Source organism: Silene latifolia, chromosome Y (assembly GCF_048544455.1).
Source record: "Silene latifolia isolate original U9 population chromosome Y, ASM4854445v1, whole genome shotgun sequence".
Classification (NCBI taxonomy): Eukaryota; Viridiplantae; Streptophyta; class Magnoliopsida; order Caryophyllales; family Caryophyllaceae; genus Silene; species Silene latifolia.
The window spans coordinates 193188062-193260150 of NC_133538.1; the positions used below are offsets into that span (position 1 = coordinate 193188062).

At 38.2% G+C, this 72089-nt stretch overlaps 2 protein-coding genes across 2 annotated transcripts; both read left to right on the top strand.

Moving 5' to 3' along the window:
* The first annotated feature begins 35737 nt into the window (after nt 1-35737).
* LOC141629707 (uncharacterized) lies at nt 35738-36238 on the top strand. The gene has a single exon (XM_074442674.1). The coding sequence runs from the start codon at nt 35738-35740 to the stop codon at nt 36236-36238; it is 501 nt and encodes a 166-aa protein (XP_074298775.1).
* Nucleotides 36239-40620: 4382 nt separating this feature from the next.
* Nucleotides 40621-43035, top strand: LOC141629708 (uncharacterized). Its single transcript, XM_074442675.1, has 3 exons — nt 40621-40991; nt 41079-42219; nt 42307-43035. Exons 1-3 carry the CDS (start codon nt 40621-40623, stop codon nt 43033-43035), a joined length of 2241 nt encoding a protein of 746 aa, XP_074298776.1.
* Nucleotides 43036-72089: the final 29054 nt, after the last annotated feature.

Consider the following 72089-nt stretch of genomic DNA (forward strand, 5'->3'; position numbering starts at 1 on the left):
TCAAGCATATCATCAAGTCTTGGTATTGGAAAGCGATATTTGATGGTTATGTTGTTTACAGCACGGCTATCAACACACATATGAACCATCTTTCTTTGGTACGAGTAACACCAGAACACCACAAGGACTCATACTTTCACGCACATAACCCCTCTCCATCAACTCATCAATTTGCCTTTGGAGTTCCTTTGTTTCTTCCAGATTACATCGATAAGCAGCCTTGTTTGGAAGAGTTGGGCCCGGCACAAGGTCAATTTGATGTTCAATGCCTCGAATAGGAGGCAAACCAGCGGGCAATTCATCGGGAAAGACATCCCCTAACTCTTCAAGCAAATCGTCAATTGGGTTATGTTCCTGCAAAACAACATTAGCACTCGAATTTTATTTAGCAACAAGCAAATAAACTTGCTCTCCATGATCAATGGCACGCTCCACATCCCGTTTTCCAATCAACATAGCAGCATGGGCTTTTGCTTTCGGTTTTGAACCTAAATCACGGACAGCTTGTGGTGACATGGGTTTAAGCACAATTCGTTTCCCTTTATCCTTCAACTCATACTCGTTACTCCTCCCTCTATGCAACACATCCCGGTCATATTTCCATGGTCGTCCTAACAAAATATGACAAGCATCCATGGGAATAATGTCACACAACACCTCATCGACATAGGAACCCATAACAGAGCCAACACGGGCCTGTTTTGACACTTTAACGCTGCTGCCATCATCTAGCCAATGTAATGCATATGGATGTGGGTGTTTAGTAGTCACAAGACCCAATTTTGACACCATTTCAGTAGAGGCCACATTGGCACAACTACCCCCATCGATAATTAGACTACACCACTTATCATTTACTCGACACATGGTATGAAACAATTGATTGCTTTGCTCCGAATCAGTAGGTATAGTTTTTACTTGCAAGGTTCGCAAAACCAGATTTGTGTCATAAATTGGTGCCTCATAATCCTTTACTAACTCGTCCTCTGCCTCACCTTCATTTAAATTAAACAGTTCACCCAACTCTTCCTCCTCGGCCAACAACTCATCCCTACACTCCACCGCCTCTCTCAAGGTCACGACTCTTTTATTTGGACACGTACTTTGATAATAACCGAAACCTTGACAGTTGAAACAACGGACTTTGGACAGATTAGTCTCCTTGGTCGTGGTCCTAGGGGTAGTGTTTGAAGATGCCGTGGTTTTGTTAGGACTCACAAATGAGCTGCTAGGTGTGTAGAGTTTAGCGGCTGTTTTGGTTTTGGTCCATGACTTATTCTTTCCCGATTATGAACTCGACCCTCCCTCATATTTAGACTTCCCTTGTGACTCCAATTTCAAACAAAGACCACAAAGAGTATCCAAATCAGAATAGGGGTATAACTCAACAGAACTAGCAATATTATAATTCAATCCACGCAAAAATCTAGACATTTTCTGCTCTTCTACTTCCTCTAATTCGCCCATCAAACATAAGTTTTCAAATTCATCAATATATTCACTAACACTTAGTTTTCCTTGTCTAAAATCAGCAATCTTACGATATGTAGCTAACCTATGGGTCGTTGGCACATACCTTTTATGAAGTTTACGTTTCAGAGACGCCTCAGAATCAATCTTTCATTTCCCCAAGCGCACCCTCTTGGCCTTCAACCCTTCAAACCATAGAGATGTTCCCTTGCTTAATTTCAAAATTGCATACTTGCACCTTTTCTCATCATCCAATTCTTTGAAATCAAACGTATGATCTATCTTCCGTTCCCACTCCAAATAGGCCTCGAGATCAGCCCCCCAACGAACTCAGGGAGTTCGTTAACTTTGAACGGTTCTGCGACCCTTTCAAAACGCCTTGGTTGCCACCTATCATCCCTTCTTGCACGTTTCTCAAGGCATCATGGAGTTGCTGCAAAAAGTTAGAATTATCAAAATCCATAGATAAATAAGGATCAAGAGCCGAAGCTCTATTACCACAAATGATACGAACTGAGCAGCGGAATTAAGAACGAACTGGACAGTGTCGAGGACTGTTCGTACTAGGTACGCGCAGACCTGAAACTGATCAATTTAGATAACAAAATTTTAAAGATTAACGGACTGTTTTTGGCAAACCGAACGTACTAGGTACGACCTGTTCTGATTTTTGTGTGTAAGAGATAGTATTTTGAATAAGAAAGACCTATTACTTGATAAAAGTGAGTGAGACCAAGACCTATTGATCAACAACTCGGGAATTTTAATTAGAATCGTGATCCAATCAAAACCAGTTTTGTTTTTAAGCAAGAAACGATTTTAGTAAACAAAAGTTTGAGCAAATTTCTAGATCCTTTATTCATGAACTTGAAGGCATTATATAGCCCTCAAGGCCGCCGTCCAAATGGTCCAAGCAAGGTGAAGAGTTGAGCAATCACTCTTCACTTAATTACAACACTTAAAGCTACTAGTTTAATGAACTTAGACATCTACTGAGTACTAATTAAGCTTAAGATATTATTGTAATAACATAATCTGAAAAATGCTAATAAAATGTAATATTGGTTCGTCCTTTCCTTGGTAAACGTGCCACCATCAGCTCCCATACACCATACTTAGCAAAGTAACATATGAAGGATAATTGGAGTTCATAGGCTGAAAATTACGAACCACCATCAGACCATTACCGTGAGTGTCCACAACCAACCCGTTCAGCTCATCAACTATCTCCGAGTCACTAGCTTGGTTCGCATCAGACTTGCCCATGGTTGTGGAGGGGGCTCTGTTGAAGGCAAACTCGGCTTGAGCTAGTTTGAGGTCCCAATCTTTCAATGACATAGCAACTGTGCATCTAAGGATCCTTCCCAAGGTCTTGTTGGTAACTTCCGTTTGCCCATCAGTTTGAGGGTGATGGGAGGTGCTAAACAAGAGCCTTGTTTTGAGTAGCTTCCATAAGGTCCTCCAAAAATTACTCAGGAACTTGGAATCCCTATCCGAGACAATGGACTTAGGATTACCATGTAGGTTGACCACTTCTTTGAAATAGAGCTCGGCATTGCTTATCCACTCTAACTTCAGCCCCTTTGTTAAGCCACCTTAATTTATAAGGACTAGGATGGTCTTGTGTAGGCAATGATAATTTTTCAATGAGAGTACTAGAGGATACATTGGTACAACTCCCTCTATCAATGATAAGATTGCAAACTCTTCCCTTAATGGTGCACCTAGACCTAAAAATTTGTTGTCTTTGGTACATTTACAAGGGTTGGGGTTGGGTATGCATCACTCTCCAAGTAACCAAGCTAAGACCCGCATCCGGCATAACCACATCGGCCTCCTCATAGTCCATCCCTTCCTCATCCTCATCACACACAAGGATCTCATCATCACCCCAATGAACCATTTCAAAGTTACTAAGGGCTCTCTTGGTTGGGCATTCTTTGGGAAAGTGACCATAACCTTGCCATTGGTAACATTTTTTGAGAGCCATGGTCTTTTTTTGTGAGGTTTCGACTGCTTTTCCTTTGTCAAGTATGGGGGTTTTGTTTTGAGAGGGTGGTTCATTAATTTTGAAACCGGTTGGGGGTTTAAAGATGGCTGTTTTGGCGGTTGGTTTGGTGGTTGTAGCCTTCCCTTTACCCAATTTCTCAACCCTTAAAGCCAAATTAACGGCTTCATCAAAGGACCATACTTGTTGCATTTTAACCCTATGAGCAATCTTAGTATCTAAACCTTCAACAAATCTAGCAATCTTTTGTTCGGGCTTTTCATTGAGTTCACATTGCAAGGTAAGTTGTTCAAAGTCTCTAAAATATGACTCAAGTAGTTGTTGGTCTTGTTTAAGTTGTGTGAGCTTAATGAAAATGTCTTGAGTGTACTCTTTAGGTATAAACTTCTCATTAAGCTTCTTTTTCAGTTTTAACCAAGACTTAATAGGTTCCTTACCATCCCTTCTTCTCTGATTTTTTAAGTTCTCATACCAAAGGGAGGCATAGCCTTTGAGTTTCAAGATTGCAACTTTAAAAGCTTTGCTATTGGAATAACCTTTAAACTCAAAGACTCTTTCAATGGTCCGAAACCAATCTAACAAATCCTCGGGGTTTAAACTACCATGAAAATCAGGAATCTCTACCTTTAAGTCCTTGTTGGGCTCTCCTTGAAAGGCCTCGGTCATGGATTCTTCCGAATCTGAAAGCTCCTCTTCCTCACGGCCACCATGAGCTTGTCCTCCTCCCATGAGGTCACGGCCTCTACCCATGCCTCTAGGTGGTTGTCCTCTTCCTCTTGGTGGTGGGGTTGGAATATTATCCATGATAACATTGAAAGAATCTAGCAACAAATCACATTTTTCAGAAAGTTGAGTAACTTGTGTTTCAATTCCAGCAAGCCTTTCTTCACTCATGGTTGTTTTTTGTGTTTTTAATGTGGTTAGGGTATAATGAACTCACAAAGAAAGGCTTTGTTTTGTTAACCTGGCTTTGATACCAATTTGGAATAAAACTACTAGGGCTCGACTTTTAGACAGAAAATGAAGCTTAAAACCGAGACTCAAAAGCTAAGGATCGAGTGAAATGGATATGAATTAAACCAAGCACTAAGCCAAGGTTTAAGACTAAGAGCTTGTTCAAGCACCTAGCAAAGAACTCACTCAACCCCTATCACTAAGCATAGGAGAGTTTTCTAGCACAAAGCAAAGAATTTTAAGAGAAAAACTAGGTTTTCACTTGTATTAATGTTTATTCAAATCTGAAGTTCTCAAGTGCCTAGCTTGGTTTATATAGACCAAGGCTTACAATCTTGACCCTTGATTACAAGTTCCATCTAAGGGCCACAAAATGAGCAGCTAAAGAGCACAAAAAACGGCAGCCAATGACTCTTACAATGCTGAAATGAAAATGACATAAAGTAAAGAAAGTAAACTAATAGTCCAATCTTCCTTGTTTGTAACTCAACTTCTTACTTATGATTATATGGACTAATTGGAGGCTTGAGAAACCATGTAAGACTCCCATGCTGCAGCCAAAAAGTCTCTTGAGCTTTGTTGGAACAAAAGAAGAAAGATTGATAGCGACATTTAGCTCATTGTTCAAAACCGGGTCCCCTTGTACCTTTTCAATGTTTCGTCAATTAAAATCTGAATGGTAGCTCTAGGAGATAAAAGATCCTAAACAAAAACGTCCCAAACTCACCCAAAATAACAATTAGGACGGTTGGAGCCATGACTTCTTAGACGGTTTTGGTGTTAGACCTCAAATTGTGACGAGGTCTAAAACCGGGTGAAATGAGGCCTTTCTCGGTTTGATTTGTTTCATTCAATCATCCTAGAACTCACAAAATAGCATTAAATGCATTCTTGGAGGCCAAGGTATTTTGTCCTATATAAGGACCAAGCCTTCCTCATTTGTAATCATCAAAAGTTTAAGAAAACCCCTTCTAGAGAGAGAACTTGGTTTTTCAATCTTTTTAAAGATCGACGAGTTCGAGTCTTGCCTTAAACTAAGGATGTGCTCTGAAGTTTGAGTTAAATTACTTGACGCGTTTTCGAGTGATTCCCCCATTGTCATCGCTATAAGTCTAACGATAGCAAATATCTCATTGGTTCGATCTCTTCATAAGATATAGAAACATATATCCCTTTTATTCTTGCACAAGAGAAAAACACAAAACAAACAAAAACAAGTCTTCCGCTTCGCAAAAACGCTTCAAGTGGCACGATTTGGTCAGGTTGCACCTAGTACATTCGGATCTCTCGCCTCACTTGAATATACAATTAAGTCTTCCGCTCTGCTATACGCATCATGAGAGTAAGAGATAGGTATAATGTGACCGTTAACCTAAGTACATAGTCATGATATGTGAAAGTGGTTGTGTCGGACTCCGACCGTGAAAGTGGTAGTATAGATATCGTTTGTAAAATTGCCTCACAAACGTTATTGTGAAAATGCCCACGGTGCACATCGTGATTTTGTTGTAATGCTTGGGTGAGTTGTAATGTTGTTACTGTTCCATGAGAATGATGAGTGATTAGGCTATGTCCATGAGATGGTGAAATGCATTGTGTTTACCGTTGTGACTAGAGTGTCGCACTACGGTGCAATTGTTGGTGATGAAATATTAGGTTTGTGTTGGTAGTATGCCTTGGATGCTTCATCTAAATTGGGTAATAATGATGGCCATAAGGCCAATAGCTGTGTTTGATTTGGTTGCTTAATGGTATATGAGTCACCATTGGGATTTATTAGCATCTGTGTGATAAAATGGGAAGTTTAGATCCAAGTTTAGAATGAAAACATTTATAAACATGAAATGTAACTTTTATTAAAACTCACTATCTGAAAAATAGGATTTACAAGAGGCCCTATTTATACTAACTCCTCCTCCAAGCTATCTTGGGGAAAAAGATAAGAATCAAATAACAACTAAATAAAATCTGATATTATTTCTATCTCTAATTTATCTTAGATAATAAGCTAAGAATAATATCTTTTATTTGAAGATAAATTAATAACTAATAAAATCTAATACCAGCTACCAATATCCGAACACAAGCCTGGTAATCGGTTATTTAGCAACCGTGTTTTCAGCCCACGCCTCTTCGGTGCCAGCCCATTTTAACATCATAACACAACTCGAGCCAAACTTGAATCCCTCTACTATTTGGGCCGCATTTCGACTAATAAGAACTTCATTTTTACTATCGAGCAATGCTCCCGCATCATTCTCTCCTTCTTTTTGAAAATTTTGCCTCAAATTGTCGTCATCCAGATACGGTGACAAGTCTCCCACGTTGAAAGAAGCATTCACACCACCATACTCGCTTGGTAACTCAAGCTTATAGGCATTTGAACCATAACATTCCAAAACCTTGAACGGACCATCAACTCTCGGCATAAGCTTATTCTTCCGTTTCGATGGAAATCGTTCTTTCCTCAAGTGTAGCCACACAAGATCTCCTACCTTAATCAATCCCTCTACTAGTTTAAGTCATATCCCGGTTACTTGTTCTTGTTTTCGTGTCAAAACAGTCCCAAAGTTTCTGTTTTTGTTGCCTTAAGTCATTATGGAAATTGTTATTTGAATGTTTAGTTCATAAGCACTTAAATTACAATCTTATTTCAATTGTTTTCATTCAAATTACTCAAGTAAATTAAGGTCTTATTTTCGTCCAAAACAAGCTGTTTTGTGCCTTGTTTTGGTTGAGTCGTTTGCTAGTTTTTAAAACTGTCCTTATGTTGTTTGTTGGTCCTTAAAACAGTCCATTCAAGTGTCCAAATCTAGTCCTTAGAGTTTCTGTCAAAAATAATTGTTATTTGTGTTTGTTTAGTCATTTTAATCACAATCAAACAGTCTGTTACACTATTAAAATTCGAGTCTTATTCATTCAAAAATCGAGTCCTAAGAGTTTTACTCCAACTGGCACGGTAGTTGGCCTATGTAATGCTTTGAGTATGGTAAATTGATCATGAGAGACAACTTGTAAATGATGAGTGGAGTGCAACTAAAATTTGATACTTGGCGGTTATGTGGACTCATAGATAGTGAACGCAATTTGAGGACATGTGAGGATGACCTTTTGGTATGATTCAGATGTTTCTGTTAGCATATGATTGAGATAGAACTTATAGAATGATATGAGGGAATAGTTGAGGTACTTAGCAAGTTGAATAAGGAGTGATAATATGAATGATAAAAACAGTTGGAGGGTGTGAAATTTGGCTTAGGGAATAATGCAAGTGGAATGAATAGTGATAAGATTTAGGAATCGGGAATATGAGAGAGGGAGTGCATTACAAGAGATGAGTTGGACATTTTGTAAGTGGTAAATGACATTCAATCAGGAATTGTTGTAATTTTCGAGTGAATCTGTGTGAGGTGACCTAATTATGGATGAATTGAGTTCCAATAATCGGGGTATACATAATTGTGAATTTGGTAACACCAAGTTTGGTTTTGCAGCCATGAGATGATGCGAATGGCGGGACAGTTAATAAATGACCACGCATCATAAAATTCAAGACAAGTTTATGAATAATTGAGTAGCTGTGAAAGAGCTGTTGGATCCCAAAATTCAAGAAGTATGCATGATCTCGACTCAAGAAAACGAGACCCACGTGGGAACGCACTAAGAACCGTGTGTTCCAAGTGTGCCACCCAAAAGAAGAGGCGTAAATCGACCCTATAGAAGAGGTCGTGCTTAATTTAGAAGACCGAGTGATCTCAAGCCCAATTAATGCATTATTTACACACAAAATAGGGATGGGCTCAATTAAGGAAAGGAAATATGTGCAATCAAGACTCGAGACCCGTGGGAACCTTGAACCCGTGTGGGAACAAGGAGGGTGGCGGCATCAAGCAAGTGGAGAAGAATTCCAATTTAGTTTTTAGCATTTTCAAACTAGTTTAAATAAAAGTTAAAAAATTGGTCTAGTTTGTGATTTCTATGCTTCAATCATCCTAGAACTCACAAAATAGGATTAAATGCATTCTTGGAGGCCAAGGCAATTTGTCCTATATAAAGGACAATCTTTTTCAAGATCGACGAGTTTGAGTCTTGCCTTAAACTAAGGACGTGCTCCGAAGTTTGAGTTGAATTACTTGACGCGTTTTCGAGTGATTCCCCCATTGTTATTGTTATAGGTCTAACGATAGCAAATATCGCATTGGTTCGATATCTTCATAAGATATCGAAACAAATATCCCTTTTATTCTTGCACAAGAGAAAAACGTAAAACAAACAAAAAAAATAGTCTTCTGCTTCGCAAAAACGCTTCAAGTGGCACGATTTGGTCAGTTTGCACCTAGTGCATTCGGATCTCTCGCCTCACTTGAATTCACAATTAAGTCTTCCGCTCCGCTATATGCATCAAGTGGTATCATAGCAACGAGTTCGAGTCTTGCCTTAAACTAAGGACGTGCTCCGAAGTTTGAGTTGAATTACTAGACGCGTTTTCGAGTGATTCCCCCATTGTTATCGTTATAGGTCTAACGGTAGCAAATATCCCATTGGTTCGATCTCTTCATAAGATATCGAAACAAATATCCCTTTTATTCTTGCACAAGAGAAAAACGTAAAACAAACAAAAAAAATAGTCTTCTGCTTCGCAAAAACGCTTCAAGTGGCACGATTTGGTCAGGTTGCACCTAGTGCATTCGGATCTCTCGCCTCATTTGAATTCACAATTAACTCTTCCGCTCCACTATACGAATCAAGTGGTATCAGACCTTCGGCTCTTGATTTCCCAAAATCTAGACGGTCCTAGGCGCGTTAAAGCTAAGTTGATAGGTTGAATTTCCGATTGCGATTGGAGTTCAAAGGTTAAACTTGAACAGGTCGTTCAAGGGTTAATCGGTTTTGATCACTCACCTCTAGAGAGTGTTCTAGATAGATATATATATATATATATATATATATATATATATATATATATATATATATATATATATATATATATATATATATATCACCTTCATTCACGGTACTATTCATCAAAAAAAAAGAAAAAAAATTAACAACATGAACTTCGAAGATCCCAATTTTCTTAAGAGTCTTCAAAAGGCATTGAAGAATTTGCAAGAATCCGATCCCAAATGGCAGCCTAGACGTGAACGAATCATTGACGAGTTCAAAGTAATTGAACTACCCGAGTTCACAGGAAGTGCGGATCCCGAGGACTACCTCGAATGGGAAAGGAAAATCAAACGAATGTTTGATTACAAAGGTCTGGGTGACGCAAAATGCTGCAAGTACGCTATTCGAAGACTTAGTAGAGGGGCTTCACTATGGTACGAGAGTTTGAAAGCAAGGAGTGCTCGCGCTAGAAAAGAGAAATTATCATCTTGGGATTCTCTTAAACGCAAATTGCGCAAAAGATATGTTCCAGCAACTTATAGACTTACGACTTATCGTAAGATCGCCAATCTCAACCAAGGGAGGCTTAGTGTCTCTGAATACATCGATGAGTTTGAGAATCTCACTCTGATGAGAGAGTTGGAAGAGAGTTAAGAATTAAAGATGGCTCGATTTCTTCGTGGATTAAATCGTAATATAGCCAACTCGGTTGAATTACAATCCTACGCTGATTTCGATGCTTTGCGCAACTTGTGTCTAAAGGTTGAAGCACAAGGGAAAGCTAAATTGCCAACAGTTTATGGTGAGAGTAGTCGAAATTGGAGGAACGAGGGAGGATCGAAAGGGAGTCCGACGAGTAGTGTTGACGAACCCCAGTCGGCTACCACCCCTAGTTCTGAGGCAAGAACGCCCGATTTTGAGGAGACAAGTCTCTCCAAAGTACGATGTTTAAAGTGTCCGGGGTATGGGAACTATCAAAGCACGTGTCCAAATAAACGATTGAATACCTTGAGAGACGATGTTGCTTGTCGGGATGAGTTATTTGATGAGGAGGAATGATTGGGTGATGTGTTCAATCTCGAAGAAGGAGAAAAGGACGAGATTATCATAATAGAGCCATTGAGTGATGATGATCAAATTAAAGATGTGATTGAAGATGACTTATTTTCTTTTGAGGATGAACCTCATACAAAAGGTACTTCTTTATTTGATCCAAATCTACAAATTGTTTTTGATGAAGAATTTGAAGAAGTTTATGATGAAACTCACATGGAAGATAGTGATCATACAAGTTATGACGATGCAAATCAAGATAATCTTAATCTTGTGCCCATCTCGGATGAGGAATTCAAGGATGTTTTCCCCGAGGAAGTACCCGCTGGTTTACCACCTATTCGAGGGATTGAACACCAAATCGATCTCCTACCCAGAGCTCCCTTACCAAACAAAGCCGCCTATAGATGCAATCTAATGGAGACAAAGGAATTGCAATGACAAATCGAGGAGTTGATGGAACGACGCTATGTGCGCGAGAGCATAAGTCAATGTGCCATCCCTATGCTACTTGTTCCAAAGAAGGATGGAACGTGGCGAATGAGCATTGACAGTCAAGCCGTGAACAACATAACTATCAAGTATCGATTTCCAATCCCAAGACTTGACGACATGCTTGATGAGTTACATGGATCCGAAATCTTCTCTAAAGTCGATTTAAAAAGTGGTTATCACCAAATTCGGATGAGAGAAGGCGACAAATGAAAAACCGCGTTTAAGACCAAGCATGGTTTATACGAGTGGAAGGTTATGCCATTCGGTTTAACTAATGCTCCAAGTACCTTTATGCGACTCATGAACGATATCCTCAAGCCTTTCTTAGGCAAATTCGTGGTCGTCTACTTGGATGACATTTTGATCTATAGCCGGAGCAAGGATGACCATTTCAAACACCTTCGCGAGGTGTTCATAACGCTCCGAAAGCAACAACTCTATGCCAAAAAGGAGAAGTGTTCATTCTTTGTCGAGAGTGTTATCTTCCTTGGCTACAGAGTTTCTAAAGACGGAGTTACGGTCGATCAATCTAAAATTGAAGCGATCAAGTCATGGCCTACTCCTAAGACCTTCACGGAGGTCCGATCATTTCATGGACTCGCCTCATTCTATCGAAGGTTCATATGAGACTTTAGTACCATCACTAGTCCTATCACCGAGTGTTTAAAGAAAGGAGCATTCGTATGGACCGCGACCGCTCAAAGGGCCTTCGAGACGATGATTCAAACGTTTTGCGAGGCACCGTCGTTGGCGCTTCCAGATTTACCCAACCATTTGAGGTGGAGTGTGGCGCAAGTGATATTGGAATTGGTGTCGTGTTGGTACAAGGAAAGAGACCCATCGCATACTTTTCCGAGAAGCTGGGTAGTGCTAGACTCAACTACTCTACGTACGACAAAGAATTCTATGCGATCGTGAGAGCTCTTAATCATTGGAGTCATTATCTCCGTCTGAATCACTTCATACTACATTCGGATCATGAATCGTTGAAGTACATTAACAGGCAGTAGAAGTTGAATCTATGACATGCCAAATGGGTGAAGGTCCTACCGGGTGGCAATAACATTAATTTCGATTCTCAACTTAAAGAACTTTATAAATCACCAATTGATAAATACATTGATGAGAAGCTACATGGTGGGAACTCTAATTTCTTATTGAAGTCAATTTTCATGGAAGCTCATGATGATCTTGTTGTTTCGAGCAACCATTATTTGGATTTTGGTAGAATTGTGCATGGAAGGTGGTGGGGAGGACATCAAAGAAAGTAAGACATAAGCACAGATGGCACCAAATGGTTTTAATTTACAATACTCATGACAAATTCAAATCACTAGAGATGAATAAACATGAAGACTATATTGAAGATGGTGAGTTGAAGAAGAGATCAACGGTGTGCGCAAATAGCTTCATGTTCTTAATCAAGTTTGAATTTAACTTCCAGATTTATTTTGATCCCGGTGGCATCAAACATGATTCGCCTATGTGCTCGGGCTTGTTCGGGTTTATAATATTCAATTGATCCCGGCATAATGAGGCAAGAATTGAGGACAATTCTTTTTAAGGGAGAGAATATGATGCGAATGGCGTGACAGTTAATAAATGACCACGCATCATAAAATTCAAGACAAGTTTATGAATAATTGAGTAGCTGTGAAAGAGCTATTGGATCCCAAAATTCAAGAAGTATGCATGATCTCGACTCAAGAAAACGAGACCCGCGTGGGAACGCACTAAGAACCGTGTGGTCCAAGTGTGTCGCCCAAAAGAAGAGGCGTAAATCGACCCTATAGAAGAAGTCGTGCTTAATTTAGAAGACCGAGTGATCTCAAGCCCAAGTAATGCATTATTTACACACAAAATATGGATGGGCTCAATTAAGGAAAAGGAAATATGTGAAATCAAGCCTCGAGATCCGTGGGAACCTTGAACCCGTGTGGGAACAAGGAGGGTGGCGGCATCAAGCAAGGGGAGAATAATTCCAATTTAGTTTTTAGCATTTTCAAACTAGTTTAAATAAGAGTTAAAAAATTGGTCTAGTTTGTGAGTTCTATGCTTCAATCATCCTAGAACTCACAAAATAGCATTAAATGTATTCTTGGAGGCCAAGGAATTTTGTCCTATATAAGGACCAAGCCTCCCTCATTTGTAATCATCAAAATTTTAAGAAAACCCCTTCTAGAGAGAGAAACTTTTTGTTGCAATCTTTTTAAAGATCGTCAAGTTCGAGTCTTGCCTTAAACTAAGGACGTGCTCCGAAGTTTGAGTCGAATTACTTGACGCGTTTTCGAGTGATTCCCCCATTGGTATCGTTATAGGTCTAACGATAGCAAATATCCCATTGGTTCGATCTCTTCATAAGATATCGAAACAAATATCCCTTTTATTCTTGCACAAGAGAAAAACACAAAACAAACAAAAAAAAGTCTTCCGCTTCGCAAAAACGCTTCAAGTGGCACGATTTGGTCAGGTTGCACCTAGTGCATTCGAATCTCTCGCCTCACTTGAATTCACAATTAAGTCTTTCGCTCCGCTATACGCATCATGAGAGTAAGAGAGAGGTATAATGTGACCGTTAACCTAAGTACATAGTCATTATATGTGAAAGCGGTTGTGTCGGACTCCGACCGTGAAAGTGGTAGTATAGATTTCGTTTGTAAAATTGCCTCACAAGCGTTATTATGAAAATGCCCACGGTGCACATCGTGATTTTGTTGTAATGCTTGGGTGAGTGGTAATGTTGTTACTGTTCCTTGAGAATGATGAGTGATTAAACTATGTCCATGAGATGGTGAAATGCATTGTGTTTACCGTTGTGACTAGAGTGTCGCACTACGGTGCAGTTATTAGTGATGAAATATTAGGTTTGTGTTGGTAGTATGCCTTGGATGCTTCATCTAAATTGGGTAATAATGATGGCCATAAGGCCAATAGCTGTGTTTGATTCGGTTGCTTAATGGTATATGAGTCACCATTGGGATTTATTAGCATCTGTTTGATAAAATGGGAAGTTTAGAACCAAGTTGAGAATGAAAACATTTATAAACATGAAATGTAAACTATTATTAAAACTCACTATCTGAAAAATAGGATTTACAAGAGGTCCTATTTATACTAACTCCTCCTCCAAGCTATCTTGGGGAAAAAGAATAGAATCAAATAACAACTAAATAAAATCTGATATTAATTCTATCTCTAACTTATCTTAGATAATAAGCTAAGAAAAATTCTTTTATTCGAAGATAAATTAATAACTAATAAAATCTAATACCAACTACCAATATTCGAACACAAGCCTGGTATTCGGTTATTTAGCAACCGTGTTTTCAGCCCACGCCTCTTCGGTGCCAGCCCATTTCAACATCATCACACAACTCGAGCCAAACTTGAATCCCTCTACTATTTGGGCCGCATTTCGACTAATAAGAACTTCATTTTCACTATCGAGCAATGCTCCCACATCATTCTCTCCTTCTTTTTGAAAATTTGGCCTCAAATTGTCGTCATCCAGATACGGTGACAAGTCTGCCACGTTGAAAGTAGCACTCACACCACCATACTGGCTTGGTAACTCAATCTTATAGGAATTTGAACCATAACATTCCAAAACCTTGAACGGACCATCTGCTCTCGGCATAAGCTTATTCTTCCGTTTCGATGGAAATCGTTCTTTCCTAAAGTGTAGCCACACAAGATCTCCTACCTTAATCACGGGCTGTTTGTGATGCTTGTTTGCTTTCTCCTTATACTTTGCATTCGCCTTCTCAATTTGAGCTCTCAACAGCTCACAAGTACGAAGAAATGTCGCTTGTCTATCTTTTGCTTCGAAACTCATGAGATCTTTCTTTGGGATTGGAACCAAGTCAATTGGCAGAAATGGATTGACTCCGTACACAATTTCGAATGGAGCTCTCCCAGTAGTAACAGATGGAGTTCAATTGTAAGCAAACTCTGCATGTGCGAGTTTAACATCCCAATCCTTTGTGCTCTTGCTAACTAATCCTCTCAACAAACTTCCAAGAGTGCGATTAGTTACTTCCGTCTGACCAACTGTTTGTGGATGGTGAGAAGTACTAAAAAGTAACTTAGTTCCCATCAAACGCCATAACGTTTTCCAGAAATAACTAAGAAACTTTACATCTCGATCCGATACAATGGTAAGTGGAATTCCATGTAGACGAACCACCTCTTTGAAATAAAGATCAGCAACATTAGTAGCATCATTGGTTTTATGACAAGGAATGAAATGAGTCATCTTTGAAAACCGATCAACAACCACCATTATAGAGTCTTTACCACACTGAGTTCTAGGCAATCCGAGTATAAAATCCATACTCACCTCGCTCCAAGACTGTTTCGGAACTGGTAATGGCGTGTACAGCCCTTTAGCAAATGAACTCTTCGCTTTTTGACACGCGACACACTTAGCCACGATTTCTTGAACATCCTTAATCATCTTTGGCCAATAAAAATGTTCACTAACGATGTAATTAGTTTTATTCGAACCAAAGGGACCAACTATTGCTCCTCCATGTCCCTCACGAACAAGTAGTTCCTGAATCGAACTTTGTGGAATGCAAAGTCGATTTCCCTTGAATAAAAACCCATCTTGCAAGGTATAAGCTACTGAAGAAAAAATGGCAACAATTACAAGCATCCGTTTACCCGGTTTTGGTCCTTCACCAAAATCGAGATCCAACTTCAATTCCGTCTAAGCACACATGCCATTTTCCAGCCTAAGACTTTTCTATGATGAGTTTAGAGCCTTTTTGCCTAGGATAATTAATCTTGAAAGGGTTTAAATCAGATGCAAAAGACAGCACCAAAACCGAGTGGTCAAAATGAATACGGTTTTGGAGTATGTGCTAAACATCGCTTTCAAGCTTTCTTCTTTTGTCCAAGAAAGCTCTAAAGTACTTTTTTCTGCAACTTTGGGTCTTATACTCTTTATGGATGAGCCCCACCAGCTGGCCAAGAAGTCCATATAAGATAAATAAGAAGAGCACCCCTACCACCCGAGTCCTTGTTTGAACCACCCAAGAAAGTTGTGTTAGCACCCCTACTACCCGAGTCCTTGTTTGAACCACCCAAGAAAGTATTTTTTATCAATGAAGACAAGGTGAGTCAAGGGGAGGACGGCATGGGGACTGACCATGTTGTCCATGCCAAAGATGAGTTCAAGGAGCCAAGGGTTCAAGCATTACTCAAATGGAAAGATCAAACCGAGGGTTTCTTTGAAAGCTTGCAATGTGAGCCTACTACATTCTGATATAGAATTCGTTCGTTAGAATGTAATGTTAGATTAAATTGCAGCGGAATTATTGATTAGTTTGAGTATGTCGTGTATAAGATCAGAAAACAAGGAAATATTGTTGGTAATTGCGTGAATTTAGAACAAAGAACAGGATAGATTAGCGAATCTTGTTCTAACCTCGCAAGGTTATAGCCCGATTTGCTATAACTCAGCCTCGCAAGGAAAAGTCCTAATCTAATCTCGCAAGATTGGCACAAGTTTTACGAACTGAAAACTTTATTGTATTTCTGAAATATTCTGAAAAATAAGGCCACAATCGGTCCTTATTTTATAGTCCTACTCGATGTCACAATCTGACTCAAGATCTAATTCCTCAACTTATCTTCCAAGCTTTTTTTCCTAAACTAACTAGGAAACTTATTATCTAATTATTAACTAATAAAAATCAGATTTGTGGAAGCTAAATAAAACTAGGATTAGGAAATATAGAGTTTCATAATTTTATTTGGATTAGGAAATATAGAGTTTTATAATTTTATTTGAAAACAGTAAAATAAACTAATAGCTAATCCAACACAATTTAGGAAATCGTGTCTCCTAACATGGCTGGAATTCCGTGCTCCTACACGGCTTAGGGAAGCATGTTTCCAGCTCCGCCATCTTCATTGCTCTCCCATTTCAACATCGTCACATAACTCGACCCCATTTTGAAACCTTCTGTAATTTGAGTTACATTTCGACTAATGAGCACTTCATTTTCGCTATCTTCCAATGGTCCCGCATCATTCCCTCCTTCTTTTTGAGAATTTGACCTCACATTTTTGTCATCAAGATACGGTGATAGATCTCCCACATTGGAAGTTGCACTCACTCCTCCATACTCACTTGGCAAATCCAGCTTGTAAGCACTCGAACCATAACATTCTAGGACTTTGAACGGACCATCAGCTCTTGGCATTAGTTTATTTTTGCGCTTAGACGGAAATCGTTCTTTCCTTAAGTGTAGCCACACAAGATCTCCTACCTTGAACACATGCTGTTTTCTATGCTTGTTAGCTTTCTCCTTGTATTTTGCATTTGCCTTCTCTATTTGAGCTCTCACCTGTTCACAAGTACGAAGAAATGTCACTTGTCTGTCTTTTGCTTCAAAACTCATGAGATCTTTCTTTGGGATTGGAACCAAGTCAATAGGCAGAAATGGATTGACTCCGTACACAATTTCGAATGGAGCTCTCCCAGTAGTAACAGATGGAGTTCGATTGTAAGTAAACTTGGCATGTGCGAGTTTAACATCCCAATCCTTTGTGCTCTTGCTAACTAATCCTCTCAACAAACTTCCAAGAGTGTGATTAGTTACTTCCGTCTGACCATCTTTTTGTGGATGGTGAGAAGTACTAAATAGTAACTTAGTTCCCATAAAACACCATAACGTTTTCCAGAAATAACTAAGAAACTTTACATCTCGATCCGATACAATGGTAAGTGGAATTCCATGTAAACGAACCACTTCTTTGTAATACAGATCAGCAACATTAGTAGCATCATCGGTTTTATGACAAGGAATGAAATGAGCCATCTTTGAAAACCGATCAACAACAACCATTATTGAGTCTTTACCACGCTGAGTTCTTGGCAACCCGAGTATAAAATCCATACTAACCTCGCTCCAAGGCTGTTTCGGAACTGGTAACAGCGTGTACAGCCCTTTAGCAAATGAACTCTTCGCCTTTTGACACACGACACACTTAGCCACGATTTCTTGAACATCCTCAATCATCTTTGGCCAATAAAAATGTTCACTTACAATGTCGTAAGTTTTATTAGAACCAAAGTGACCAGCTATTGCTCATCCATGAGCTTCGCGAATAAGTAATTCCTGAATCGAACTTTGTGGAATGCAAAGTCGATTTCCTCTAAATAAAAATCCATCTTGCAATGTATAAGTTCCAGTAGGCTCAATCAACTCTTTAGCAAAAGACGGATCAGTCTTGTACAACTCCTTAATATGCTCGAAACCCAACAATCTTGCATCGTGCTCAACCAACAAACAATGCCTCCTGGAAAGTGCATCAGCAACAACATTCGAACTTCTCGTCTTATACTTAGATGAGAAAGTAAAATATTGCATAAACTCGACCCATTTAGCGTGCCTTTGATTTAACTTTTGTTGTCCATGTATATGCTTTAGAGCCTCGTGATCATAATGTAACACAAATGGCTTTGGTCGCAAATAGTGACTCCAATGGTCTAATGCTCTCACAATGGCATAGAATTCTTTATCGTAAGTTGAGTAGTTCAGCCTTGCGCCTCCTAGCTTCTCGCGGAAATACGAAATAGGGCGCTTTTCTTGCACCAATACGGCACCAATTCCAACACCACTCGCATCACATTCGACCTCAAACAACTTGTCGAAATTAGGAAGTGCTAAAACAGGTCTGGAACACAACTTAACCTTCACTTTTTCAAACGCCTTTTGGGCACTAGTAGTCTACATGAAAACCCCTTTCTTGGTCAGCTCTATAATTGGAGCCATGATCTAACTAAATCGTTGAATGAATCGTCTATAGAATGATGCTAACCCATGGAAACTCCGCACCTCCGTAGTCGATTTAGGAACCGGCCAGGCCTAAATTGGTTCGACTTTAGACGGGTCTATACTCACGCCATCTTTGCCCACAATGTAACCAAGAAACACTACACTCGGCACCATAAATGTGCACTTCTCAAGCTTTACAAATAGCTTCTGTTCTCGCATAAATTCAAACACTGATCTTAAATGCTGTTTGTGCTCTTCTTCATTCTTGCTATAAATCAGAATATCATCGAGATATACAACCATAAACTTGTTAAGTAAAGGCCTTAACACTTCATTCATAAGCCTCATAAATGAGCTAGGAGCGTTACATAGACCAAATTGCATCACGAGCCATTCATATAACCCCTATTTCGTTTTAAAAGCGGTCTTCCACTCATCTTCCTCTCGAATTCTCATCTGATGATAACCACTCCGTAAATCAAGTTTAGAGAAAACACACGAACCAGAAAGTTCGTCTAACATATCGTCAAGCCTTGGCATAGGAAAGCGGTATTTGATTGTAATGTTGTTCACCGCTCTACTGTCAATACACATTCGCCAAGTTCCCTCCTTTTTCGGAACTAATAACGCTGGTACTGCACATGGACTCAAGCTCTCTTATACATACCCTTGATCAATTAATTCCTGTACTTGCCTATGTAATTCTTTAGCTTCCTCGGGATTACACCGATAAGCTGGTTTATTAGGCAATGCAGCTCCGGGAATTAAGTCAATGCGATGTTCAATTCCCCGCAAGGGAGGTAACCCATATGGTAACTCCTCGGGAAACACATCCATGAACTCATCAAGTAACCCCTGCACTCCTCGGTGGTTACTCTCACCAACGGACTCCATGTCTCGGACAACCAGCACATAAGCTCATTTTCCTTAAGCAAGGACCTCCTCTACTTCACTTGCTTCTAAAAACAAACTCTCCTTTGCAACAGGCTTCTTATGTTTACTTGGTGACAACGGTTTAAGATGATATTTAGCTTTTCCTAGTCACGGCATAAACATTACTCCTCCCGTCATGTTCTACCTTTCGATCATGTTGCCACGGCCTACCCATTAAAATATGACAAGCATTCATCGGGATTACATCACACAACACCTTATCTTCATACGGTCCCAATTGTAATGATACTAGGGCATGTTTCTTAACTAATATCCCATTATTTCTGTCAAGCCAATGTAATTTGTATGGTTTAGGGTGGTTTTTAGATGGCAACTTCAGATTATCAACTAAGTCTCTAGATACGACATTGGTACAAGAACCGCTATCGACAATAAGAGTGAAAATCTGATTGTTTACCTTACAATGAGAATGAAATAATCGTTCCCTTTGCTCCTCTTCAACGTGAGCAGCCTCGGTGTGGAGGCTTCGAAGCACCAACACCTCCTTCTCCTCGTCGCTGTAGGGTTCAACAACGTGTATCACCTCATCGCCACTCTCTTCCTCTTGCAAATCAGATTTCGATTCAGGTTCTGGAAGCACAAAGTTTGGAACTAAATCAACCAATTCTTGAATCGTTAGAGCTCGCTTTTGCGGACATTCATTGGCAATGTGCCCATATCATTGGCACTTGAAACATCATCACAATCTCGTATCCTTTGTTTCAACCATTGTACCCTTGCCCTTATCTTTTGGATCCTCCTTTCATACATCCTTGTTACTGGTCGTAGTAGCTGATGGTTTCGAGTAAGTGCTCGAATTCCTCGAATAATCACGAGCATAAGATTTCTTGCCTTTATCTTGCTTCTCGAATTTAAGAGCTAGCCTGCAAACATCATTAAATCCATCATAATTCTGGATTTCCACCCGTTGTACTAGGCTCGAATTGAGGCCACGAATAAAACACGCAGTTCTCAATTCTTCCTTCTCTTCCAAATCGCAAACAATGCTCAATTTCTCGAATTCTTTCACATAATCAGCAACACTCAAGCTTTCATGCGTTAAAGATGTTAGCTTTAAGTAATTATCTTGCTCGTAGTCTCTAGGAAGAAACCTTTTCATAAGATGCTTCTTTAACTTTTCCCAAGTTTCAATCTTAGGTTTTCTGTCTTTCTTGCGTTGCTTCTTCAGATTTTCGTACCATAAAGACGCGTACTTGGTTAATTTTAATGTAGCAACCTTAAATTGCTTATGCTCATCGTAGTCTTTGTATTCGAAAATCCTCTCTGCTTGACGAATCCAATCCAGAAATTTTTCAGCATCTAGATCTCCATTAAACTCGGGTATGTCGAGTTTAAGGCCTCTGTCATCATCGTTCTTGTTTTTCTTTTTCTCCTTTAGCTGCTCGTCTTCTTCAGATTTGGACGGGCTGTCCGAATTCTTTTTCTTCTCCTTATTCTTTAACATAGTTGCTATCTCCTTTAAAACATAAGACATCTGAGCCATCCCTATTTTTAACTCGTTATGACCATCTTCCCATGTTTCTGAAGTACCATCTTTGTCGTTAACCATAATTAACAACTTCCCAAGACAGATCTATTAAGGAATAAATCTGAACCTTGCTCTGGTAACCAATTTGATATAGAATTCGTTCGTTAGAATGTAAAGTTAGATTAAATTGCAGCGGAATTATTGATTAGTTTGAGTATGTCGTGTATAAGATCAGAAAACAAGGAGATATTGTTGGTAATTGCGTGAATTTGGAACAAAGACCATGATAGATTAGCGAATCTTGTTCTAACCTCGCAAGGTTATAGCTCGATTTGCTATAACTCAGCCTCGCAAGGAAGAGTCCTAATCTAATCTCGCAAGATTGACACAAGTTTTATGAACTGTAAACTTTATTGTATTTCTGAAATATTATGAAATATAAGGCCACAATCGGTCCTTATTTATAGTCCTACTCGATGTCAAATCTGACTCGAGATCTAATTCCTCAACTTATCTTCCAAGCTATTTTTCCTAAACTAACTAGGAAACTTATTATCTAATTACTAACTAATAAAAATCAGATTTGTGGAAGCTAAATAAAACTAGGATTAGGGTAACAAGCAAAATCCAATAACTAATTTATTGGAAAAAGAAAGAGAGGCGATTATGAACCCTAACTCAGAAACCCTACGCAGCCTTCTTCTTGCTCAATTTTCTGCTTGATTTCTCCTTAATGGCACGTAATTCTTCGAGTAAAACGAAGCATAAGCATTCCAGTAGGCTTCAAAAGTTGAAATCAGCAGGGAAAAGAATGGATAGTACTAAGAAGGATAAGAAAAAGGTCCTATTTGAAGAGGACGTGACAAAGACAAAATCCATGCAAGAAATCAATGGAGTTCCTGGTCTCAAATTTGACGATGATGCTCTTGAAGAGGAGGTTGTCGTAGAGGATGTGGACGATATTGATGACTTGGTGGAGGATGTTGATGACTTAGCAGATGAAAACACTCCTGAGAATAATATTTGGATCACCAAACGGGGAAGGAAAAGTGTAGTGGTGGAGGAAGATGAGGAAAATGTTGAAACATTAGTACAGTTTACTAAAGAGGATATTCAAGAGGAGGTAGACTTTTGGAATAATGCTGTATATTGCTTTGTGCTTGGTGCTAATGTAACACCCGCAAATTTCGCATTTTGACATTTAAAACTTATTAAACCGTTTAATTACTCTATTTTATATTTTTGAATTATTCAATTTAATTAATGTTATTTCAAATACGATTTTTATAAAAGTAATATATAAAAGCTCATTTATATAAAAATACGTATTTTAGTCAGACAGTAATTATAGTGACAATACTAATATTAGTTTCCGTCTCAAGTTATTATAGAGTCGAGACATTTTTCCGTCTAGCTGTAAACTGTCACATTTTACTTTTGAACCTCGATAAAGTATGGACCAACCAAAATCCGACGACTCAACACACCATATACCCCTACTATCTTATTAGTCTCTCTCACACTCATTTAAATAATTATTTAACTCTCACCCTCAAATACAATCCATAAGACCAATCCCAAGTCCCAACCCACTGACCCTCCTTTCTTTCTTTTTTTCGAATCACCTGTAAACAACACAGTAACTCTGCAGCAACAAAAATAAACCATCAGAACTCACAAACTCATTTCCGCCATCCTTAAAACCCAGATTTCGGCTCCATCTCTTCACCATTCCTCTTAATTTTTGTACCATTCTCATCCTTACTCCCTCCTTCATCTTTCAAGGTATTAAAGTCTCGTTTTTGTGACGGTTTCGTTTTTCGCCGTCTTATAAAAGTTTCGATTTTTGCCTCAATCCTTTCTTTTTCTTGCTCCTTGATAAAGGTTTCGAATATCCGGTGGAAGACTCAAGCTTTGGGGACTGTTTATTCGAAGAATAAGGAGCGTTTAAGGTAACGGTGATAGGTTACTCGACAAATGTCGAAATTTCTTTTTGTGTCGTTTTATATGCTCTTGTTTGATAATTTATGTTTCTCATTTGTATGATAAATTCCATCTCAAAGTAATGTTTGAATTAGCCTGTCTTTTTATGTGCTCTTCCTTTAGATGGATTTTGTGCTGAAATTTAGTTGAACACGAATCATGTTGAGCTTATCGCGGAGATTCCATTGTCTCATACCCTCATCTGTCCAATTGTAGCAAGGAAAGAGCTGATTCTTGGTTTCACTAAACCGTATCACCGCTTGTTCTCATTGTTCTTAATTTATTTTGAAGTTGTATTCATTGTAGTTTTGATTTATTTTGGGAGTACTGTAAGTCTGACGATGAATATGGTGAGCTTAAGCATCAAGGCATAGTATTATAATGACAACATCTGGTTCCATTATCCACAATTGAGTTGGTAGTAAAAAGCACATCTTTTTTTTCCCTTACCACAACTTCTTTAGACGGGGCAAGATGATCATTTTACAACATTTGATTTCTCGAACCGCAATGAATTTACCAGTTGCTTTATACTGACTTTCATCTTGAAATTTAGCCGCCTGTTTTGGTGCCATTATGGGGCGGCTCATTACTTTGTTTTGGGATAGCTTTGGTTAAGTTGCCGGGACTGTTTTTAGGTTGTCCTTGAGACGTTTTTGTAGGGCATTCGGGACTGCTTTTAGTCGTGAAAATGGTACCTGGTAGGGACCGGTTTTGGTGCTTAAAAATGCACGTTTTGTGACGATTACATGTTGAGTTTAGGGGACTGGTTGTTTGCATTTCTGGGACTGTCATGGCGCGTCTTAAGTAGCTGTATTGGTCGATACATACATACTATTTTGGGACTGTTTTGAGTCAACTTTGCAGGCACTTCGGGACAGTTTTGGGGACGGGTTGTATGCGTTTCTAGGACTGTTTTAGGACAAGAATAGGGCGTGGTTGGGTACTATTTTTGGGCACAAATCTGTCTTTGGGATCGCTCTCGACGAGAAAACAATAGCGTTGTAGGTCTTTGTACACGGCGCTTTAGCAACCTTTTTTTTGGCGATGTTTGCGGCTGAGGGAGGCTAGATGGCACAGGCGTGCTTTCGGCCATGGCTCGCCCGGCCTAGGCGATGTGGCTGTGTCCGGCCTAGGCGCGGCCTAGGCAGTGGCTAAGGCTGGGCGGTTGTGGCCCTAGTCACGTGTAGAGGTATGGCCATGGTTGAGCCGTGGCCTAGCCTCGTGTTGCATGCCTTATCGAGTCGATTTATATTCGTGTTTGATTTATTTAATTCCCGTCTCATGCTCTATATAACTTAGTTCGTTAAATATCGTCCGTTCATATATTTTTCTCACATTAATCATAAATGTGAAATTTATTATTTATTCAAGTCAAAACTTGATGAAATGCCTTACTTACCTATAATATGAATTTTTAATCCGTTCATTCTCATTTATTTATCGTATCTCAAATGTGAGTGAATTATTCTACTTATTTAATTAAATTGAGTCATTTATAATTGGATGCTTGTTCTGCTTATTATAAATGGTTCATCTCCGTTTGTTTACATTTTTATTCAAGTGACAAATATTGAAGAAATGGGTTACTTATTCATATTCATGATTATGATTTGGCATGAAATGTCTCACTTGGATTATCATCGGCTCATTACATGTAGTAGTCTCTTTCCAAGTTGATTCGTATCGCTTGGTTGAGTCGTATTCGTTTGATAATGCCTTTATGCTATACCGTATTGCTTGACTTATCTTTACGCCTCTTTCGGATCGTCCGCCGATTGTGGGTTTAGCTCATATCTTCCGCCTCTTTCGGACTGTCCTGCCGATTGTGGGTTCTCGATTTCCGATCTGTCTTCGAGTCTTGGATGCGGACCATTCTGCCGCATGTCGAATCGGGAGCAGATCGTCCCGAGAGTCCGCCGATTTAGACTAGGACCGAGTCTTGGGAGTACCATTGTCGTCCTACCGGGGGAATTATATATTGATATATGAGTAGTAAAGGTCTTGCTTGGTTATAGTTATTGGTATTTGTCTTTCAAGGTAAGAGTGATGCCTTGTGTTGTTTGTCTTGGTCCTATTGGATACTAGGGGTGAGCTATAAGCCCTCTAGTTGCGATATGATCGTCGGGATTGATGTTCCCATCCGTTCTTATGGTGAGATGCAAGCCATAAGTATGAATGTGACATTAGTAGCCACGTCCCGTGCAATGTTTGCTAAGTGGTTTTCCAAATAATGGCTACGGTTTCTATTCTTGTAATTTGCATTGGTTGATCCCTTACTTAACTGCTTCACATGATTCGGATTCTAATCTCATATCTATGTTGTAATTCCTTGAAATGCGTACTTTTGCATAAATGACCGTATTCTTGTCTTTCATATTATCTAATGGTCTCACGTGAACAGTTGAATCTTTATTATGCTAATGTTGGCCTATCTTGTTCCACCTCAATTATTTGCCATGTTTACATATAAACTTGATATTCTTATCTTTTATGTGTGTCTTATACGACTTACCTGTTTTAGTTCCTTGTTATGTTCGTTTTGACATTTTGTGGCTGGGAGAACCTTGAGTTACTCCCCACTGACTGTGGCGTTCATGTTTACATGAATGACAGGTATTAGTTGGTGCATTCATGGGGTGAAGACATGTGTGAGCTAGCGAGCACTTTGGCCTTTTAGTCGGTTTATTAGGATTGTTTAGACTCACCTTTTATTGTATTGTCATTCGAGGGATGTCTTTTCCCTCACCTTGACTATCACGTTTGTATAATTTAAACTTTATTTCCGCATTCTTTGTTTGTGTTTGGTATTTTAATAAAACAGCGCTTTAAATTTTAAAAGTTTCAAAAATTTCCTATTTTCCGCTAGAATTTATAAGTTATGTTTTCCGCTTTATCGCGGGGTGTCACAATTGGTATCAGAGCCTATGTTGCTCCCGACGCACACACGTGTATCCCAATTTAAATTTAAACTTGACCTTGAATAACGAATGAGAGATGGGTAAACTTAAGGACCTAAGGTGGTAGTCTGTAGTGTGTTTGCTCTTTGTTAGGTTCTAACATGATTGTTGATTGTCAATTATTTTTGTACCCTGGGATCAATGACCGTGAGCTTACCCGCGTTGCGATCAAGACTTGGTGTCTATTGCCGAAGATTGAAGATTTGTCCAAGTTTTGAAGAATACTTTTTCTTCCTCGAATATGTTCCTTATTTTTTGTGTATCTTGCCTTATTCTTCACCTCTTGGTGCCTATCTTTCTTCTAAACTCTCTTTTCTTCTTCCTTGGAAGTTACTCTTGTACCCTCTCAACTTGTTCTTTGTTCCTTGCTTATCCTTCCTTAACGCCTTTTGATAGTTCTCTTTCTTTTGTGGGGTGTTAATTTTGGTTGGATAATTTGGCTTTGAGGGGTTTGTTTGTGGTTGACCCATAACTCTTGGTTTTGAGAAGTTGTGATGTTGGAAGGACTTAGGTAGTGTGGTGAGACATACTTAGTGATTCTCATACCTAGTTCTTTGGTAAAGTGAGTATAATTGATTGGTGGAATTATGTGTGTTAAGTGTGAGTTGCCTATGATACTAAGACTATAGAACTTGGCCTTGTTGTTCATACTTGGAATTTGAGGATTTGGTAACTTGAGTTTTGTTGCTTGGGTTTTGACATGGAGTAGAGTTTATGATGAGAGCTTGAAAGGAAACACCTCTAGGACGTTGTTGGCCATTGTGATGAAAGTGTTACTTGGAAATTTGAGTTGAACTCGCGGTTAGAATAGTCGGTATACTTTCGTGAGTGTTGTGATGATTACATGAGAACCATGTTAGGTATCCACTTTGCGGTAATGAGGATTAGTAGCCAGAGTTCTTTGAGATGTAATTATAAGTTAGGATCGATAGATGCCGAGCTGAGATGAGTTAGATGTTTTGGGTGGTTGTCTCGTAACTTGGAGAATGTCATCATCTATGCTTTAGGTTTCGAGAGTATAACAAGATCTCCTTAGGATGATAGAATATGCAAAAGAACTTTTGAATTTGGATTATTGATTGAGAGTTTTACCATTTTGAGGAACTCATAGTTGACACTAGTTGGATATAGGTATAGCGTTGTTAGGAGCTTTGACCTTGATCTTGTGGAAGTTGTTTGTAGATGTTTGAGGATTTGGAGTGATGAGATTACACTTATAGTGAAGCACCTTATTTCATGGAATAGCTTAGAGTGAAGCAACGTAAGTGTTTTGAGGAAATCCTTGGGAGTGATGTGGTTATGAGTTTTGTTGTTAAGAAGTTTTCGGAACCGCTTAGGTTGATGTTGTTATTTGAGGTTTGAGTATCTGGAGTTTCCTTCTTGTCTAATTTCCCTTCTTCTTTGACCATAAGCGTTACCGTTCATACCTCTTTTCCTCGCTTCATCATGCTCCTCTTTTAAGTTTGGTACTCGTAACCTGTGAAACTCTATCTTTAACCTCCGTGTTGACCTTACTTCGAACCTTATCCCTAGGAAGTTCATCATGGCTCTTTTCTTCGTTAAGTTTGGATCCTCTTAGCGTACTTTGTTTTATGATCTCTAAGTTACTTTCCTTTTTGTACAACTTCTAAACTTTCAAACTACCAGTTTTGATTCATTGTTAAAAGTTTATGTTACTTTACAAAACCTTACCTATTTTAAAAAGATTTGAAGGCGAAAATTTGATTTAGTCCCCTATTTGTTATTTGAGTATAGACTTCTTTAACATGATTTTAATGGCTAAACCCGAGATTTCTTTAAATTTTATACGACTCCTATTAACTTTGATCTATTTAAAGATTTCTAGGTGATAGTTTAATGTTATATTATCAGGAATTTGACTCCCTTTTGAGTTTATAAGTGAAACCTTTATTTCCATTTTGGCTTTTGCAAAAGAAAATTTGAGTGGATTACCTTTTCGTTTGATATTAACGTTGATCGGATGTTAGAACTCGTTATTAGAGACGTTTAATAACTTGTTCTACGCTTGTCGGCGAGTGATTTTTATTTTAAATTTGTCTTTGACTTGGAAAGTTAGCGTTCTTGTGTGCAGGACAAGAGCAATTTCGTTCCATGAATGAGACTTATACTTTTGAAAACTCTTCATTAATGTTTTTGAAAGTATTTTGATTTTCGATTTATACAAACGATTTGCTTTTGACCATATCTTTGATTTGGAATGTGATGTTCTTGAATGCGCAACGAGAGCACTTCTATTCCTTTGATGAGAATCTGGTTCTGTCGGAGAATTTTATTTGAATCTTTTGAAAGAATTTTAATACTTGCGATAAGTAACCTTTTAACGTTTTGGTTGCCGATTTCAAAAGGTCCAATTTTATTTTTATGACCTTTCATTTCTACTTTCAAGTTTCGAGGACGAAACTTTTTAAAAGTTGGGGTGATTGTAACACCCGCGAATTTCGCATTTTGACATTTAAAACTTATTAAACCGTTTAATTACTCTATTTTATATTTTTGAATTATTCAATTTAATTAATGTTATTTCAAATACGATTTTTATAAAAGTAATATATAAAAGCTCATTTATATAAAAATACGTATTTTAGTCAGACAGTAATTATAGTGACAATACTAATATTAGTTTCCGTCTCAAGTTATTATAGAGTCGAGACATTTTTCCGTCTAGCTGTAGACTGTCACATTTTACTTTTGAACCTCGATAAAGTATGGACCAACCAAAATCCGACGACTCAACACACCATATACCCCTACTATCTTATTAGTCTCTCTCACACTCATTTAAATAATTATTTAACTCTCACCCTCAAATACAATCCATAAGACCAATCCCAAGTCCCAACCCACTGACCCTCCTTTCTTTCTTTTTTTCGAATCACCTGTAAACAACATAGTAACTCTGCAGCAATAAAAATAAACCATCAGAACTCACAAACTCATTTCCGCCGTCCTTAAAACCCAGATTTCGGCTCCATCTCTTCACCATTCCTCTTAATTTTTGTACCATTCTCATCCTTACTCCCTCCTTCATCTTTCAAGGTATTAAAGTCTCGTTTTTGTGACGGTTTCGTTTTTCGCCGTCTTATAAAAGTTTCGATTTTTGCCTCAATCCTTTCTTTTTCTTGCTCCTTGATAAAGGTTTCGAATATCCGGTGGAAGACTCAAGCTTTGGGGACTGTTTATTCGAAGAATAAGGAGCGTTTAAGGTAACGGTGATAGGTTACTCGACAAATGTCGAAATTTCCGTCTTTTGTGTCGTTTTATATGCTCTTGTTTGATAATTTATGTTTCTCATTTGTATGATAAATTCCATCTCAAAGTAATGTTTGAATTAGCCTGTCTTTTTATGTGCTCTTCCTTTAGATGGATTTTGTGCTGAAATTTAGTTGAACACGAATCATGTTGAGCTTATCGCGGAGATTCCATTGTCTCATACCCTCATCTGTCCAATTGTAGCAAGGAAAGAGCTGATTCTTGGTTTCACTAAACCGTATCACTGCTTGTTCTCGCTGTTCTTAATTTATTTCAGAAGTTGTATTCATTGTAGTTTTGATTTATTTTGGGAGTACTGTAAGTCTGACGATGAATATGGTGAGCTTAAGCATCAAGGCATAGTATTATAATGACAACATCTGGTTCCATTATCCACAATTGAGTTGGTAGTAAAAAGCACATCTTTTTTTTCCTTACCACAACTTCTTTAGACGGGGCAAGATGATCATTTTACAACATTTGATTTCTCGAACCGCAATGAATTTACCAGTTGCTTTATACTGACTTTCATCTTGAAATTTAGCCGCCTGTTTTGGTGCCATTATGGGGCGGCTCATTACTTTGTTTTGGGATAGCTTTGGTTAAGTTGCCGGGACTGTTTTTAGGTTTTCCTTGAGACGTTTTTGTAGGGCATTCGGGACTGCTTTTAGTCGTGAAAATGGTACCTGGTAGGGACCGGTTTTGGTGCTTAAAAATGCACGTTTTGTGACGATTACATGTTGAGTTTAGGGGACTGGTTGTTTGCATTTCTGGGACTGTCATGGCGCGTCTTAAGTAGCTGTATTGGTCGATACATACATACTATTTTGGGACTGTTTTGAGTCAACTTTGCAGGCACTTCGGGAAAGTTTTGGGGACGGGTTGTATGCGTTTCTAGGACCGTTTTGGGACAAGAATAGGGCGTGGTTGGGTACTGTTTTTGGGCACAAATCTGTGCTGTTTGGGACTGCTCTCAGACGAGAAAACAATAGCGTTGTAGGTGCTGTACACGGCTGCTTTAGCAACCTTTTTTGACGATGTTTGCAGCCTGAGCAGAGGCTAGCAGTGGCCTGGCCATGGCCTGCCTGGCCTAGGCATTCGCTGCTGTCCCAGCCTAGGGCGCGCCTAGGGCGTGGCTAAGGCTGGGCGGTTGTGGCCCTAGTCACGTGTAGAGGTATGGCCATGGTTGAGCCGTGGCCTAGCCTCGTGTTGCGTGCCTTATCGAGTCGGTTTATATTCGTGTTTGATTTATTTAATTCCCGTCTCATGCTCTATATAACTTAGTTCGTTAAATATCGTCCGTTCATATATTTTTCTCACATTAATCATAAATGTGAAATTTATTATTTATTCAAGTCAAAACTTGATGAAATGCCTTACTTACCTATAATATGAATTTTTAATCCGTTCATTCTCATTTATTTATCGTATCTCAAATGTGAGTGAATTATTCAACTTATTTAATTAAATTGAGTCATTTATAATTGGATGCTTGTTCTGCTTATTATAAATGGTTCATCTCCGTTTGTTTACATTTTTATTCAAGTGACAAATATTGAAGAAATGGGTTACTTATTCATATTCATGATTATGATTTGGCATGAAATGTCTCACTTGGATTATCATCGGCTCATTACATGTAGTAGTCTCTTTCCAAGTTGATTCGTATCGCTTGGTTGAGTCGTATTCGTTTGATAATGCCTTTATGCTATACCGTATTGCTTGACTTATCTTTACGCCTCTTTCGGACTGTCCTGCCGATTGTGGGTTTAGCTCATATCTTCCGCCTCTTTGGGTCATCGCCGATTGTGGGTTCTCGATTTCCGATCTGTCTTCGAGTCTTGGATGCGGACCGTTCTGCCGCATGTCGAATCGGAAACTGCATCTTGTCCGAGAGTGCGGCGATTTAGACTAGGGCGAGTCTTGGGAGTACCATTGTCGTCCTACCAGGGGAATTATATATTGATATATGAGTAGTAAAGGTCTTGCTTGGTTATAGTTATTGGTATTTGTCTTTCAAGGTAAGAGTGATGCCTTGTGTTGTTTGTCTTGGTCCTATTGGATACTAGGGGTGAGCTATAAGCCCTCTAGTTGTGATATGATCGTCGGGATTGATGTTCCCATCCGTTCTTATGGTGAGATGCAAGCCATAAGTATGAATGTGACATTAGTAGCCACGTCCGTGCAATGTTTTCTAAGTGGTTTTCCAAGTAATGGCTACGGTTTCTATACTTGTAATTTGCATTGGTTGATCCCTTACTTAACTGCTTCACATGATTCGGATTCTAATCTCATATCTATGTTGTAATTCCTTGAAATGCGTACTTTTGCATAAATGACCGTATTCTTGTCTTTCATATTATCTAATGGTCTCACGTGAACAGTTGAATCTTTATTATGCTAATGTTGGCCTATCTTGTTCCACCTCAATTATTTGCCATGTTTACATATAAACTTGATATTCTTATCTTTTATATGTGTCTTATATGACTTACCTGTTTTAGTTCCTTGTTATGTTCGTTTTGACATTTTGTGGCTGGGAGAACCTTGAGTTACTCCCCACCGATCGTATGGCGTTCATGTTTACATGAATGGGTATTAGTTGGTGCATTCATGGGGTGAAGACATGTGTGAGCTAGCGAGCACTTTGGCCTTTTAGTCGGTTTATTAGGATTGTTTAGACTCACCTTTTATTGTATTGTCATTCGAGGGATGTCTTTTCCCTCACCTTGACTATCACGTTTGTATAATTTAAACTTTATTTCCGCATTCTTTGTTTGTGTTTGGTATTTTAATAAAACAGCGCTTTAAATTTTAAAAGTTTCAAAATTTTCCTATTTTCCGCTTGAATTTATAAGTTATGTTTTCCGCTTTATCGCGGGGTGTCACAGCTAACCCGCCATGGGAAGTCCTTCAAGGATTCATACATAGAATATGGCACAAACACAATGTTGATAAGGTATCTTTTCTACCCAATGGAATCTTTCTAGTTTGGTTCAAAGGGCAGAAGGATAGAGAAGATGTTCTGAATGCAGGATACTTTATGTTTGATAATAAACCATTGATAGTCAGACCTTGGAATGCTGAGGTTGAATTGTTAAAAGAAAATGTCAAAACGGTGCCAGCTTGGATCAGAATTCATGAGCTACCCCTGAGATTTTGGGGTAAATGTCTCCCAACTGTTGCTGGACTTATTGGCAAATTTCAGAAAGCAGATCAGGCCACCACTGAGAAAACCAGACTTGGATTTGCACGTGTAATGGTCGAGCTTAATGTTGGGCAAAAATTTCCAGATAAAGTGAGATTCTTAGATGAAGGTGGAAAGGTAATTTGCCTGAAAGTGGAATATGAGTGGAAGCCTTCAGTCTGTAGCAAATGCAAAGGTATAGGGCATGAATATCAGGCGTGCAGGAAGTCCCCTGTCATGCTGAGATGCGGCTTGATCCGAGAAGGAATGGAGGCCTGTGCAAAAACATAATATACCAGTGCAAGGAACGAGTTCTAGGCAGGAGATCAATTCAACCACTCCTAGCAGGCCTATAACAAACAGCACGGCTATTGCAACTCCACTAGCAGGGAGCCCAAAGGCTCCTTCATACAAGGAAGCTGTTGAGGGGGAAGTAACTCCTAAGGTTGGTATTGGCCAACAGGGTAACTCTCAATCCCCCAGTTTAAATGAATAATATTGGTTTTTGGAATGTGAGAGGGTTATATAGTGTACATAAACAGAACACAGTTAAATGGTTTCTTTACAATAAAGATGTTGGCCTTTTTGGCTTACTTGAGACCAAAATAAATGGTAGGAATGTTCATAATGTTACCTCTACTATGCTTGATGGATGGTGTGTCACAACTAATAGTCATTGTCATAAAGGAGGCAGGGTGTGGATCATGTGGAGACCTAATCTGTTTGATGTGGTGGTTGATCAGTATGATGCTCAGTTCATTCACACTAAGGTTACATCAAGAATATCTCAACAATCTTTTTGGCTAACCCTAGTATATGCTTTCAATGATGGGACTGATAGACGGGTGTTATGGAGTAACTTGGGGATGATTGCAAGAAGATGCAAAGGGCCTTGGGCTATTGCAGGGGATTTTAATACTGTGATTAATCCTATGGAGAGGTTGGGTGGCAATACTAAACAAAGTGATATGGATGAGTTTATTGACTGCTTAGATGAGTGTGGTATGACTGATATAGCTGCAAATGGGGCTTACTATACCTGGACTAACAAGCAAGAACCTTCTACTAGGGTCTACAGCAGGCTGGATAGGTTTCTAATCAATCAGGAATGGCTCAATGGGTATCCTGATATGAGGGCACATTTCCACCCTGAAGACTTGTTTGATCACTGCCCATGCACAGTGAGTAATATTCTTGTTGGGGATAAGAGGAGGGCTAATTTTAAATACTTCAATATGTGGAGTAAATCTTCTTCTTTTTTGATTAAGGTCCAAGAGGAATGGAATAAGCATTATGAGGGACATAAAATGTTCTCTGTGGTGAAAAAATTGAAGGCCCTAAAATTTCCCATGAAGAGTTTAAATAGGGAATATTTTGCTGATATAGAGACTAGTGCAAACATTGCTGAGTCTGACCTGCTGGCAATCCAAAACCAGCTGGTACAGGATCCTCAGAATGGTGATCTGATTACAAGAGAGATTGAAACTGCTACTAAGGTGAGGGGCTTGATAGAGGCCAAAAACAGTTACCTGAAACAAAAAGCTAAATTGCAGTGGCTAGAAGCTGGGGACAGTAATACAGCATATTTTCATGCCTCAATTAAGAAGAGAAACAGTCTGAATAAGGTAACGCAAATAGATGACCAATATGGTAGGACCTGTACTGATAGTCAGAGCATTCAAAATGCTTTCTTGGACTATTATCAAACTTTGTTGGGTAATCAAAAGCCTACAGAAAGGGTGAGACATCAGGTTATGGCTGAGGGACAATACTGTAATCAGGATCATGCTGCTATACTCAGTACTGCAGTTTCAGATGAGGAGATTAAAGCTGTATTCTTCTCTACTCCAATTGATAAATCCCCTGGACCAGATGGATATACGAGTGCTTTCTTTAAAGACAGTTGGGATATAGTTGGAGGTGAGGTGTGTGCTGCTATCAAAGATTTCTTCTCCATAGGGCAATTCTGAAACAAATAAATGCTACAAACATAACTCTTATCCCTAAATGTGATAGACCTAGTTCAGTCAAGCAGTTCAGGCCAATAGCTTGTTGTAACATGATTTATAAGGTGATTTCCAAGCTGCTATGTAATAGACTAGCTCAGGTGCTACCTGACCTTATTAGTGAGAATTAAGGTGCTTCCATAAAAGGTAGGTCTATTATAGAGAATGTCCTCATCTGTCAAGACCTTGTGAAAATGTATAATAGGAAAGCTGTGTCCCCACGATGCCTCTTCAAGATTGATCTACAAAAAGCATATGATACAGTTGAATGGGACTTTGTTGAGCAGCTATTCAGAGGATTCCAGTTCCCTGAAGCCTTCATTCAAAGGGTGATGACTTGTGTAAGAACTACCTCCTTCTCTCTTTGTCTCAATGGGGGTCAATTTGGCTACTTTCAAGGAAGGAGGGGACTTAGGCCAGGAGATCCCATATCCCCCCTCATCTTTACTATGTGCATGGAGTACTTAACCAGAATGATCAAGTATGCCACTGCTAGATGGCCCTTCCATTACCATCCTCTGTGCAAAGCCACAAAATTGAACCATTTGATTTTTGCAGATGACCTGCTTATGTTTTGTAAGGGTGACACTCAGTCTATTGTTTTACTTCTAAGAGCATTCTCTTCATTCTCCAAAGCTTCTGGACTTACAATGAACAACTCAAAGTCAGAAGTTTACTATAATGGGGTAGCTCAGCAGGTCAAAGATGATATCCATCAGTTTGCAGGGTTTGAGGAAGGGACAATGCCTTTCAGATATTTGGGTGTACCAATACAAGCAGGGAGGTTGACAAAAAAAGAGTGCAATATCCTGACCGAAAGAATGGTGGCAAGAATAAGAAGCTTAGGTGCCAGGAAGTTATCTTATGCAGGGAGGATAACTCTTATTAATCTTTGTGCTAAATACTCTCTACTCTTCTGGGCAGGATTTTTTTGATTCCAAAGAATGTGATCAAGAGAATAGAAGCCATTTGTAGAAACTTTCTATGGGATGGTAGCTCGAATATCACAAGGTACCCCTTGTCGCTCGGGAAATTACTCTCCCAAAGAATGAGGGTGGCCTTGGTATCAAAAGAGCTCTTACCTGGAATTATGCTACTATAGGCAAACTGGTTGATTGGGTCTATATAAAATCGACGGACTATGGATCAAGTGGGTCCATCGGCTCTATATCAAGGATAAAGACGGCACAATTACTCTCCTCCTTCGAGATCTTTGCGTGGGCTTGGAAAAATATCTCGTAAAATAAAAGAGATGATGAAAACTGGTTATGTAGCTAATACCTGGATTCTTAACTCTAAAGGGTACACAGTTAGCAGTGGCTACGAATGGCTTAGACATAAGCAACCTCAACAGCACTGGACTCCTATGATATGGAGTAACTGGAACATCCCTAAGCATGCTATCATCACTTGGATCAGTATGCATAAGGGACTAAAAGTGAAAGAGAAACTGTTCAGATTGGGATGCTGCACTGATGACAGGTGCATCATCTGTGACAGGGAAGTTGAGACTCAGTCTCATTTGTTTTTCGACTGTCCCTATAGCAACCAAGTACTGCTACTGTTGGAACAGTGGTGTGGCTTCAGAATACATGTTAGCATGCTTGGAGGATCGCAAAATGCCAAAATGTCTAAAACAGCAAGTTCACTACCTGCTTTGTGGAATGCTCTTTACTACCATGTATGGAGTCAAAGGAATCTTTGCTCGTATTCGGATCTGTTCTCATCAGACCTCAGAAACTGGTTGAAATGATCAAGGATGAGGTATGTCGCAGGATAAAAGTCAAGATGGGTAGGAGTCCTAGCAGGAATGATAGCACATGGTTGAGGAAATGGGGCTTATGATATTAGTTGTGATACAATTTGATAGGAGGTTAAGTTGTTTGTAAACTTAATGCTTTACTTATGATGTAGCATCCGTGATGGCTTGGTAGTGGAGACTTAGTGCCTGTACTAAGTCCTTATCTTGTATGTACCTATTTTTTGAGCTTATATATACCCTCTCACATTTTACCAAAAAAAAAAACTAGGATTAGGAAATATAGAGTTTCCTAATTTTATTTGGATTAGGAAATATAGAGTTTCCTAATTTTATTTGAAAACAGTAAAATAAACTAATAGCTAATCCAACACAATTTAGGAAATTGTGTCTCCTAACATGGCTGGAATTCCGTGATCCTACACGGCTTAGGGAAGCGTGTTTCCAGCTCCGCCACCTTCATTTTCGCTATCTTCCAATGCTCCCGCATCACATTCTCTATTCCAAGTTCAACTAGCTCATTTGAATTCGAGTGCAAGGCTAGTGGCAATGGCCATGGCAAAGAGGCTGCCCAAATACAAATTTTTGAGCCAATTGTTGAGGAATGGAAAGGAGTCAAGAAACGAGTTGAAAAGGAACCTCCCATCCATGCTAAGGCCACCAAATGCAAAGAAATGTCCATGGTTCTTAAGGAAACACAAGTATTAAGGCCAGGAGACCTTGTATGGGTGAATATGAGCAAGACTAAGGTCATCAAGCAAAGGAAAAAAACAGTCCATGGCAAGTGAAGAAGGTCCTTTCAAAGTCATCAAGCAAATTGGGTTCAACAAGTACAAGATTGAGCTCTTGGGTATTCATGTCACACTTGATGTTGGGGACTTGAGTCCAAGCTATAAGGAGATTAAGGATGATGATTTCCAGGACTTGAGGGCAAGTCCTTTTGAAGAGGGAGGGATTGAAGCAAAAATGGCAACAACACCAAGCATCGTTTTACCCGGTTTTGGTCCTTCACCAAAATCGAGGTCCAACTTCAATTCCGTCTAAGAACACATGCCATTTTCCGGCCTAAGACTCATCTATGATGAGTTTAGAGCCTTTTTGCCTAGGATAATTAATCTTGAAAGGGTTTAAATCAGATGCAAAAGACAGCACCAAAACCGAGTGGTCACAATGAATACGGTTTTGGAGTATGTGCTAAACATCTCTTTCAAGCTTTATTCTTTTGTCCAAGCAAGCTCCAAAATACTTTTTTCTGCAACTTTGGGTATTATACTCCTTATGGACGAGCCCCACCAGCTGCCCAAGAAGTCCTTATAAGATAAATAAGAAGAGCATGCCAAAGAAGCTTGTACTATTGCCAACAATCCTCTCTATGTTAGTTGTCTTGTAGTTTTACTTTTCTGATTTGTGTAAGGTCTTGGGGCCGTTTTATTGTCCTTTTAGAAAACTCTTTTGAGCCCTTAGATGCTAATTTAGATGTAGGGCTAGGATTGCAACAAGGACTCTATTTAAGGAGCTCTTTTCTCTTTATAAAAATCAGATTTGAGTGAATTAAAATATGAGTTTGAAACTGAAGTTTTCAATCAAGTTTCTTCTTGCTTAGTGCGGAAAATCCCTCATTACTTAGTGTTTGAGGCGGAATTAGCTCTTGCTTCGTGATCTTGAGCTTAATTCCAAGGCTTAAACCTGCTTCGTGATCTAGTTTAAGTCATATCCCGTTTACTTGTTCTTGTTTTCGTGTCAAAACAGTCCCAAAGTTTCTGTTTTTGTTGCCTTAAGTCATTATGGAAATTGTTATTTGAATGTTTAGTTCATAAGCACTTAAATTACAATCTTATTTCCATTGTTTTCATTCAAATTACTCAAGTAAATTAAGGTTTTATTTTCGTCCAAAACAGGCTGTGTTGTGCCTTGTTTTGGTTGAGTCGTTTGCTAGTTTTTGAAACTGTCCTTGTGTTGTTTGTTGGTCCTTAAAACAGTCCATTCAAGTGTCCAAATCAAGTCCTTAGAGTTTCTGTCAAAAATCATTGTTATTTGTGTTTGTTTTAGTCATTTTAATCACAATCAAATAGTCCGTTATACTATTAAAATTCGAGTCTTATTCATCCAAAAATCGAGTCCTAAGAGTTTTACTCCACCTCCGGTAGGCTCAATCAACTCTTTAGCAAAAGACGGATCAACCTTGTACAACTCCTTAATATGCTCGAAACCCAACAATCTTGCATCGAGCTCAACCAACAAACAATGCCTCCTGGAAAGTGCATCAGCTACAACATTCGAACTTCCCGTCTTATACTTTGATGAGAATGTAAAAGACTGTAAAAATTCGACCCATTTAGCGTGCCTTGGGTTCAACTTTTGCTGCCCATGTATATGTTTCAACGTCTCATGATCAGAATGTAATACAAAAGGCTTAGGTCGCAAATAGTGTCTCCAATGATCCAATGCTCTCACAATGGCATAGAGCTCTTTGTCGTAAGTTGAGTAATTCAACCTCGTACCACCTAGCTTCTCACTGAAATAAGCAATCGGCCTTTTATCGTGTACCAATACAGCACCAATTCCAACGCCACTCGCATCACATTTGACCTCAAACAACTTGTGGAAATCAAGAAGTGCTAAAATAGGTCCGGAACACAACTTACTTTTTACTTCTTCAAATGCCTTTTAGGCGCTAGTAGTCCACAAGAACTCCCCTTTCTTGGTCAGTTCTGTAATTGGGGCCATGATGGAACTGAACCCTTGAATGAATCGCCTATAGAATGATGCTAATCCATGGAAACTTCGCACCTCTGTAGTCGATTTAGGAACCGGCTAGGCCTGAATTGTGTCGACCTTGGATGGGTCCATACTCACACCATCTTTACCAACAATAAAACCAAGAAACACCACACTCGGCACCATAAACGTACACTTCTAAAGCTTGCCAAATAGTTTCCGTTTTCGCATAACTTCGAATACAATTCTAAGATGTAGCTTGTGCACTTCTTCATTCTTGCTATAAATCAGAATGTCATCGAGATATATAACCACGAACTTGTTAAGAAAAGGCCTTAACACTTCATTCATAAGCCTCATAAACTAGCTAGGAGCGTTACATAGATCAAATGGCATAACGAGCCATTCATATAACCCATGTTTCGTTTTGAATGTCATCTTCCATTCATCTCCTTCTCGAATCCTCATCTGATGATAACCAATCCGTAAATCAAGTTTGGAGAAAACACACGAACCAGAAAGTTCGTCTAACATATCATCAAGCCTTGGCATAGGAAAGCGGTATTTGATTGTAATGTTGTTCACCGCCCTACTGTCAATACACATTTGCCAAGTTCCCTCCTTTTTTGGCACTAATAACGCTGGTACTGCACATGGACTCAAGCTCTCTTGTACATACCCTCAATAAATTAGTTCCTGTACTTGGGAAACACATCCATGAACTCGTCAAGTAACCCCTGCACTGATGCGGGAGCATTAGAAGATAGCGAAAATGAAGTGCTCATTAGTCGAAATGTAACTCAAATTACAGAAGGTTTCAAAATGAGGTCGAGTTATGTGACGATGTTGAAATGGGAGAGCAATGAAGGTAGCGGAGCTGGAAACACGCTTCCCTAAGCCGTGTAGGAGCACGGAATTCCAGCCATGTTAGGAGACACGATTTCCTAAATTGTGTTGGATTAGCTATTAGTTTATTTTACTGTTTTCAAATAAAATTAGGAAACTCTATATTTCCTAATCCAAATAAAATTAGGATACTCTATATTTCCTAATCCAAATAAAATTAGGATACTCTATATTTCCTAATCCAAATAAAATTAGGATACTCTATATTTCCTAATCCAAATAAAATTAGGAAACTCTATATTTCCTAATCCTAGTTTTATTTAGCTTCCACAAATCTGATTTTTATTAGTTATTAGTTTAGGAAAAATTGCTTGGAAGATAAGTTGAGGAATTAGATCTCGAGTCAGATTGTGACATCGAGTAGGACTATAAATAAGGACCGATTGTGGCCTTTTTTTTTAGAATATTTCAGAAATACAATAAATTTTACAGTTCGTAAAACTTGTGTCAATCTTTCGAGATTAGATTACGACTCTTCCTTGCGAGGCTGAGTTATAGCAAATTGAGCTATAACCTTGCGAGGTTAGAACAAGATTCGCTAATCTATCATGTCCTTTGTTCCAACTTCCCGCAATTACCAACTATATTTCCTTGTTTTCTGATCTTATACACGACATACTCAAACTAATCAATAATTCCGCTGCAATTTAAACTAACTTTACATTCTAACGAACGAGTTCTATATCAAATTGGTTACCAGAGCAAGGTTCAGATTTATTCCTTAATAAATCTGTCTTGGGAAGTTGTTAATTATGGTTAACGACAAAGATGGTACTCCAAAAACGTGGGAAGATGGTCATATCGAGTTAAAAACGGGGATGGCTCAGATGTCTTATGTTTTAAAGGAGATAACAACTATGTTAAAGAATAAGGAGAAGAAAAAGAATTCGGACAGTCCGTCCGAATCTGAAGAAGACGAGCAGCCAAAGGATAAAAAGAAAAACAAGAACGATGATGACAGAGGCCTTAAACTCGACATACCAGAGTTTAATGGAGATCTAGATGCTGAAAAGTTTCTGGATTGGATTCGTCAAGCAGAGAGAATTTTCGAATATAAAGACTACGATGAGCATAAGCAATTTAAGGTTGCTACATTAAAATTAACCAAGTACGCATCTTTATGGTAAGAAAATCTGAAGAAGCAACGCAAGAAAGACAGAAACCCTAAGATTGAAACTTGGGAAAAGTTAAAGAAGCATCTTATGAAAAGGTTTCTTCCTAGAGACTACGAGCAAGATAATTACTTAAAGCTAACATCTTTAACGCAAGAAAGCTTGAGTGTTGCTGATTATGTGAAAGAATTCGAGAAATTGAGCATTGTTTGCGATTTGGAAGAGAAGGAAGAATTGAGAACTGCGCGTTTTATTCGTGGCCTCAATTCGAGCCTAGCACTACGGGTGGAAATCCAGAATTATGATGGATTTAACGATGTTTGCAGGCTAGCTCTTAAATTCGAGAAGCAAGATAAAGGCAAGAAATCCTATGCTCGTGATTATTCGAGGAATTCAGGCACTTACTCGAAATCAGCAGCTACCATGACCAGTAGCAAGGATGTACGAAAGGAGGATCCAAAAGATAAGGGCAAGGATACAATGGTTGAAATAAAGGATGCGAGATTGCGACGATGTCTCAAGTGCCATGGATATAGGCACATTGCCAATGAATGTCCGCAAAAGCGAGCTCTAACGATTCAAGAATTGGTTGACTTTGTTCCGAACTTTGTGCTTCCAGAACCCGAATCCAAATCTGATTTGCAAGTGGAGGAGAGTGGCGATGAAGTGATACACGTTATTGAACCCTACAGCGACGGGGAGAAGGAGGTGTTGGTGCTTCAAAGCCTCCACACCGAGGCTGCTCACGTTGAAGAGGAGCAAAGGGAACGATTATTTCATTCTTATTGTAAGGTAAACAATCAAATTTGCACTCTTATTGTCGATAGCGGTTCTTGTACCAATGTCGTATCTAGAGACTTAGTTGATAATCTGAAGTTGCCAACTAAAAACCACCTTAAACCATACAAATTGCATTGGCTTGATAGGAATAATGGGATATTAGTTAAGAAACAGGCCCTAGTATCGTTACAATTGGGACCGTATGAAGATAAGGTGCTGTGTGATGTAATATCGATGAATGCTTGTCATATTTTACAGGGTAGGCTGTGGCAATATGATCGAAAGGTAGTACATGACGGGAGGAGCAATGTTTATTTCGTGACTAAAGGAAAAGCTAAATATCATCTTAAACCGTTGTCACCAAGTAAACATAAGAAATCTGTTGCAAAGGAGAGTTTGTTTTTAGAAGCAAGTGAAGTAGAGGAGGTCCTTGCTCAAGGAAAACGAGCTTATGTGCTGGTTGTCAGAGACTTGGAGTCCGTTGGTGAAAGTAACTGCCGAGGAGTGCAGGGGTTACTTGATGAGTTCATGAATGTGTTTCCCTAGGAGTTACCATATGAGTTACCTCCCTTGCGGGGAATTGAACATCGCATTGACTTAATTCCCGGAGCTGCATTGCCTAATAAACCAGCTTATCGGTGTAATCCCGAGGAAGCTAAAGAATTACAAAGGCAAGTACAGGAATTAATTGATCGAGGGTATGTACAAGAGAGTTTGAGTCCATGTGCAGTACCAGCGTTATTAGTGCCGAAAAAGGAGGGTACTTGGCGAATGTGTATTGACAGTAGAGCGGTGAACAACATTACAATCAAATACCGCTTTCCTATGCCAAGGCTTGACGATATGTTAGACGAACTTTCTGGTTCATGTGTTTTCTCTAAACTTGATTTACGGAGTGGTTATCATCAGATGAGAATTCGAAAGGGAGATGAGTGGAAGACCGCTTTTAAAACGAAACAGGGGTTATATGAATGGCTCGTGATGCCATTTTGTCTATGTAACGCTCCTAGCTCGTTTATGAGGCTTATGAATGAAGTGTTAGGGCCTTTCCTTGACAAGTTTGTGGTTGTATATCTCAATGATATTCTGATTTATAGAAAGAATGAAGAAGAGCATAAACAGCATTTAAGATCAGTGTTCGAAGTTATGCGAAAACAGAAGCTATTTGGCAAGCTTGAGAAGTGCACGTTTATGGTGCCGAGTGTAGTGTTTCTTGGTTACATTGTGGGCAAAGATGGCGTGAGTATGGACCCATCTAAAGTCGAAGCAATCTAGGCCTGGCCGGTTCTTAAATCGACTATAGAGGTGCAGAGTTTCCATGGGTTAGCATCATTCTATAAACGATTCATTCAAGGATTTAGTTCGATCATGGCTCCAATTACAGAGCTGACCAAGAAAGGGGTTTTCGCGTGGAATACTAGTGCCCAAAAGGCGTTTGAACAAGTGAAGGGAAACTTCGTAAAAGGACCTGTTTTAGCACTTCCTAATTTCGACAAGTTGTTTAAGGTCGAATGTGATGCGAGTGGTGTTGGAATTGGTGCCGTATTGGTGCAAGAGAAGCGGCCTATTTCGTATTTCAGCGAGAAGCTAGGTGGTGCGAGGCTGAACTACTCAACTTACGATAAAGAATTCTATGCCATTGTTAGAGCATTAGACCATTGGAGTCACTATTTACGACCAAAGCCATTTGTGTTACATTCTGATCACGAGGCTCTTAAGCATATACATGGGCAGCAAAAGTTAAATCAAAGGCACGCTAAATGGGTCGAGTTTCTGCAATCTTTTACTTTCTCATCAAAGTATAAGACGGGAAGTTCGAATGTTGTAGCTGATGCACTTTCCAGGAGGCATTGTTTGTTGGTTGAGCTCGATGCAAGATTGTTGGGTTTCGAGCATATTAAGGAGTTGTAAAAGACTGATCCATCTTTTGCTAAAGAGTTGATTGAGCCTACTGGAGCTTATACATTGCAAGATGGATTTTTATTCAAGGGAAATCGACTTTGTATTCCACAAAGTTCGATTCAGGAATTACTTGTTCGCGAAGCTCATGGAGGAGCAATAGCTGGTCACTTTGGTTCTAATAAAACTTACGACATTGTAAGTGAACATTTTTATTGGCCAAAGATGATTAAGGATGTTCAAGAAATCGTGGCTAAGTGTGTCGTGTGTCAAAAGGCGAAGAGTTAATTTGCTAAAGGGCTGTACACGCCATTACCAGTTCCGAAACAGCCTTGGAGCGAGGTTAGTATGGATTTTATACTCGGATTGCCTAGAACACAGCGTGGTAAAGACTCTATAATGGTGGTTGTTGATCGGTTTTCGAAGATGGCTCATTTCATTCCTTGTCATAAAATCGATGATGCTACAAATGTTGCTGATCTATATTACAAAGAAGTGATTCGTTTACATGGAATTCCACTGACCATTGTATCGGATCGAGATGTAAAGTTTCTTAGTTATTTCTGGAAAACGTTATGGTGTTTGATGGGAACTAAGTTACTATTTAGTACTTCTCACCATCCACAAATAGATGGTCAGACGAAAGTAACTAATCGCACTCTTGGAAGTTTATTGAGAGGATTGGTTAGTAAGAGCACAAAGGATTGGGATGTTAAACTCGCACATGCCGAGTTTGCTTACAATCGAACTCCATCTCTTACTACTGGGAGAGCTCCATTCGAAATTGTGTAGGGATTCAATCCATTTCTGCCTATTGACTTGGTTCCAATTCCGAAGAAAGATCTCATGAGTTTCGAAGCAAAAGATAGACAAGCGACATTTATTCGTACTTGTGAATAGGTGAGAGCTCAAATAGAGAAGGCAAATGCAAAATACAAGGAGAAAGCTAACAAGCATAGAAAACAGCCTGTGTTCAAGGTAGGAGATCTTGTGTGGCTGCACTTAAGGAAAGAACGATTTCTGTCTAAGCGCAAAAATAAACTATTGCCTAGAGCTGATGGTCCGTTCAAAGTCCTAGAATGTTATGGTTCGAATGCTTACAAGCTGGATTTGCCAAGTGAGTATGGAGGAGTGAGTGCAACTTTCAATGTGGGAGATCTATCACCGTACCTTGATGACGAAAATTTGAGGTCAAATTATCGAAAAGAAGGAGGGAATGATGCGGGAGCATTGGAAGATAGCAAAAATGAAGTGCTCATTAGTCGAAATGTAACTCAAATTACAGAAGGTTTCAAAATGGGGTCGAGTTATGTGACGATGTTGAAATGGGAGAGCAATGAAGGTGGCGGAGCTGGAAACACGCTTCCCTAAGCCGTGTAGGAGCACGGAATTCCAGCCATGTTAGGAGACACGAGTTCCTAAATTGTGTTAGATTAGCTATTAGTTTATTTTACTGTTTTCAAATAAAATTAGGAAACTCTATATTTCCTAATCCAAATAAAATTAGGAAACTCTATATTTCCTAATCCAAATAAAATTAGGAAACTCTATATTTCCTAATCCTAGTTTTATTTAGCTTCCACAAATCTGATTTTTATTAGTTAATAATTATGTAATAAGTTTCCTAGTTAGTTTAGGAAAAATAGCTTGGAAGATAAGTTGAGGAATTAGACCTCGAGTCAGATTGTGACATCGAGTAGGACTATAAATAAAGACCGATTGTGGCCTTATTTTTCAGAATATTTCAGAAATACAATAAAGTTTACAGTTCGTAAAACTTGTGTCAATCTTGCGAGATTAGATTAGGACTCTTCGTTGCGAGGCTGAGTTATTGCAAATCGAGCTATAACCTTGCGAGGTTAGAACAAGATTCGCTAATCTATCCTGTTCTTTGTTCCAACTTCACGCAATTACCAACAATATTTCCTTGTTTTCTGATCTTATACATGACATACTCAAACTAATCAATAATTCCGCTGCAATTTAAACTAACGTTACATTCTAACGAACGATTTCTATATCATGCACTCCTTGGCAGTTACTTTCACCAACGGACTCCAAGTCTCGGACAACCAGCACATATACTTGTTCTCCTTGAGAAATGACCTCTTCTACTATACTTGCGTCTAAAAACAAGATCTCTTTTGCAGCGGGTTTATTTCTTTTACTCGGTGACCAGGGGGTAAGATGATACTTAGATTTCCCCTTAGACACAATATAAATGTTACCTCTGCCGTCATGCTCAACCCTACAATCAAATTGCCACGGCCTTCCCAACAATATATGACAAGCATTCATTGGAATCACGTCAAATAAGATTTCATCTTCATACGGTCCTTATTTCAAAGAAACTAAAGCCGGTTTCTTAACTAAGATCCCGTTATTCCCATCAAGCCAATGCAATTTATACGGTTTAGGGTTATTTTTAGTAGGCAATTTCAGATTGTCAACAAGTTCCCTAGATACGACATTAGTGCAAGAACCGCTATCAACAATAAGATTGCAAAGCTGATTGTTTTTGTAGTGAAACCTCTCACTCGACAATTTAAGCGAAAAACTAAAGTAACGAGCCCAAGTTTGCATGAAACAAACAGGTTGTTTAGGCGTGTCCATAGAGGACGGTTTGGTGATATGACTAGGCCCAAACACAAAGAAATAGCACAAGCCTCGATAATTCAAAGCACACAAGCAAATGAATTACCAACCCCAAGCACAAAGCAATGGAGCTCTTCAAGCACAAAGCAAAGAAGAGATTTTTTTGAAGAAAACACTTGGTTTCTTTCTTTCTTTCAACTTCATCAAATCTGAGTTTTACACTTGGGAACTTGGCTTATATATATCCCAAGTCCTTCTAATCCTAACCATCCAATTTACATCTAAGGATTAGCAAAAGGTAAGCAATAACCAAAGGGAAAAAAAAGAAGAGGACAATAGCCCTAGGCAGCTGTGTACTCTAACAACAAGAACAATCCAAATGTTCTTCTCTAGGTCTTACATAAGCCTTACAACAATAGGGACATAAGGGCTACCTAGAAAACACAAAATTAGGGCCTTCTTTGGTCAATTTTCCAGCTGAAATAATCCCTTGAGAGCAGCCCCAAAGCTCTTACACAATTGTAAGAATGAAAGCGACATTTTGGACCTTCCTTGAAAACGACACTTGAGCTTCATTTGAAAATATAAAACAGCCTCCTAGGACTGATTTGGATATTCCAAGGCAGCTTGTTTTGTCCTAGGATTGTCTTGACTTGTTTAATAAAAGAGATGGGACCGTTTGGAAGCAAACTAAGCTCGATTGTTGATAACCGATAAACTTGTTACTCGGTTTTATCTTGTGATTTTATCTTAGGTCGGATCCTTATTTAAATAAAAGTCCCTAGGCAAAAAGTCTCAAAAGTCATTATATAATTGAGACGTGACAAAAATTACCACGTCTTCTTAGACGGAATTTGAGTTAGACCTCAAATTGGACGAAGGACCCAATCCGCGGTCTAGCTCGGCTTCCTCTCCCATTTCAACCTCCCCTTCTTGAAAAGGATTTGCCCTCAAATCATCGACATATTCACCCTCGAGGTCTTCATAAAACGGACTCAAGTCACCAATATTGAAGGTTCCATGTACACCATACTCACCCGGAAGATTGATTTTGTAAGCACTCGGACCAATTCTTTCCACAACTTCGAAAGGACCATCGGCCCTAGGCATGAGTTTGTTTTTCCTTTTTTGTGGGAACCTCTCCTTCCTCAAATGAACCCAAACAAGGTCTCCGGGTTCAAAGCTCTTTGGATGACTCAGTTTCTTTACACGATTCACATATCCCTTGATACGGAAATGGCTAGGTCCGTAGCAACTATGAAATCCGGACTTGCGAGCTTGATACACTACGTTTGTTTGGTCCAATGTTTAGGCTAAATAGCTTGGACCGTCTTAAACAAATGGTTCCAAGTGACAATTTTATTAAGTTTGCATTGTTATTTATGTTATTTTATTTAGTTAATAGCTTTATTTATTTTGTTGAGTTTAATGGTAGTAATTAGCTAGTTAATTTTAGGATGACAAGAGACTTTTCATGTGTCTCTCTTAGGCTATATAAAATCAGTTTCATGGAATAATAAATACTATCAAGTTGTTTTTTCACAAATATTTCTCAAATTACTTTGCAAATTGTCGTGTACAATTTCAAGTTCAAACTGTTGCTTGGACGCGTTTTCTAGCATAGTTTTTTTGAGTTTCAAGTCAATAGGTCTTGGCTTGGTCTCGTAATTTGTCGAGCTATAGGTCTAACTTGTCAAATATATCCTTTGTTCTTTACTTCCGCTTTTAAATTCGTATCATCCCTCATTTGTTTTCTCAATTTGCTTCTTCACTTGGGCATGGATTTGGAGCATTTGTTCATCCCTTTTCTTGGCATCATAGTTAATGGAATTCCTCTTAATAGGTGCTAAATCAGTAGGCATAAGTGGATTAATGCCATAAACCACCTCAAATGGAGATTTCCCGGTGCTTGATGAAGGAGCTCGATTAAATGCAAACTCGGGTTGTAATAGTTTGAGATCCCAATCCTTCAAGAACTTGCACACCGTGGCCCTTAGGATTGTGCCTAAGGTCTTGTTAGTAACCTCGGTTTGATTCAGGATGATGTGAGATGCTAAAAAGAAGCCTTGTTTTGAGAAACTTCCATAAGGACCTCCAAAAGTGACTCATAAACTTAGTATCCCGATCAGAAACTATTGATTTGGGCACGCCATGGAGCATGACCACTTCGTTCAAATACAAATTGGCAACACTTGAAGCATCCTTGGTCATTTTGCAAGCAATGAAATGAGCCATTTTGTTAAATCGACCAACCACGACCATGATGGAATCCTTGCCTCGTTGTGTCCTTGGCAAGGCCACAATGAAATCCATGCTAACATCCTCCCATGGCTGATTTGTGATGGGTAGAGGTGTGTAGGGACCCTTTTGGAAGGAAGACTTGGCTTGATGACAAGGAGCACACCTCTTGATCACACTTTGGACATCCCCAAGCATTTTTGGCCAAAAGAATTGCTCTTGGAGAATATCATATGTCTTTTGGATGCCAAAATGACCGGCAAGGCCATTTGAGTGAACTTATTTGACCAACAAGTTTCTATAAGGTCCCTTAGGTATGCACAATCGATTCCCGAAGAAAAAGAACCCTTCTTGACTCGAATACTTACTCCTTCTGCCCTCCTCACATTCTCGGCCCTCTTGTAGCATTTGCCATTCATCTTTGAAATCCAGATCTTCAATGTACAAATCCTTTATGTGTTCAAATCCTAGTACTCTTTGTTCTATAAAACTCAACATGGTGAACCTCCTTGAAAGAGCATCGGCCACCACATTATTCTTGCCCTCAATATACTTGCTTGAAAAATTGAATGATTGTAAGAATTCCACCCATTTAGCATGTCTATGATTGAGCTTGTGTTGACCATTGATATACTTGAGAGCTTCATGATCGGAATGCAATACAAATAGTTTTGGCTTCAACTAGTGACTCCAATGATTCAATGCTCGAATAATGGCCTAGAATTCCTTATCATAAGTTGAGTAATTGAGCTTGGCACGATTGAGCTTCTCACTAAAGTATGCTACTAGTTTGTGGTCTTGAAGTAACACGGCCCCAACTCCAACCCCACTAGCATCGCACTCGACTTCAAATAACTTGTTGAAATTGGGTAATGCAATAATAGGAGACTCACACATTAAGGCCTTGACTTTGTTGAAGGCTGTTTCGGCCCTATCATTCCAAGAGAACTCCCCTTTCTTCATACACTCGGTAATAGAAGCCATAATGGTGCTAAAATCTTTGATGAACCTCCTATAAAAGGAAGTTAAGCCATGGAAACTCCTTACATTGGTGATGGTGCTCGGTCTTGGCCAAGATTGAATAGCCTTGACCTTCTCTTGATCCACTAGAATTCCTTGATCACTAATGATAAAACCCAAGAATTGGACTTCCCTTTGTATGAAGGAACATTTTTCCAACTTCCTATAAAGCTTGTGTTCCCTAAGTGTTTTAAACAACACTTGTAGATGCTTGAGATGCTCTTCCTTGGACGGACTAAAAATCAGAATATTATCGAAATATACCACCACAAGTCGGCCCAAATAAGGTCTAAGGACCTCGATCATCAACCTCATGAAAGTACTTGGTGCATTAGAGAGACCAAATGGCATGACAAGCCACTCATATAAGCCATGTTTGGTTTTGAAGGCTGATTTCCACTCGTCCCCTTCTTTTATTCTAACTTGATGGTAACCTTGTCTGAAATCGATCTTTGAGAACACTTGATATCCACAAATATCATCCAAGATATCGTCAAGTCTAGGTATTGGGAACCTATACTTAACGGTGATGTTGTTGATGGCTTGGCTATCGGTGCACATTCTCCATGACCCATCCTTTTTTTGGAACAAGTAATGTCGGAACCGCACAAGGACTAAGTGGCTCCCTCACGAATTCCTTACTTACTAGCTCCTCAATCTGTTTTTGCAACTCTTTGGTGGCTATTGGATCACTTGTATTAGCCGCTTTGTTTGGTAAAGAGGCTCTCATAATAAGGTCAATTTGGTGCTCAATGCCTCTAAGAGGAGGCAACCAACTTGGAAGTTCATTAGGGAAGACATCTTTATAAAAATCAAGTAATTCTTGGACCTCCCTCGACACTCCCTCCTTGGCCGTGACCTGCTGCCCCTGACCCTCTCCGCCACCTCCTGCCCCCTTAACCAACCATGTAACCACTAGAGCATACACGTCCCGTCCCGTTCTAACTCTTATAACATTTCAGCCCCATTGATTAATAGGATTTGCTTAGAAGGTTCAACCATTGAAGGTGGTGTTGTAGGTTTGATGGTGGGTGGTAATGGTGACAATATGACTCTTTTTGAAGCAAACTTGAAGGAATAGGTGTTTTCTTTCCCATGGTGAACCGAATCCCGATCAAATTCCCCAGGTCTCCCAAGTAACAAATGACAAGCATCCATGGGTAATACATCACAAAGGACCTCATCAACATAATTCTTTCCAATAGAGAAAGAGACCAAACATTGTTTATCAACTGTAACCTCGGCTCCTTTGTTGAGCCACCTTACTTTGTATGGACAAGGATGATTTATTGTGGGTAGTGAGAGTTTTTCAATCAAAGTACTCGATGCTACATTAGTACAACTCCCCCCATCAATTATCAAATTACACACTCTCCCCTTGATGGTACATCTAGTCCTAAAGATTTGTTGTCTTTGGTCTAGTTCTAATGGTTGTGGTTGTGTGTCTTCCTCCTCCTCTTGGTGGTGTAGGGACATTTGCCATCAATGTAGTCATGGATCCCAAGATTAAATTTGTTAGGTTCATATACCTATTATTAGACTCCTCTAATAATGAACTAATTAACTTGTTAATTATTTGTTCTTTAGATCTAGTGCATGCATAACAAAATGAAAGATTTATAAGAAAAACAATGTTCCTTACATTGTTAGTTGGTTCAAAATTATGGGCACAAGTAAGGTCACATTCCTTCACTTGTTCTTGAACTTATAATGATGGATGATCCTCCTAAGACTACAAGTATAGAAGCCACTCTAATAAATTGCACCCAAGATTAATCCCAAAAATTCCTACTAATATTAACTAGATATTTAGTAGAAATATTACCTTAATAATACTAATGATCTTGTATTACTATCTCAAGTAATATATGATGTGTATTAGTATTTATGGAGAGCTTTGTTGCATTTGCATGTGAGGAATTATTAGAGACAAATAAGCAAAACTAGCAAAAACAAGTAGTAGTAAAATGAGCAACCAAAATGCTCATTTGTAGTGCCAAAACCGGTTGGCATATGGCAAAGGAAGAATCTTTTGCCTTTTGTTTTTACTTGTTTTGTTAATTGTAGGTAGATAGTGTAAGATGTAGTATGTAAAGGCTAGTATGTAAAGGCTAGTATGTAAGGTCTCTTTCACACAATAACCAACATCAACATAAGACAAAAGAGCATCTTTTGCTCATCTTATTTGGCCGAAATATTGGTCCTTATATGGTCCATTTTTGCCTTTTGTCATTTGTCCCACAAATGCTTATAAGTCATATGTTTAACCATCTTACATATTTAATTATTAATGTAATCATTTAACACTTAAATATTACAATTAATAATATAATATACACTCCACTTTTTGAGTAGTATACTACCATTATATCAACATATAATGGGTCCCATAATTACTAGTTAGTTAAAATTACAACTTCTTGTAACTTTAAATAATTAATTACCTCTACCTCAAAACTTATATAATACCTCAACTAATTTAGTAATTTAACGCATAATTACTAAATTAAATCTTATTTAATCACATTATAATAAGACGCAAAATTGCACTCCCACAATTAAGTAATTAATTAATTTGTATCGCATACAATTAATTAAATATCTGTTTGGGCCTCATCCTATAGGTGTGACCTAAAGGGATCAACTGACCACCACCGTCACACGACAGTAATGTCAAACTCTAGTTAGCCAATCATTACCGATTAATGACGGTCAGTCGACTGTATAAAGAATCATCCCTCACGTATTCTTAATATGAGATTTAATAATGATATTTAAATCATATGATCGCACTATTGTTGAGGACACATTTCCCAACAAAATTGACATTTGTTGCTAGCCGATCAAATTTTTGTTCAAGACCAATCATTCTTTCTTCACTCATCTCACTCATGGCTATTTTTGTGGTTTTTGATGTGGTTAAGGATATATGATGAATTCACAAAGGCTTGACATTAACACAACAATAGAATTGTGTTATACTAACCAAAGCTCTGATACTAAGTTGGAGTGAAACCTCTAACTCGATAATTTAAGTGGAAAAACTAAAGAAATGAGCCTAAGTTTGCATTGAACAAACCGATGTGTTAGGTGTGTCCTTGAGGGACGGTTGGTTGATATGTCTAGACCTGAACACAAAGCAATAGGAATAGACTCGATAGTTCAAAGCACACAAGCAAGTAAACTATCAACCCCAAGCACAAAGCAATGGAGCCCTTCAAGCACAAAGCAAAGAAGAGATTTTTTTGAAGAAAACACTTGGTTTCTTTCTTTCTTTTAACTTCATCAAATCTGAGTTTTACACTTGGAAACTTGGCTTATATATATCCCAAGTCCTTATAATCCTAACCATCCAATTTACATCTAAGGATTAGCAAAAGATAAGCAATAAACAAAGGGAAAAAAAGAAGAGGACAACGGCCCTAGGCAGCTGTGTACTCTAACAACAAGAACAATCCAAATGTTCTTCTCTAGGTCTTACATAAGCCTTACAACAATAGGGACATAAGGGCTACCTAGAAAACACAAAATTGGAGCCTTCTTTGGTCAATTTTCCAGCTGAAATAATCCCTTGAGAGCTGTCCCAAAGCTCTTACACAATTGTAAGAATGAAAGCGATATTTTGGATCTTCCTTGAAAGCGACAGTTGAGCTTCATTTGAAAATATAAAACAGCCTCCTATAACTGATTTGGATGGTCCAAGGCAGCTTGTTTTGTCCTAGGATTGTCTTCATTTATTTAATAAAAGAGATGGGGCCGTTTGGAAGCAATCTAAGCTCGATTGTTGAAAACCGATAAACTTGTTACTCGGTTTTGTCTTGTGATTTTATCTTAGCTCGGCTCCTTATTTAAATAAAGTCCCTAGGAAAAAAGTCTCAAAATTCATTATAGAATTGAGACATGACAAAAATTACCATGTCTTCTTAGACGGAATTTGAGTTAGACCTCAAATTTGACGAAGGACCCAATCCGCAGTCTAGCTCGCCTTCCTCTCCCGTTTCAGTTTACCTTACAACGAGAGTGAAACAATCGTTCCCTTTGCTCCTCCTCAACATGAGTAGCCTCGGTGTGGAGACTTCGGATTACCAACACCTCCTTCTCCTCATCACTATAATGATCAACAATATGCACCTCTCCATCGCTATTTTCCTCTTCTTGAACAACTGAACTCGATTCTTGTTCGGGGAGTACAAAGTTCGGAACTAAGTTCACCAATTCTTGAATCATTAGGGCTCCCTTTTATGGAAATTCGTTGGCAATGTGCCCATATATCTGGCACTTGAAACACCTCCTCAATCTCGCATCCTTTGTTTCAACCGCCGAACCCTTGCCCTTGTCTTTTGGGTCTTCTTTTCGTGTCTCCTTGCTACTAGACGTGGTAGCTGCTGGTTTCGAATAAGAATTCGAACCCTTTGAATAATCACGAGAATAGGACTTCTTGCCCTTATGTTGCTTCTCGAATTTAATAGCCAACCTGCAAACATCGTCAAATCCATCATAATTCTAGATATCCACCCATTGTTGAAGCGTTGGATTGAGGCCTCGAATAAATCGTGCTGTCCTCAATTCTTCTTTCTCTTCCAAATCGCAAACAATGCTCAACTTCTCAAATTCTTTCACATAATTAGCAACGTTCAAACCCTCTTGTGCTAAAGATGTTAGCTTTAAATAGTTGTCTTGCTCATAGTCTCTAGGCAGAAATCGTTTCATCAAATGCTTCTTCAATTTTTCCCAATCTCGATTTTAGGTTTTATGTCCCTTTTTCGTTGCTTTTTCAGATTTTCATACCACAAAGACGCATACTTGGTTAATTTTAAAGTAGCAACCTTAAATTGCTTACACTCATCGTAGTCTTTGTAATCGAATATCCTCTCTGCTTGACGAATCCAATCCAGAAACTTTTCAGCATCTAGATCTCCATCAAACTCGGGTATGTCGAGTTTAAGGCCTTTATCATCATCATTTTTGTTCTTCTTATTCCCCCTCGGCCTTTCTTCATCGGACTCACCCTCGGTGCTGGATGCATCACTATTTTTCTTCTTTTGCTTCTTAGCCAACACCGTCGCTATATTCTTAACAACATACGAGATCTGGCCAATTTTTGCTCTCATCGCATCCATGTCGTCCTGCCATGGTTTTGTTGTACCGTCGCTATATTCAGCATCATCTCCAATAGCCATGACTTCCCAAAACTGATTTATTAGGAAAAAAATCAAAAACCTAGGCTCTGGTAACTAATTTGATATAGAATTCGTAGGTTTTGAACGAACGAATTAGGGTTTGTAAAGTTGCAGCGGAGCTATAACTTAAACGGGTTGAAAATCTTGAAACTAAAGAATTATTAGGCTATTTGTATGTGGATTTTTGTGTGAATGACTGGAAACGAGAATTGGATTGAATGATATGCGTGAATTGGAACGAAGTAACCAGAAAGGATAGTGGATCTCGTTCTAACCTCGCAAGGTTATAACTCAATCTACTATAACTTTCAACCTCTCAAAGATGAAAAGAAAACTAACAATCTCGCAAGATTAATTAGGGTTAGCTCACAAATGTAAATTTTTATTAAAACTCATAATCTGAAAAATAGGGTTTATAAGAGGCCCTATTTATACTAACTCCTTCTCCAAGCTATCTTGGGGAAAAAGATAAGAATCAAATAACAACTAAATAAAATCAGATATTATTTCTATCTCTAACTTATCTTAGATAATAAGCTAAGAATGATATCTTTTATTTGAAGATAAATTAATAACTAATAAAATCTAATACCAGTTACCAATATCCGAACACAAGCCTGGTATTCGGTTATTTTAGCAACCGTGTTTTCAGCCCACGCCTCTTCGGTGCCAGCCCATTTCAACATCGTCACACAACTCGGGCCAAACTTGAATCCCTCTACTATTTGGGCCACATTTCGACTAATAAGAACTTCATTTTCACTATCGAGCAATGCTCCCGCATTAAAGACCATTAGAGTGGACTTCTCTCACTAATAGACTTCTATAAGATCCCCTTGGTATGCACAACCGGTTTCCATAGAACAAGAAGCCATTTTGAGTTAAGTATTTGCTCTTGATTTTGATTTGGCCTCCTTGAAGTAGTTCCCACTCCTCTTTGAAATATGGATCCTCTTGGTATAACTCCTTCATGTGCTCAAACTCAAGGACTCTTTGCTCCATAAAACTCAACATAATGAACCACCTAGATAATGCATCTGCCACCACATTGTCTTTCCCTTCGATGTACTTGCTTGAAAAGTTGAAGGATTGTAGAAATTCTACCCATTTGGCACACCTATGATTGAGTTTGTGTTGGCCATTGATGTATTTGAGAGCCTCATGATCCGAATGGAGGACAAAGGGTCGTGGCTTCAAGTAGTGGCTCCAATGGGTCAAGGCTCGAATAATGGCATAGAATTCCTTATCGTATGTTGAATAATTGAGCTTGGCTCCACTCAATTTCTCACTAAATTAGGCAATAGATTTTTGTTCTTGCAAGAGTACGGCCCCTATCCCAATCCCACTAGCATCACACTCAACTTCAAATAGTTTATTGAAATTGGGTAAAGAGAGAATCGGTGACTCACAAAGTAGCCTCTTGATGGTGTTGAAGGACTCCTCGGCTTTCTCTCCCCATTTGAACTCACCCTTCTTCATACATTCGGTTAGGGGAGCCATGATGGTGCTAAAATCTTTGATGAACCTTCTATAAAAAGAAGCTAGGCCGTGGAAACTTCTCACATCCATGATGGTCCTCGGTGTTGGCCATGTTTTGATTGCCTTAACTTTCTCTTGATCAACAAGAATGCCTTGGTTAGAGATGATGAAACCCAAGAATTGGACTTCACTTTGCATAAATGAACACTTCTCAAGCTTACCATACAACTTGTGTTCTCTAAGAGTTTCGAACAATGCTAGCATATGATTGAAATGCTCCTCTTTGGAAGGACTATAGACCAAGATATCATCAAAGTAAACAACCACAAATCGACCCAAATAAGGCCTAAGTACCTCGGTCATGAGCCTCATGAACGTACTAGGTGCATTAGAAAGACCAAATGGCATCACAAGCCATTCATATAACCCATACTTAGTCTTGAAAGCCGTTTTCCACTCATCTCCTTCCTTGATTCTTACTTGATGGTACCCTTGCCTCAAATCTGTTTTTGAGAACACTTGAACTCCACTTAGTACATATAGAATGTCATCAAGTCTAGGTATAGGAAACCTATATTTAATAGTAATGTTGTTAATGGCTCTACTATCGGTACACATTCTCCAAGACCCATCTTTCTTTGGCACAAGCAAGGCCGGGACGGCACAAGGAGTAAGGCTCTTCCTCACAAAACCCTTGCTCATAAGTTCCCCAATTTGTTGTTGTAACTCTTGAGAGGATTTTGGATCACTCCGATATGCAGCCTTGTTAGGAAGTGTAGCACCCGGAATGAAATCAATTTGATGTTCAATGCCCCTAAGGGGAGGCAAGCCACTTGGAAGCTCACTAGGAAACACATCTTCATAGCCATTGAGGAGCTCTCGGATTTCTAATGGGAGGGTCATTTCGTTTCCCCCAAGCATGTCCTTGGCGACTAAGACATAGATATCATCTTCCCCTTTCAACTCTTGTAACATCTCAGCCTCATTGACTAACAAGACCTCTCTTAACGGTTCAACCATGGAAGGTGGTGTTGTTGGTTTGATAGGTGGTGGTAATGGTGAAAAGATAATATTTTTTGAGCCAAATTTGAAGGTTTAGGTGTTATCCCTCCCATGATGTACCGAATCTCTATCAAACTCCCAAGGTCTACTAAGTAAGAAATGACAAGCATCCATGGGTAGAACATCACAAAGGGCTTCATCTACATAGTTTTTACCAATGGAAAAGGGTACTAAACATTGCTTATCAACCCTCACCTCGGTCCCTTTGTTGAGCCATCTTAATTTGTAAGGACATGGGTGGTGTTGTATGGGTAAGGAAAGCTTTTCAACAAGGGTACTAGATGCTACATTGGTACAACTCCCTCCATCAATGATTAAATTACAAACCTTCCCTTTTATGGTGCACCTAGACTGAAATATTTGTTGTCTTTGGTCCATTTCTAAGGGTTGGGGTTGTGTATGCTGAAGGAAATGTAGATTCATATACATGTTAACATACGCAAATATGTCAAAACTAATTTGTCATAAAATTAAAACGGATCTTATGCATGCAAACGATAATATAAATAGAGGAGAAATCATGTCCTTACATAGTAGATTTCGGCTATTAGGGCACAAGAGAGATCACCTTTCTCTTCTTGTTCTTGAGCTTTTCCAATGGAAGAACAAAGATCTAAGTGTAAGATCTCTCCCTATGTATTATACCCAAGGCTCCTCTTAATATAATTAATATTACAAATACTAGTTATAATATTAATCAAAGGTAGAAAATTGAACCAAAACTTTTATAAAACACTTATTTGTTTCGGTTTTTAAGAGAGAAGAAGAGAGGATTTTATCTCACTAGAAATCTCTATATTTGATGATGGAATAGAATGAATAATAATCTACAACATTTTGTATATTATTGGGTAAAATTATAAGAAAAACAATGATGAATTTTTCTTCCCAAAACCGTGTAAGAGGAGCTTTAGGGTGAGCCAATGCATGGAGAAATTGTTCTTCACAAGGAACAATAGGCTTGCATGGCTAGGTTTCCTTTTAATCATTGTGTTTTCCACTAATTACAAACAACTTATAATTAGCTTAAATCCTTCTTATTTTCGGCCCAATCTATAATATGGATTCTATATTATTTTTGTCAATTGTCTATATGTTACATGTCACATGTCACATATATTTGTTATGTATTTTTAACATATTAAAAATCAACGTATTAATAAAAACACGTCACATACAAAAATTGACTTAGTAATTTCATAATTACTTATGCCAAAAATTTTACCAATTTATAAATCACAACTGATTGTATTTATAACAATTCATTCAATTTAATTGTTACATTAAACAATTATTTCATCCGAGTAATGATACAATTCAATTACTCAGACCGTATCTTATTTAATCACATTTCAATATGATACGTAAATTTTACTTCCAAAATCGTCCGTCAATTTTCAAGTAATTTAATTAACTCGTAACATTATACGATTAATTAAATAATCAATTAAGAGTAATGCCCTATAGGTATGACCTAGGGGTCAATCGATCACCACCGTCACACGACAAGTAATGTCAAACTCTAGTCGACCAATCATTACCGATATATGTTCACGGTTGTGATAACAATATTACTTCCCAATTGTATTCATTTTAATGAGACTTAAACATGTGATCATCATGATCAACAGTCGTGATCGCATTATTGTCGGAGGACACATATTCCAACAATCTCCCACTTGTCCTCGACAAGTGTGCGTCACCAATTCTCTTGTCCTATTACTATCTCCCACTCAATGCAAGGTGTCTTTCAGGTCGTACTTGCAAGTGATCATATCAAGAGTGGTTTCCTCGATCTTGGAGAATAACTGATTGACCGGATTTATCCACTCTGGATGTCATCCGAGCGTGGCCACGCATTTCGAGTTCATTACTCCTCGAGTGGCCCCGAGATATTGTTATAACCCCGACTAGGGGTGGACAATTCCTATCGCACTCATTCCCTTCGACTAGCCACGACCATCATAACCCAAAATATGCCCATTTGACCCCATTTACGAAGGTCGTAGTAACACAAATCAAAGTTAATCAAACTGTGCCATCTTAGGTGAATAGTCTTTAGTCAAAAGAATCGACTCATTTGAATACTATAGTAGCTCTCGCCACGACCAGGCTATATAAATTTGCAAGAACTCTATAAGCGGTCATTAGGCCCGACAAAATGTTCCTAACAATCTGCCTATGTGATCGACTAGTCATCTCACATGACTGTATGGCACTTGAACTTGCCATCAATCGCCTCACACTCTAGTCACTTCGAGACGTCACCTCATATAAGTGACTATGGGCAAAACAATGTTAATCCATGTTCACTTTAACGGGGTTCAATTGTCTCTACAACCCGTTTGGATATAACAATGTTCAAAGTGAGTTAATAATAACTCAAATGACAAGTGTCGACATCACACCCGGGTAGTCAATATCATATTACAACCTTGTGATGTTTATCATAAGTGTAAACACTTATTGATTGCAATAGAAGTTTAACATCCCATGTGTCCACGTGTTCAAACTTCTTACACTTGCAATTTCCTTCACATTCATGTTCTCATACCATGAATTTTACCAAGTACACATCAAGGTTCTCGACCTTGGTTTTGGTTCTTTAACTTGAAAGAACTTTCTTATCGACTATCACATAACGAAGCAATTTGTGATGAATAATATAACTTGTCTTGATCAAGTATTTTATCCACACACAATGCACTAGGTATGTGTTTTGTAGAATCTTGTAACAATTTACAAGATTATTAGCTTAGTACTTCTCACGGGTCCTAGCTTAACTAGGAAAGATTATCTTGAATAACCTCTTATTCAACCAAGCATCTTTCCAAAACTTCTCATTTCTCTTCCTAGGCTTGAAAGATTTGGGATTCTCATAAATCCTCATATGTGCTCGGATTTTCTACAGTATGTGCAACCTCTTAATACACAATGGAACATTCCGTTAATCACCGAAATCGTTCATCGGATTCTACTCGAGAATTCATGACGTTTCTTTTATGGCTCACCAACCAATCATCATGCTCTTATGCATATGATTCATAATTGGACACGTATATGATTATTCTAATGGCGGAAACATTAGTTACTAATAATCATGAGATCAACCGTTCTTAGGTTCAATGAACTACCATGATTGCTAATGGTAATCCCATTTTCATTCATATGAATAACCTATGTATATGTTGATATGATGTGTATCTCTTAATACTAATCCAACATCCCATGATGTAATTGGATTCATCATTGTCCATTTTCATCCAGAATTGAAAACTCAAAAGCTTCTTTATGAAAGAAGGTATTAGCTCGTCATTCTTTAATGAGTAATGAGTTTTATACATTCAAGGATGATAGCTCCCACTAAATTCCATGTCTTCACATGAGAATTTCCTAACTCCCACTCAATTCAACATATTTCGAAATTGACTTCTCAATTGAAATTTATTCAAAAATTGAAATATAAATTGCATTGCCAAGTTATTAGGATAAAACCATATATGTTCCCATCATATCCTTTCAAAATGCCTATTTTGAAGTGGTCTCATCTCAACCTTACGAAAAGAGATTTTAAATCTCTAACACACTTATGTCATAATGAAGTGTGGTAATGTCATTATTCAAATACAAATAATATTTAGAATACTTCCTTCGCAAATACCCTTTTGGAAGGAGATTTAACCATTTCATAGGGAGGTTAAGTAATGACATTTGTATGGTTAATACGTTGGCTATTGAAGATATCGGAATATCAATCTTTGCAACTTTATTTTGATTCATTTAGGCTCTTAAGTAAAACTCATGATTGAAACTATTTGGTCAAAATTTATCATATAGAACTTAGTCAAAACTTGTTAAGACTTTACATTAGTCATTTTTATCCAAAACTTCTTTTGGTCTCCTCGTGTAGTTATTTTGAGAATTTACTCTTATGATTACTACACTTGGTCTCATTTCTCATTAGTTATATAGAACTAACTTGAGACCATAGATCTCATCTATTTGGTATACTATGTAAATAGATATACCTTTATTCAAATCATTTTCTCTTGTGTAGATCTACATTTACACAAGTACACAATTTTATCTTGCCTTGTGTGTTGTGTCCTCATTTTTCTCCCACTCTATCTTTAGAATAAATACACTATATATTCAAAGATAGCATATGAGACACTAATCAATGATGTTGAAGTATAAGGAGAACTATCTCATAGACAGACTAATATTAATTGATTTCATGTGTGTACTTGGTGATTGACATACCTTTAAGAGAGTTCATAGACTCAAAATCACTTCATAAATGATCATACACAAGCCTTAAGCATGTGGACATATAATGAAACCCGTCATTATAATTGTCTATTAGATCACCTTTAAGTGAATGATCTTATGTTTCAAAACGCAAGCATTTAAAGATGAATTTTAGAACATTTAAAAGGATAAATGATAAAACGGGTGACTTGGGTTGCAAACCAAGTCACTATCATCCAAAATACAACTCATTATCCAAAATACTTTTCCATGTCGAACACGGAAACTCAAAGTTCTAGAATCCAAAACATAACTTAAAATAAGACAATGAAAAACAAAGCTCCATAAAAGCTATCCTTAGCTTCTCCATGGTTTCTCATGCTTGTTTTTCTTTTCCCTTGTCTTTGCTTGGTGGAGGCCCTATTTACAATAAAAAAGGGAGATACATTATCACAACTTTGCATCATAATACCATAGTTGAATTTTAGAAACATAAAAGAAGGTTAGTCATTTACCTACTGGAGTGATCTTTCCAGCTTTGATATCACCAAGGTATTTGGAACAATTCCTCTTCCAATGTCCCATGCCATTACAATAATGGCATTTGTCAAGAGGACCCTTCTTGACTTTGGAGGTGCTAGCTTCACAAGACTTAGCTTTGGTGAATGTGGGAGCTTGCTTTTTACCCTTTCTTGCACTCTTCTTGAACTTCCCCTTACTCTTTGTGCTTATGTTAAGCACATCCTTGGGAGGGTTCACATTTAACTCCATGTCCCTCTCGGCTTGCACAAGTAACTTGTGCAACTCCTCAAGAGACACGTCCTTGTCTTGCATGTTGAAATTCACCCGGAATTGCACATATGCCTTGACTTTAGACAAGGAGTGTAGAATCCTATCTACGATGAGTTCTTTGGGGATTTCAACCTTTTGAATTTTCAAGGTCTCGACAAGCTCCATGAGTTTGAGCACATGAGGGCTAACCTTTTGGCCCTCTTTGAAGTCGAGATCAAAGAATGCGGCGGCCGCCTCATATTGGACGATCCGCGGAGTTTGTGAAAACATGGTCACAAGTTTGGAGTAAATCTCATTAGCATTGCCCATTTTGAAGGCTCTCCTTTGGAGTTCCGCCTCCATCGCAAATATTAATACATTTTTCATTGCGGCGGACTCCTTTTGGTAAGCCTCATAGGCTTCCCTAGTGGCCGCGGTGGACCTAGTGGAGGGTTCGGGTGGAGAGGCCTCGGTAAGGTAACGAAGCTTGTCGTCACCCTCGGCAGCTAATTTGAGTTGGGCATCCCACTCGGAGAAATTTGACCCATTCTTTTCAAGTTTACATCGATCCATAAAGGATCGGAGCCAAGATGAAGTAGCGAGTGGTGTAGCATTAGGAGTTGGTGTTGCCATTTGTTATGAATAAGAAGTGGTCTACAAAACAAAATATAAGGAGTAAAACATTTGTCGTTTTAATTATACTCGTAAAAATGAATGATTTAAACAAGTTTTACGCATTTTTCTAGTGACCTCTACCCAACTAGAATAAATGATTCCAAGACCCAAATTCATATCGACTTAGGCACGGGGTAGCCGATGAAACCCTCATCAATATAACTCGGTGGATTAACCTTTTAATCGATTCTACTTTTAGAACTCTTGGTCGATAAAATTACTCTAATATTTATCTATAGCCCAAAACACATCAATAAGGGCACGGGGTAGCCGATGAAACCCTTATCAATTACTTTTGTTGAGTTCAATCCAAATTTCGAATAAATGTGTCCATTATCCAAACCCACATTAACTTAGGCACGGGGTAGCCGATGAAACCCTCATCAACATGAATTCGGTGGATTAGACATTTATCACCCACTTCCCCTACGTAACAAGGTTTGTACCCCGGGGTAGCCGAGTGCACTCCCTCGCGAAATAGGTTTTCATGGTTTCTACTATTTGGTAAGGCTATGTCTCAATTGATAGTTTTAGCGAGAGGTCATGTCAATTTATTATCTATCACGTTATAAGTGAACTAAAGCGGTGAACTACGATAATTCTAATTGACACGGTCGAAAAACTCGATAAAATAAGGATGCATGTTTAGTTATGGCGATTTAGCGATGCATGTGACATAAATAAAATGCAAGCATAAAAGTAAATAAATAAATCCTAGTATGGCCTTTCCTAAAATAGAAAAACTATTAATCTATTACATATTCGGAAACCAACTCCATTGGTCCCTTGAACTTCGGTTGTGGCACGCATCTCGAGGTAACACCGTCTTTATGTATCGCCATTCTTGATGAAATCCGTCTTTTGGAAACTCCGGAATGAATAAAATTACATAATAAATTACATAATTTCCTATTATACATTTGTAACTAAAATAAAATAAATCTATTAAATTACAAAACGGTGATACGAGATCACAATAAAAATTACAACCGAATCGATATTCCCATACATTTCGGGAAATACCAATTAAAATCTAAGGCCATACTAAGTAAAATTACATAATTCAAAATTACATAAATTAAAAATTATGACAATCATAAAGAAAATGCAGCATAATAATATGTATGAACATGCTCAATTTTTATGCTAAATCGCCTTTTAATTAGCCAATATCGTATATTACTCGGTTTTTACGGATTTGCGTGATTTCAACATTTTATAATCACAAAAATGCATAAACTCATATTTATGCATAAGTTAATTAACCTAACCTCTTAGGACTCAAAATATAGTCTTCACTAATAATTTGACCATAATTAACCTTTATTTATAAAATTGTTCAAAAATGGACCAAAAATTACAAAAATAAGCCATTAAACTTCAAATAAATCTAAAAATTTCAAATAAATTCAAAATTTGAAATTTAAATTCATGAACATTCTGGAAAAATCCCATGACACTCATAATGTTCAAAATCTTAGGTTAAAAATTTCAAATTTTTTTAGGAAAAACAATGTTGCGGTTTATCAATTTATAATAAAATAATCATAAAAACATGGAAAAATTATTTTCATTAACTTTTCAATTTTAGATCTGAAAAATATAATAAAATGCAACATTAGACGTTTTTCCTAAGTCATAGAATATGTTTTATTAATTTTTCACTAATAATGTCACTATTTATGCTATTTTTCTTCAAAAATTCATAAATCATGCTAAAAGACTTCTTTATAGCCAATTATTTTACACACATCTTGTAAAGTTGCATGTGACAATATATTAATTTTCTATGACCATATTCGAAATTTAACTCATATTAACCTATTTTTCTCTTAAATCCGAATTTAATGATGAAAAATTCATTTTTCGAGCATAACAAGTCCAAAAATTATGAAAATTTACAGGTTATCTCAAAATAATATATGTAACAACATATCCAAAAACCAAGTGAAAATTCGAAGTATAGCTATTTTTAGACCAAAAATGACATTTTTACACATAAAATCACATTTAAATGCCATTATTGTAAATTATGAACAATAAAAATCCGAAAAATTAACCAAAATATCCTAAAACACTTTAGGACCAGAAATATTAACATGCATGTAATAATTTCGTGATATATCATAATAACACAAATTTTACAAGTTTTATTTTGTTATTCATATAACTCGGAAAAACTTTTAACCAATTTGCATGCAAACAACCGTGGCTCTTGATACCGATTGAAGGAAATGTAGATTCATATACATGTTAACATACTCAAATATGTCAAAACTAATTTGTCATAAAATTAAAACGGATCTTATGCATGCAAACGATAATATAAATAGAGGAGAAATCATGTCCTTACATAGTAGATTTCGGCTATTAGGGCACAAGAGAGATCACCTTTCTCTTCTTGTTCTTGAGCTTTTCCAATGGAAGAACAAAGATCTAAGTGTAAGATCTCTCCTTATGTATTATACCCAAGGCTTCTCTTAATATAATTAATATTACAAATACTAGTTATAATATTAATCAAAGGTAGAAAATTGAACCAAAACTTTTATAAAATACTTATTTGTTTCGGTTTTTAAGAGAGAAGAAGAGAGGATTTTATCTCACTAGAAATCTCTATATTTGATGATGGAATAGAATGAATAATAATCTACAACATTTTGTATATTATTGGGTAAAATTATAAGAAAAACAATGATGAATTTTTCTTCCCAAAACCGTGTAAGAGGAGCTTTAGGGTGAGCCAATGCATGGAGAAATTGTTCTTCACAAGGAACAATAGGCTTGCATGGCTAGGTTTCCTTTTAATCATTGTGTTTTCCACTAATTACAAACAACTTATAATTAGCTTAAATCCTTCTTATTTTCGGCCCAATCTATAATATGGATTCCATATTATTTTTGTCAATTGTCTATATGTTACATGTCACATGTCACATATATTTGTTATGTATTTTTAACATATTAAAAATCAACGTATTAATAAAAACACGTCACATACAAAAATTGACTTAGTAATTTCATAATTACTTATGCCAAAAATTTTACCAATTTATAAATCACAACTGATTGTATTTATAACAATTCATACAATTTAATTGTTACATTAAACGATTATTTCATCCGAGTAATGATACAATTCAATTACTCAGACCGTATCTTATTTAATCACATTTCAATATGATACGTAAATTTTACTTCCAAAATCGTCCGTCAATTTTCAAGTAATTTAATTAACTCGTAACATTATACGATTAATTAAATAATCAATTAAGAGTAATGCCCTATAGGTATGACCTAGGGGTCAATCGATCACCACCGTCACACGACAAGTAATGTCAAACTCTAGTCACCCAATCATTACCGATATATGTTGACCGGTTGACATGAATAACAATATTACTTCCCAATTGTATTCATTTTAATGAGACTTAAACATGTGATCATCATGATCAACAGTCGTGATCGCATTATTGTCGGAGGACACATATTCCAACATATGCATCACTCTCCATGTTACTAAATTAAGACCCACGTCCGTATTTAAGCTATCATGAAGGTTAGGACTTTGTACCTTTAAGTTTTTGTTGAGGACTCTTGAATCCGAGTATTGCTCTTGCATTCCATGAGCTTGCTCTCTCCCCATGCGACTATGGCTTCTTTCCCTACCACGGAGTGGTCTTCCTTCCTTTGTTGGTGTTGGAATGTTGGCCATGATGGCATTCAGAGTATCCAACACACGGTCACATTTCTCCGAGAGTTTGGTCACTTGGTTCCCAATACCGAGTAGCCTTTCCTCACTCATGGTTGTTTTTATGTTTTTTTTAATGTAGTTAGGGTAGTATGAACTCACTAGAAAGGCTTCTTCCCAAGACTAACACAACAATGGAATTGTGTTAAACCTTGCTCTGATAACCAATTTGAAGTAAAATACTCAAGACTCGTATTTTGGACAAATAAGACACGAATTGGACAGTGAAATGGACTGCTTAATTGTGATAAAAAATGACTAAAATTTGGTCAGAAACTTTGGGACTCATTTTGAACACACGGTTGGACTGTTTGAAAACTTGATTTAACTTGAACAACACGATTGTATTGCAAGTATGATTAGGATTGAGTGACTCGGGATATGACTTAATCCAAGCAATAAGCCAATAGATTAAGCTTAAGAGGAATCCAAGAACTAAGCAATGGAATCACTCAACTCTAAGCACTAAGCAATAGAGGGTTTTCTAGCACTAAGCAAAGAAGATTAGTAGAAAGCAAAGCTTCTAACTTGTGTCTATCATTCAACAAATCTGAATATTACATAGGGAAAAGCCTTGCTTTTATAGACCAAGCTAAGCAATCCTCATAATTCATCTATCCTAGCATCTAACGGTCCAAAAGCCGGTACAAAAGTGGCCCTAAGGCCTTACACAAGGTTCTTACACAATTTGAAAATTTAAATGAAAAGCAAGAAAGTAAACTAATAAGGACAATGATTGTTTGGACTCCTTGGAAGCATCACATGGTCCGGCCAAAAGGAGTGTATAAGAGCTAGAGCATGTAAGAAGGAGGCAAGAGATTATCTTGGACAAATTGGGAAGCTTGAAAGTGACCCTTGTACTTGACATTGCAAACCATGTAGCCATGGTCCACCCGGTTTTACTTCCCTTGTTTGAATATGATTCAAATCCTTTCAAGACAAAAGATCCTAGGCAAAAGTGCTCCAAACTCTTTATAGGAGGATCTTAGGCCAAAAAGTACCACATGTTCTCAGACGGTTTTTGTTTTGGACCTCAAATTGTGTGACGGTCCAAAACCAGGCTCAATGGGACTAGATGTGGTTTGTTTTGCTTCAAAAGTGTAATTCAAACAAAAAATTACAATATGGAAATTTTGAATTATTTTAAGATAAATCAATGCCGAAGTTACGAGGTTCGAGATAGAAATGAATAGATAAGGTAGAAAAAGCAAATTTTACGCAAATTTCTCAACTAAACAGGCCCACTTGGCCGAGTACTTAGGGCACTGAAACGAATGTGGCAACCGAGATTTTTGAGCCAAAACAGCCGGTTTTCCAAGCAAAAAGAAGAGCACAAATTGCAAAGATTCCAAGAGAAAGTGACAACAAATGGTCCCCTTTTTGTACAAGCAAAATGCCAAGCAAGGAAGGAACTTTAAACAACAAAATGGCAGCCCATTTTCACGCCTCAAACAGTCCAAGGAGCTGTCCATTTTGTTGTTTAAAGTTCCTTCCTTGTTTGGCATTTTGCTTGTACAAAAAGGATACCATTTGGAGTAAAACAAGAGGGTGGTCCTTAATCAGCCCAAAATAGGCCAAAAAACACAACAAAAAAGACAACAATTGCCACATAATTTATGACCGTCACAAATGACCCAAAAACAAGAATAAAAGAGACCTAAAACCAGGCTAAGGATAGGACGGTCCCGGAAACCGTTTGGCTTGTCCTCACCCTCGCATTAGCATGAGAAAATGCGAAAGGGAGGAAGAGCCACGACCAAGAACAAACCCAACGAACAATCGACACAAACAGGACCAAAAATATCAAAATGAGCAGTCAGACGGACTATTTAATCATCATTGAAACATGCCGTTTTCGTGTATTTGTATTGTTTCGGTTTTGGGTTGTTTTGTGAGGATTTATTTGAAACATAAAATGAAAGATTAAAAGAAAACATTTTACTTGAGCCCGGTTTGCATTAAACAAAACCCGTGTGAATGGACGTGAAATGAACAAGAAAACATCTCAGTTGAGCCCGGCTTTGCACTCGACAAATACCGTTTGATGGGCGTGAGATGAACAAGATATGACTTAAACGAGATCACGAAGCAAGCTTAAGCCTAGGAGTAGTTTTCAAAACCTCTCGCACTAAGCAAAGATGGGATTGTCCAAGCACTAAGCAAAAGACTTAAGGGTTTTCAAAACCTCTCATATTTTCATTCTCAAAATATGATTTGTTACAAGGGAAATGAGCTCCTTTTATAGAGACTCACAGAGCATCTAGGTCATTCATCTAACAATAGATCCTAAGGCCATAAATTAAAGAGAAACCAAACAAAAATACAAAGTAGACAAAGTACAAAAAACTAGGCAAAAATGGACAGCTCCTTGGACTATTTGAGGCAGGAAAATGGGCTGCCATTTTGTTGTTTAAAGTTCCTTCCTTGCTTGGCATTTTGCTTGTACAAAAAGGGGATCATTATTTGTTGTCACTTTCTCTTGGAATCTTTGCAATTTGTGCTCTTCTTTTTGCTTGGAAAACCGGTTGTTTTGGCTCAAAATCTCGGTTGCCACATTTGTTTCAAACTTCCTTTGTTGAGAAAAGTTTTCCTCAAACTTTCGCGGTTAAGAACATGGTATAACAAAAGACGATTTCAAAAACAAAAACATTTTCAGAAAAATGTAGTGTAGATGATAAAGTGGGAGACAACAAGAGCCCATTCTAAGCAAGCACACATCAAATACTTAGAACCCCCTTATTAGCCAACTAGATTCAAGCATCACACAAGTGCTTGAACCAAAGCCAACACCCACAAATCAAGCCACACACAGATTTGCGGTGTCACACCCTAAAAACCAAAGACCACCATTTCCCAAGATCGTCTTGGTTTAAGAAAACAGAAGAGCCGAAGCTCCGATACCATTTGGAGTAAAAAGAGATGGTGGTCCTTAATCAGCCCAAAATAGGCCAAAAAACGCAGCAAAAACGACAACAATTGTAACAATATTTAAGACCGTCACAAATGACCCTAAAACAACCTAAAAAGAGACCTAAAACCGGGCTAGGGATAGGACGGTCCCGGAAACTGTTTGGCTTGTCCTCGCCCTCACATTAGCCTGAGCAAATGAGAAAGGGAGGAAGAGCCACGACCACGAACAAACCCAACGAACAATCGACACAAACAGGACCAAAATATCAAAACGAACAGTCAGACGGACTGTTTAATCATCATTGAAACAACTTTCACATTGCCCAAACATACACACTCCAAATGTATATAATGGTGAAGATTTGGCAGGTGTGTAATGGTGAAGATTTGGCAGGTGGGCAATGTCACTACAACGAAAACGCGGGATACCGACGGAAAATTTAAGGCCATACTGACGGCTTTTCCGTCGGTATTTCCATTTACTGACGGAAATTCGGTCAGAAAACAGGGTCAGCTTATTTCGTCACTAAAAAACCTGCACTGACAGAATTTCCGTCGGTATTTAAAAACACTGACGGATCACTGGCGGGAATTCCATCCTTATTTCTAGCTAGGAAGTGACGGATTTTCCGTCAGTTTTTTATCATTACTGACGGAAATTCCGTCGGTATTCCTTGACACGTGGCATTTCATGTGTTTTTCTGAAATCATATTAAAAGAATAGAACTGGCGGAATTTCCGTCAGTTTTTTTGCATTACTGACGGAAATTCCGTCGGTTTGTGCTGACACGTGGCGTTTTCATGTGATTTCTGGAAAAATGGGGAAAATAGGTAGTGACAGAAAATCCGTCAGTTTTTACAAAATACTGACGGAAATTCCGCCGGTTTTAATACCGTGATTACCTTTCTTAATGGTTGGATAAGGAGCATAACAAAATTGATCAACTTGAAAAGCTTCCACAAATGGGTTATGTCCACGAAGTTTCTTTTTCTCGTTTACATCTACAAGTCCATAGACCTTATGGATACTAAGTCCTTGTGGGGAATTATCAAGCCAATCACTTTTAAACAATATAACCCTATAAATCCTTTGCTCGGCATAATAAGAAAGCTCAATTACTTCATTTAGGGTTCCATAGTAGTCCAACCCTTCAGTTGAATTCATAGAAACCCCATTCCTTAACGTAGACTTCGAAACATCAACTCCCTCCTTAAAAGCTCGAAACTTATAGCCGTTGATGGAATACCGTCTCCAAGACTTGACCATGTTACTAGGATCCAATGCTAAAGCTATTATTAGATGATCCTTCAATCTATGAACCTATGAATAAAAAAATGTTAATTAAGTTGTTATATTTTTTTCAATATCTAGTAAGAAATCTAAATGTGTAGTTCAATTTCAAAGAAAATGTATCATCACTTACTTGATTTCGGAACCATTTCGAAAAACTTTTGTCATGTGATGCCCAAACATCATCAGAGGATGTGACATCAGGAAATTGATTTTGATATGTGTCTCAAATTCCCTATAAGTAGGGAAAGCATGTTTTAGTTATGTATTAATTACCTATAAATTCGATCTAATTTGATAATTAAAAAACAATTGAGTAATGATGAAGTGTTAACTTACTTTTCATAAGTCTCTAAAAACTCTCCACAATTCCTTAGCACATAAAAATGAGCTTCTTCATACTCTTTCTCAGTTAAGTACCTCTATATACATTTCCCGGTTGTAGTTCCCATGTCATCATTGAATAACTCGGGTAACTTAGATTTCAACTGGTCATCGGAATTTACACCAACATCTAAGTCTTTTGCTTTTGTGTCAATGTGATCTTCGAAATAAAAAGAACAGAAATTTGAAATTTCCTCTAACAAAAAAGCGTTGCATATTGAACCCTCCACCCGAGCTTTGTTTCCAATCTTTTTTTTAAATGATTAAGAAATCTCTCAAATGGATACATCCATCGATATTGAACAGGTCCTCCAACTTTCGCTTCATAAGGTAGGTGAAGAGGCAAATGCTCCATGGAATTGAAAAAAGACGGGGGAAATATCTTCTCTAACTTGCATATTATCTCCGCAATGTTTGACTCCAGACGTTCCATAGAATCAACTCTAATCGTAGAAGTACACAGGTCTCTAAAAAATTGGCTTATCTCAGTTATTGCATTCCAAGGACCTATCGGGAGCAACTCTTTCAAGGCAACGGGGAGTAGTCATTCCATAAAGACATGACAATCATGACTTTTCATGGAATGTAACACCATCTTTTTATGGTCAACACACCGACTCAAATCTGAAGCATAACCATCCGGGAATTTTAAATTAGCAACCCAGTCACATAGAGCTTTTTTCTCCGCGGTTGATAAAACAAACCTAGATGATGTGGGCCGTTTATAGCAAAGTTCATTAAAGTCTTCTTTACCCTTAGGGTCAAATTTAGTTTTACCAGGTACATCCATGATGGTGTTGATAAGTTGTTCAAAAAAAAAATT

Bases quoted from the DNA above. Each gene is read 5' to 3' on its own strand.
- LOC141629707 (XM_074442674.1), top strand. From the start codon at position 35,738: ATGATGAAAACTGGTTATGTAGCTAATACCTGGATTCTTAACTCTAAA.
- LOC141629708 (XM_074442675.1), top strand. From the start codon at position 40,621: ATGGTTAACGACAAAGATGGTACTCCAAAAACGTGGGAAGATGGTCAT. The intron at 40,992-41,078 runs GTAAGAAAATCT...TCTTATGAAAAG, and splicing joins ACCAAGTACGCATCTTTATG to GTTTCTTCCTAGAGACTACG. The intron at 42,220-42,306 runs GTTGTCAGAGAC...GTGTTTCCCTAG, and splicing joins GAAAACGAGCTTATGTGCTG to GAGTTACCATATGAGTTACC.